This window comes from Cibotium barometz, chromosome 45 (genome assembly GCF_041138505.1).
Source record: "Cibotium barometz isolate CiBa-2024 chromosome 45, ASM4113850v1, whole genome shotgun sequence".
NCBI lineage: Eukaryota > Viridiplantae > Streptophyta > Polypodiopsida > Cyatheales > Cibotiaceae > Cibotium > Cibotium barometz.
Window position 1 is genome coordinate 30,348,912 of NC_141090.1, and position 72,089 is coordinate 30,421,000.

The following is a 72,089-nucleotide window of genomic DNA, read 5'->3' on the forward strand; positions in this document are numbered from 1 at the left end:
GTCATTTTGCCTCTACCAACACTACACATGGTATTATTGGCCTTGACTTCACAAAGATGTCCATGAATGGTGCAAAAGCTGTGAAATGTGCCAAGTGTATGGGTGCCGCAGTTTGATACAGTTGGTTCCTGAGCCCTTGAAGCCCATTCCAAGCATATGGTCCATTTTAAAGGTGGGGATTGGATTCTGTGGGTCCAATCCCTCATTCTTCACAAGGGAAGTATTATATTCTTATGGCTACATATTATGCAACTAGGTGGACTAAAGCAAAGGCTACAGTCAATAATAAGATAATTATTGTGGCATCATTCCTCATGGAATGTATATGTGCTCATTTTGGGTGTCCATTGGAAATCCTTACAGATGGAGGAAGACCTTTTAAGAATGAATGGATTGAATCTTTGGTACAAAGACACCACATCTCGGCCCCTCTCCTTGCACATATCTTTAAGGCTCGGTGTGAATGTCCCCCCTTGGTACCACTAACACCATTATCTCGATTCGTAAGAAGGCAGGAGAACCCCATGGAACATGGCAACTATCGGACCATCATAACTAACAATATTGTGGCTAAAATTTAGGAAGTAGTACTAAAAGCCAAAATTAGCACCTTGCCAAAAAGATAGTGGCGAAGGGCCATAGATCAAGATGGGTTTAGGAGGAACTACGAAACTCCACCAATTCTTCACTCTCAGGAGGCAAGGGAATGTGGGTCTATTGCTATTATGTGGACTTCCAAAAGGCCCTTGATTCAGTCTCCCAAGGTCGCAACTCCTAGACCGGTTATAGAAACTTCATTTTCCAACAAAGATGATGTGGGGCTGTAATGTCATTATATGAATCATGAAGGGATATGTCCCGGCATCTGAAGCTTTTCACATGAGATTAATAGCATTGTTGAGGTCAAACAAGCATGCCCACACTCTCCAACACTATTTGGATTGCACATTGATGATATCTCAATTTTTATTGATAGATTAGGAGACACAAGCTCACAATAGGCATAAATTGATGGTGAACAAAATGGGGAGAATAACTTCACTTGAATTAGTATGAGGCTTTGTGTTTATTGAGCATAAAATCATTTTTAAAATTAAAATATTCATCAAAAGCATTCATAACACCCAAATGCAAAAGAGGTTTAATCTCCTTTACTAGTCTTCACTATACTCATCAACAAAGACATTTTTTCCATGATATTGATCAATGTTAGCTTTGTCATATTGTCAATCTCTTTTCATGGATATGTCCATCGCTTCAGCATATGCGGAGGGAGCATAGTATAATCACATGTATTCTTACACACTTCTAGTAATCAAAAGACATCAAAATGATTGAATGCATCATGAATATAAAAAATCCAAGCAATATACCCATGTTCTATTAACCAAATAACTAAAATAACAATAGATCAAAAGTACAATACTCAATGTATTGTACTTTTTACTTATTAACCAAATAACTAAAAAGTTCAAGAGATCACAAGTACAATACTCAATGTATTCTTACACACTTCTAGTAATCAGAAAACATCAAAATGAATCAATGCATCATGAATATAAAAAATCAAAGCAATATACCCATGTTCTATTCACCAAATAACTTAAAAATACAAGAGATCACAAGTAGTATTATTACACACTAGAAATTTTGAAAACATTAAAGTTATATGATGCATCATTAGCAAAACCAAGCAATATATTTATGGTCTACTATAAAAAGATTTTTGAGAGTTCCGAAATGTAACTTGTGTTAGAACAAGCATGTGCACAGTAGTAAGATGATGAGTGGAATCAAAGAAAAAAAAAGATGTGTCCAGAGGCTAGAAAAGATGTACATGAAGGTGAGCGGGGTAACTTTGGCACTTCAAAAACATTTTTCTCCATAACCACATATAGCATTCTCCAAAACTACACTTAGGCATTTTTTGAATTCCACATGTATAGAGCAATAGTCAATAGCTCACATATGAAGGGATCATAAATATGTGCTCCCATGGTTGACCAACCTTTAACCCTATGTACATGAGCAAAGTGAAGCCATTTCTTAGCAAGGTTACCACCAAGTCACATACTATTCATTAAATTCGTGAAACAATAGATATTGACATTTACTTAGCAAACTCAAAATTATCAAAATAACTTCTTTTTTTTAGAGAAAGGACTTCATGCAAGTAGAGGCAGCATTTTAAAAAAAACCCAAAGAAGCCTTGTGGGAGATCCCACTACCCAATCTTGCAAAAAAAATTTGGGGGTTTTGTTCATACACAAATGGTAGGGTGCTAGCCCCAATGTATGAGTCCCCTATTGCCCACAAATGTCCAAGGAAGTACAACTAATGCTCCAAAAAGGTGGTTCTCTATTGAGGTAGGCAATGAGGTAGAATTTAGTAATTATCCGTATCTATCTCTCTCAAAGCCGTTATTACCAAATATTTACATAAGAATTTTGATGGACAAGAAAGCATCCATGAGGATTGTTGTGACAGTAGAGGATGGGTTTGATTTGGGATACTTTGTGAGACAATGGTGATTACTTGCTTGATGGATGAATATGTAGTCTTACATATGTTTGGATCTTGAGTTAACCTTCTAAGATTGATAGTTCCATTGATAGGAAGTCTCCAAAAAACACCAAGGTAATTCCCATTGTTATCTTTGTCAAACTTTGTGTTTGAGAAATTAATAAGTAATTCCTTTGGATAAAGTCAATTATTCATCCCAATAACGTCTACATGGCTAAAGGTAAGTACATGGCTAAAGGTAAGTCCATTGAATGAAGTCAATTATTCATCCCAATAACGTCTACATGGCTAAAGGTAAGTCCATTGAAGTACATGGCTAAAGGTAAGTCCATTGAAGTACATGGCTAAAGGTAAGTCCATTGAATAAAGTCAATTATTCATCCCAATAATGTCTACATGGCTAAAGGTAAGTCCATTGAAGTGCATGGCTAAAGGTAAGTCCATTAAAGTACATGGCTAAAGGTTAGTCCATTGAAGTACATGGCTAAAGGTAAGTCCATTGAATAAAGTCCATTGAATAAAGGTTAGTCCATTGAAGTACATGGCTAAAGGTAAGTCCATTGAATAAAGTCCATTATTCATCCCAATAACATCTACATGGCTAAAGGTAAGTCCATTGAAGTACATGGCTAAAGGTAAGTCCATTGAAGTACCTTTGATGATTGCACTAGTCCATTTTACTCATGGAGCACTTTGAGGAAAAGTTTCTAAACCAATGTAAAGGAATTTTTGAGTGTTAAAAGCATCTTTAATAACTTTGGTTAACACACTTTTAAGACCAAATGGACCATTATGTCGTATTTTCTCATAGCTTTTTATAATATCTATCAAGGAAAGAGAGAAGACAAGTTTTAGAAGATTAAGAGCAACATTATATAAAAATTCTACAATTTAAAAGCTTTGAACCTTGAAGCCAGTGGTCAAAAAAATCCTTTGGTTTAGAATCCCAGCTCTTTTTTTCAAAGGTTCCAACAATGTTTTAAATATAAATGCAAGGACAAGAGAAATATGACTTAAAATACATTCATGTCCATTTGTAAAAGGCACCTAAATTCCAATAATGTTTTAAATATAAATGCAAGTACAAGAGAAATATGACTCAAAATATATTCATGTCCATTTGTAAAAGGCACCTAAATTCCAGTCTGTGAGCTTTTAAAATTGCCCATAAGGAAAGATAAAGATGCATTAGCCATGGGGTGAAAATATTGCTTAACTTGTTCCAAGATGCATAACCATTTTTCAAAATCTAAAATCTTGTCTATTAAATCTAGTAGAGACAAGGAAATGTATTACAATGTATTTGATAGATGATGATGTTTAGTCATCATGGGTGGGTTGATATAGATGTTTATTTGCTCTATTGAATTCTAGAAAATTTCTAGAACATTAAAACAATCTCAACCTTCATTCTAGGAATGATGTCAATATTAACAAGTTGTTGAACAAAGAAGTGAGCTTAAGGGTTGCATCATTAACATCATAGCATCAGTGTGAATGTGATTGAGACCTTTCTTGAGTAAATTTTTGAGCATTTCACATTCAATATACTCAAGATCCAGTGACAACATGGCCCCAAAGCAGATTAATGAAGTTTTGATGATTTTGGAAAACACAACAGGTATTCAAATCAACCAAGAAAGCATTGCTAAGATATAAAAAAATAGATCAAAGAAAAAGACCATCTAAATATAACAATATCACATGAGCTAGAGAGCCTTAAATTAAACCCAAAGAAAAATGGTTTATTGTTAAATACAAGCTTACCGTGTGGACATCTTATCAGTTGCTCAAACCTCAAATGAGGTCTTGTTGTCGAATACATGCCTACCACGTGTATGTCAAAACCTCGAATGAGGTAGTCTAAAGCTCCATGTGGCCTCCTACATGTGTGTAGCTCTAGTGCTCAATGTGGCTTGCACATGGCCTACATGTTTACAATGTGGCTCACATTTCTTACACATGGCCACTCTCCATTCGAGCATCTTCATTCAAGCGTTATCTCCATATACCTATGTCTATATGCCATGTTGCAAGACCTCTTAGAGTTATAGCATACACATGGACTTGGCTCAATATATGACATTGTAGTCACTACATGCATCACTATGGATATCTATAACATGAGGGAGATGAGTATGTACCTCAAATGAGGTCCATGGGAATAAATGTAAGTGGCATAGCCCCATGTATACATTGAATGGTGACATGGATTTTAATTGAGGTTCTTGTGCATGTCTAATCACGAGACTTAAAGCATGCATGGCTTGTTCAAGTTCCATGTGAATGTCCATTTGGAGCTTCTGTGTTGTCCATGTGTAGGTGGTGTTTTGGCTATGTTTTCACCAACTCGATCCTAAATACCTCATTCGAGGTATGTGACTTATTAAGATGAACATGCAAGAAGTGTTAGCTGTCAGACCTCAATCAAGGTCCTTTTGTTTTCCAAGCTTCCAGTAGTCGTGCAGTTATGATTGAGAGGATTACCTTATTTGAGGCTAGCTACCTATTTGTTTTCCAAGCTTCCACTAGTCGTGCAGTTATGATTGAGAGGATTACCTTATTTGAGGCTAGCTACCTATTTCCCTAATTATTTGTTTCTTTCTATGTGTGGTGTCCCATTTTGCTCGAAGTGGTTTGAATTGGGGCACTCTTACAAACTAAAATTTCCCCAAAGGTTTGAATTGGGGCACCCTTAGCTTGCAACCACCCTTTCAAGTAATCTAACAGTCCTTCTCACAAGTAATCCAAGTATCCTACTCAACCATCCACATCATCTCGGTTCTATTAATAGGCATCCACCCATGGGGGACTACAATCCTTTGTAGAGGTGCAATCATTCCATAGGTTGCTCTTCTATTTTCCTTCATTCCATTTTACTAGAAATGACCTTCCGAGTGGTTGCAAATAGTATAAAAGGATCTACATAAAAAGTATAATGCATCCTCAAAGGATCTACATAAAAAGTATAAAAGGATCTACATAAAAAGTATAATGCATCCTCAAAGAATCTAATCGTGTTCACACTTCATTGTGATAATATCAAGGAAATGATTATATAAAGAATAGGCAGCCATAACAATCACGGAGGTTAGATAACTTAGTAATATGTCTTTCCACTCTACAGTTGGCAAAAGTCCATTATCTCATCATGCTCTTGCACAAAAGCCTCCATAAACATAGTGTAACATAAAATTGGGGGTTTATTTTGGTCGCTTCTTAAAACCACATATTGAAGAACAAGGAGAAGAATTTGGTGTAAAATGATGGAAAAAAACACTCTCACTCTCTCTCTCTCAAGTAACTCTCACTCTCTATCTCTCTAAAGTAAGACAAAGATGTAGACATCAAAAGTGAGGTTATAATCCATGGAAGGGAATAAGAAAGGCTTTGTGAAATTATTAATTTGAGCTAGCCAGTCAGCCTCAAAGAGAAGGGCAAGCCTCTATTGGAAGAAAATCTTTCGGCACTTGAGAAGATGAACAATATCATTAAAAGATAATAATTATATGAAGAAATGCATCATACTTATGACTAGTTGGAGAGATACACATAAGGAAGAGCATAAAGAAGAATGAAAATAATTAAGCATAATCCATAGTGGCATTAATATCAATCAAAATCACATGTAATAAGATGGACTTACAACCAATTAGTCTCCAAGTTGCAATTGGAGTGCATTGAAGGAGCCCACTATGAAGACTAAATGAAGGAAGCACACCATGGGAAAGCTTGAAGAAGCTATTTCACACATAAGGAAGCATAGGCTAATTCACATTTTCTAGATGTCTAATTGGGCATTAGGAAGAAATAGTAATGCTATATAGAGGCTAATTTGGCTTGCTAATGACAACCTAGTGAAAAACTAGAGCAAATCTTATGATGTGATGGGGAGTTGAAGGCTCCTTTTATAGGTGGAAGCCACCCTCCCTCTCTTTGTTACATATGACCAAATGTAGAAATAATGGTGGATGCCACTTTCAATTCTCTCCTTTGGCTAAGTCTTTGATCTAATTATTTATTTAGAGATTCTTCAAGAATGGGACAAGAGTCAAGCCATGTAGGCACTTATGTGCCACTTCAACTTTACAAATGTCAAAATTCTCCTTATCCATGTATTCATGGTGGAAAAGTCTTCAAAATTAGAGATTCTTCAAGCATAGGACAAGAGTCAAGCCATGTAGGCACTTATGTGGCACTTCCACTTTAGAAATGTCAAAATTCTCCTCATCCATGTATGCATGGTGGAAAAGTCTTCACAATTATGCACTTCTCCACACTTCTCCATGTGCTTCCACATGCCCTCCACATAGCTAATGGTAAATGATATTTTAAAAACACATAAGTGAGCCATGTAGACATCAAGGCCCACTTTAACTTCCATATCACTCCCATATAACCATTCTAGAGAGCATACTTGTGGTATTTACAATAACTGTGCACATTAGAATATTAAATAAAGCCTTAGGAAATAAAATATAAAATCCATTATCGGGGTAGCCACCCAAAAGTCTCCGCACTATCATGACAGTGTAGGTGGTGCTGGCAAGCTTCTTGAGTAAGCTTTTGTCATTCTGACGTGGCCCTTGTAGGCATCATTCCATCCTTTCATGCTGGGCCAGCCATCATATCGACACTTCATTGTGGGCCCCATTAGCTTCATGATCACCTCACCATGGTGATGCTCCGACAAGCTTCGTGAACAGCTCACCATGAAAATGCTCCACCATGGGCCCCAAATAATTATGGGCCTCGCAAGGTTCATGAGTGGGTCTTCATGCTGCCACAACATTGTGGCCCCACAAGTTTCCACCTTTATTGCTATTATAAATCCTCTTAAATATATCCAAAATCTCAAAGATAAAGATATTAGTTTTGGTGTCACATCTTCCACCCAACAGATCCCCATACATCTCAAGGGGGTCTGCTAGCCATAGAACTTGCGGAAAAAAACAACTTCAATCGATACTCATTGGTACATCCTAGAACCTCTTGGATGCCTACATCTTCCAAAAGGTAGGTGTTGTTTTTGAACTTCTTCTTCACCTTGAAAGGACCTTTTGATTCTTTGTGTACTCAAGGAAGACTGTGCAACACATAACAAACCCTCAATCTTGAGCAGATGAATGGAACAAGCAACAGCCAAAAGAAACTCTTATACAAATGCCCACAAAGAAACCCAAACATCTATTCTCACACTTCCACAAGATCATCAACAACTATATAATTTGCAGCAATTGTATGCAGGCTTCACTGGCTAATACAACGGGGAGATGCTTGAGAAATCCTTAAGTCTGGTCCAAGTTCCACCAGTATCGCACTATGAAAGGTTATGGGACATAATCTCCCACACAAAACCCTCTCCCACTCTTGCAATCCCATGCTCAGGAAAGATCTTAGTCTTCACTCACAAACCCCACATTGCCTTTCCCACATAACAAACCCTTAGATAACTAGCTTCATCGCAATCTCACAAAAGTAGAACTAGCTCTCTTAGGAATCACTTCTTCAACACCAATGCTCTCACAAAAAACAAAGAAAGCATCATTATCTAAAAAAATTGGAGAAAGCCAGGAGCAAACTATGTAATTTTTCAGATACCCTAGATGATGCATATGATTATCATGAGAGGGGTAGACATAAGGCTTGTTTGAGTTTGAGGAGGATAGAAATATTGCAATTAGCCGTAGAGGAGATAGAGAAATCTTATGAGAGTGAGTTAGATAGTGATGACAAGAGTGATGTTGACCTTGATAGCCAGGATATTGAGATGGATATGGTGGGAGTTGAGAGTGCATGGGAGAACCAGGAATATGGGGTTGAAAACCAGGTTTTCAAAGGTCGTGGGATTCAAACCCACACAGATTGAGTGCATGGGAGAACCAAGTTTTCAATTCTTCATCGACATATCTTTATGGTGATAGGCTTATTTTGGTCTATGATGCAGATGCTCGAGCTTCATGCAGATTCTTATGTGGTAGTTTTATATGGTCCACTCCATGCTCTTGGAGTGTGGAAATCATTTTTGATTCATAGTTCTTTATATTCATATTGTATGATATAGCATGGTGTTGCATATACCTCATGGGTTTTCATTTCTAGCATACATATATCATATATGTGGGTTCAATCTTCAATTTGGGAATCCAACCCACCAGGTATGCCGTGTTAGTGGGCACTTTTATTATACCATGTGTATGCACTCTTAGAGATGTTCATGTGTGAACCCACTTTAACCATGACTCTTCACGTTTTGCATTCATTCACACCTCTTCGTATCCCCACATACGTGCATGAAGCATAACCACCACTATCTTCTTTGTATGCAAGCATGAACATAATAGCAGTACAATGGCAATTCTCTGATTCATTATCTGTGGTTTTATCTCGTAATTTCCATGTTTAGGCATAGCCTAAACAATTTACTCTCTTTAAATGAAGGTGATCATCCAGATCTGCCAAGTTGGTAAGTTACATTCTCATAAATGTGCACAACTTTGAAAGGACATTCCCACTTGATTTGGAATTTTATTTGGAAAGTGTTATCCAATTTGTTATTGTACCTAAGCACCAGATCCCCCTCTTTAATGCCTTTATCCTTCACTATCTCATTGAACAGCTCAGCCCTCTTATTGCTCAATTGGATGTAGTGGTCCAAAGGCTCTTCCCTAGCCAGTTTGCAGCTCCTGAATATCTAACAACCTCTCTTTATATTCATCTATGTCTTTCTCTTGATGTTTTAACAGAAACTGCAGACTAGGGATTTCCACTTCAATGGCCATTAAGGCTTCCTTTTCCAAAAAGTAGGTGGTATGGTGAAAATTCTATAGCTGTTCTCACAGTTGTCATGTAGGCCCATAGAGCTGGAGATACATGTAAGTTCCATTTCTTGGGATGTTCTTCTAGACATTTGGTTAACATTGTACACAACTCCCCATTGAACCTTTCAACTAGCCCATTACATTGTGGATAATAAGGGGTTGAAAACCTATGTGTAATGTGTAATTTTTGTATAAGCTCTTCTACAATCTGGCCTTTGAAACCAATTCCTTGATATGTCAACATCTCCAAGGGCATATCAAATCTTGCACATATATCCTCAAAGACAAACCTGGCCACTTCCTTAGTAGGAATGCTTTTAATGCATCTAGCCTTGGCCCACCTAGTTAAGTAATCCACTCCAGTTAAGATATAGGTCCTACCCTTGGCACTTGTGGGTAGAGGACCAATTGCATCTAAACCCCATTTCTCCATATGAAATAATCAGTTTCCTCAACTCATGGTGCAACACTCTCCTTCCTTGTCTCTGACATGGCTCATAGCTTCTGCACCAAAGGTAGACATTCTTCCTCAAACTAGGCCACACATAACCTGCAGAATAAGAATCTTTCTTAGAGTTAACTTCAGGGCATCCTTGCCCTTCATGTACAATCGATCATTAACCATATTGTAATATAGAGCTCTCCTTATGAAACATTTCTGTTTTCTCGATAAACTTGAAGGTACCAGACCTGTGTGCAAAAACTCTTCCACTTCATGTAAACTCTCCCTTCTAACATAACTAGGGCGGGTTACAGTCATGGCATATGCATCCAAAGCTTTGCCTAACCCCCCTCTGGCTAATGTGTCTGCAACTTGGTTTTGTTTCCTCTTCACATGTTGAATCTGGACCTCTTAAAAATTTTGCAGCATCCTTCTGATTTGAAAGCACCACTCCTTCAACTTGGGATTCTTGGCCTTCCAGACATTCTGAAGTTGTCTAATGACCAGTAAGTTGTCTCCCTTGATAATTAGCCTGCTAATCTCTCTCTTAAGACGCTGTTGGAGTTCATATTCTAAAGTGGCATACTCAGCTTCATTGCTGGTCTTCACTTGCAACTTAATACCTTCTTGATATACTATTGTATCTTCTAGATTCAACAAAAAAACCTCCACTGGCTACCCCCGAGCTTCTCTTAAAGGCTCAATAGAAAAACAGAGTAAAAGCATTGGATATGTCTGCTTCAGGGTCTTTACACCTTGGTACCTTCTTCTTCATCTCACTGTCTCTTCCCTTAATACCAAAGGATTCTATCTATATGTTAAATATATGCCAATGTGGCCCTTGGTAAAAGCATTGGATATGTCTGCTTCAGGGTCTTTACACCTTGGTACCTTCTTCTTCATCTCACTGTCTCTTCCCTTAATACCAAAGGATTCTATCTATATGTTAAAATATATGCCAATGTGGCCCTTGTACTATCCTCCACTATGCAAGTGAACTGGAACTCTCACAACTCAACCAACCATTTAGACAATTTCTTTGATGGAAGATCAGATTGAATCAAATGAGGAAGTAAAGAGTAATGTGTCAATATAGTGAAAGGCTTAGGAAGTAAGTAAGACCCAAATTTTCTTAAGGAAAACACCACAACTACCATTATAATAAGTCCTTTCTCTAACTTTCTTTGTTCTGCTCACAAAATATACTGGCCTCATATAAGAAAAATGGCATCTTCTCCTACACTAGGATTTACAGAAAACTCTTACTCCAGTCTGGGGACATAACAACTGGCAGAGTACTCAAAATTTCCTTAACCTACAGAAAGGCTTCCTCTTCCTTGGCTTGACACACAAAGGGATCTCTTTAGGTGCAGTGGGTATAAAGCCTCAGACATAAGATAAATGAATCTAGCCACATATCTTACCTTATGTGTGAATGGATGTCATCAGCTGCTTCACATTATGAGGTGCCTCTAATAGAAGCAAAGATTCCACTTTTGCAAGATTTACCTCAATTCCATTCTTAAAAACCACATTTCCAAGTGGGGTTACCTTGGCCTGAGCTAAGTGACACTTTTCAAGGTTCAACTATCCACCCAGTTCATCCAGCCTTTTCAATCCCATCCTCAGCTTCTCATAGTAATTTGCCAATATAGATACATAAATCATATATGAACACTCTAATGAAGGACACCAAATAGGGCTCAAACACCAAGTTCATAAATCTTTGGAAAGTAGCAGGTGCATTTGTAAGCTTAAAGGGAATCACCCCCATGGTGTAATGAAAGTAGTTTTCTTTTGATCCTGTAGGGCAATTGAAATTTGGAAATAACCTGAATATCCATCAAAGAAACTATACCTCTCATGCCCAGATACACTATCTAAGATTTCATCTTGAAAAGGCAATGGGTAATGGTCCCTCTTGGTCACAACATTCAAAGGCTTAAAGTCTACACAGACTCTCCACTTTCCATTTTAGGATTAATCACAACTGGAGAAGCCCACTCAGAGTTGTTAACTAGAAAGATGAAGCTTGCTTTTAATAACTTACTCACCTCTTCTCTCAATACCTGTTGTTGCTGCACTACTCCCAATCTTCTCAGCCTTTGCACCATTGACTTGTTAACTAGAAAGATGAAGCTTGCTTTTAATAACTTACTCACCTCTTCTCTCAATACCTGTTGTTGCTGCACTACTCCCAATCTTCTCAGCCTTTGCACTATTGACTTAGCTTCAACTTCAATAATAACTCATGTTGCACAGCTGACACCCCCTAACTTGAATATAGGAAGAAATAAAAAGATTTGGAAATTGCTCCAACATTGTCAGACACTCTTTCCTTTTTACAAAACTTCTTCCTTTAAAGCTGATTGCTCTTCAACCTTAGCTTCTACCTTCTCCCCTTCTTCAGTACACAGCTGTAAAGACATACATAGAGGTCAGTATTTGGTTCCAGCAATAGAACTTCCCCCTCATCATCCTCTAAGCTATCCTCTTCTGTCTCTCAAAGTCCTCTATTTCAAAATCCTCTAAGGAACTAGTTCTGCAGCCTCATCCTCATCCTCAGAAGTATTCTTTGGGATCAAGTCTCTCCCCTTGACCATGTCATATCTGACTTGCTTCCTAGCAGGCTAATCCAGACCCAAAATCATGTGCCCTCTCCACCAATCTTACCCTGTGCTCATTGCTATCAACCATGGTCTCCCCAAAATCAAAGGGTAAGCTTTTGTCCTTGCTGGCATGACATGAACATCCATCGCAGCTTCCAGCCCAAGAATAGTCACCTGCAGCCTCTTCACAACTCCCAGACATCTAACCTTTGAATTGTTGGCCATTATAACTATGAACTCTGAAGGTGTACTCACCTTAAGTCTTAAGGCTTCCATAGTTGTTGCTAGGTCATTACACAAACCTTGGCACCACCATCAATGTACACTCTAGGAACCTTAAACTTGTTTATCCAAGCATGCATGACAAACAGATAATCCTTGTCTCCTTTAACACGTGCTATATTTAGGTATCCTACTTTATTCTCCTTCTCCTTCTTGGAAATCCTTATAACAAACCAGTTTGCTCCAGGTTCTCCTGAGTTTGGAGCACATCTGTTTCAGCTGGGGCCAAGACAAAGTAGGACCCTTCTGCTGGAGATCCTTCTTCAAATCATATTCTTCCACCTGAACCCCTAGAGGAAAATCTTCCATTCCTATACTCCTCCTGGGTCTGCTCTTTTTCTTACCCTCTTTAAACTAGTCCTCTATTTGCTTCCCCTTCTTCCTTCTGGATGGTCCAACTTCATCTTCACCTTCTGCACCCCTAGTTCTTTTGTTGGCTAACATATCTGCTTCATCTTCACCTTCTGCACCCCTAGTTCTTTTGTTGGCTAACATATCTACTTCCGCATCCCTTCCAATCAGATTAACCTCACCTGGTCTAGGCCCATTTTCTGGTTGTTGTTGAACTTGAGGTCTTGGTGGGTGTGGAATCTCCTCTTCCCTTCTCACATCTGGCCTTTCCTCCCTTCTAGGTGCCAGAGGATATACATCTCCTCCCATTCTCTTAGGGTAAGGACACTGAGGGGAGATATGACCCCTCTCCATATAATTAAAACATTGGAAATTCAAGTTAGGGCCTCCTCTGCCTTTGCCTCTCATATCTTCTCTATCTCTTGCCCTTGGGGAATGTCTTCCTCCTTGCAACAAATTCAAATTTAAAATTTCCATTTGTTAGGTTAACTGATTAATGCCTTGCATATTAATTGGTCAGACAGCCATTGGAACTCGAGCAGTGCTCCCTTCCTCTTTCCTCCTCTCTCCAATTATAGCAGGTCTACTCTTATCTGGAACCTCCTTCTACTTCTGAGCCAGCCTTTGAAGATTCCACTCCTTCTCTCTTGCAATCCTTAAAGCTTCGTCAAAAGTACTTGGTCTTTTTAACTCAACCTTCTCCTTCAAAGCAAGATGATGAGATTGAATGAACATATGCTTTTTAAGAAGTGTAGGTGGGTGCTCTACTCCCAATGAAGCATCCCATCTACCCCACAAATCCTCAACATGGTCTACAAATCGATCAAATACATCCAACAAACTATGCTTCGATTTCTATACATCATCCAGGGATTCAACTTTCTTGAAATGCTGCACCAGAGCTCCTTTAATATCCTCATATGCCTACCCCTGATGTGCTTGACTCCTCCAAGTCTAGAACCACCTTTTTACATCCCCTTTCAATAACATGGAAATAATGTCAATTTGTCCTCATCTTTGTCCTTTCCAAATGTAAAAGCTACCAGCTCCATCTTGGCCAAAAAGTCCTCTAGATCCTCATTAGTATGCTCGTGAAACACAGGATAAGACATCATCGCAGCCATCTCCATAGTAGCTGACACTTCTTAGCTTCCACCAACAGTGTGAAGGGTGCCTTGAAATCCCTCCTTAGTGGGGGCACCAAAATGATAATGGCTTCAGGAGTTATTGCCTCTATAGCTCCATCTGAAGAACACCATTGTGATAGGAGTCTATCACAAGCACCATAACCCAGCAAAAATAATAATAGAAGGCACTAGAACACCCAGCCACTACCCCTTGGTTCTCAGCTGCCCCAATGGGATACTTCAATACTCTCTTAGCCTCCCTAATCAATCCAACAGCTGACTTAGGTTGTCCTCTAAGGTCAGCTCCTACTTCCAATGACTTTGATCTACCACCTAGCAACCTCTCTTGACCATAGCTAACATCCAGCTGACTAATCTCTAGCTGATACAGAAGTGCTCAGATTCTGCCTCCGAAGTCCTCTCTTTGTATCTTGTCAGAAATCTGGTCTCCAGAGTCCCGAAGTGTCCTCCATTGTCAATTAGCTTCAAGTCCTTCTCCTAAAACCTCTCAGAACCAAGCAGCTGCCCTCAAATGACCTATGTCTGACAATATACTCTCTTGGTTGCCCCAGACAAGTCAAATACTGTCTGTCTTCTGCTTCCGAAATCAAATGGCTTACTCCAGTTCAAAATTGGTCCTCTAGTATCCGCTTTGATCCTCTAGCATCTGCGTGGACTCATGGGACACACTCCGTAGACCTTCATGATTGTCCTACTGACCCTCCTCTGACCTTTCCTTGATCTTCCACCAATAGAGTTGTGCCTTCCGAATTCTGCCACAGAGCTGTCTGCCTCCGAAGTCTACAATAAATCTGATACTTCCCAAAAATGTCCTCCAATAGCTACAAACCTTCAGATGTCTCTCAACTTAGTAAGATATCACCTCCCAAGCTCTCTGTTGACTACCACAAGCCCACAACTGCCTCTCTGAAAGGACTGTTCCCACCCAACTAGCCTAACTAACCTGGCTGACACAGAAACTCTCTCCTTTGAGTCAATTAACACCACAAGGACCTCAAAGCACTTAAACACAACCAGAACCAATCCTCAGAAACAATCAGCTGACCTCCAGTGTCAATTTGCTGCTGCCACAGGAACCCTGTAAGATAACCAAGCCTTCTAACAGTTATCCTTAGACAGATCCAAAACTGTTAGCTATGCCTCAGAATCACTTCCTTTCAACTCAAATAGATCAAAATAAGGTCCCTTCACAACTTGCTGACCTTTCTGATGTCTACCTGACTCAGAATCAACCCTTACTCAGGTTAATTGTCCCAACCCAAACTCAACCAGAGTTAGCTCTCCGCCTTCGGCCTTTTCACCAAGAGAACTCCATCCATGCAACATAGAGTTGAACCAAAAGTTAGAAGAAGTCTTTAATTAATACCACACAACTTGATTCTCTATGTACTCAAGGAAGACTGTGTAACATGTAACAAACCCTTAATCTTGAGCAGATGAATGATGAAACAAGCAACAGATCAAAAGAAACTCTTATACAAATGACCACAAAGAAACCCAAACATGTATTCTTACACTTCCACAAGGTCATCAACAACTATATAATCTGTAATAATTATCTACTAGCTTCATTGGCTAATACAACAGGGAGATGCTTGAGCAATACTCAAGTCTGGTCTAAGTTCCAACAGTATTTCACTATGAGAGGTTATGGGACACAATCTCCCACACAAAACCCTCTCCCACTCTTGCACCCCTGCTTTGGACAGATCTTAGTCTTCCCTCACAAATCCCACGTCACCTTTCACACAGAACAAACCCTTAGATAACCAGCTTCATCGCAATCTCACAAAAGCAGAACTAGCTCTCTTAGCAATCAATTCTTCAACATCAATGCTCTCACACAAAAAAAAAAACTCACTTACACATCCCCCCTTCCTTCTTGCGCAACTATGCTCTATCTCCATGCATGCTCTCACCTACTCTACCCCTTATTACAATGAGTTACCAATGTGCACCTACCCATGCACGATCCCACACTTCCCAAGGTTTTTGATCACACCCAATGTGTTATTTTCTTCTCTTGGGATTGGGGTGAGCATCTTCATGGAGCATATCCCCTTGGCTCGAAAAAAACTTATTTTGTTCTCTTGGAGTTGGGGTGAGCATCTTCATGGAGCATATCCCCTTAGCCACAAAAAGACCTATCAACGATATTGCTAGTTATGGTGGCCCAATAGTTACCTTCTCCTGCCTTCTTATGAATCGGGATAATGGTGTTAGAGTGGTCCAAAAGGGGGGGGGGTTCACATAGAGACTTAAATGTAGATTTAATAGATCTAAAACTAATATCAACTTAGTACTACATTATTAGGTTATCCACTTTATAAAATAAAACAAAGGAAAATAAATTCAACTTGGTAAGCTTAGATTAAGGATTTTGTGTGGGTGTGTGTTTAGCTTGATAAGCTTCAGTTAATTGGTCATAACCAATTCTAGAAGTGTAATCATATAAGTATGATCTAATTCACAAATTCTCAAATGAGAAATTCAAGATTGGTGAAATTTGGGAGATGTATATTATGCCTAGCTTCAATTTTTTGAATATCATAGTGGAGGGTCTTTTAGCTATGGTGATAGCTAGCCAGGGTCTATACTCATGCCTCTTTTTAAGTAGCATGATACGATAGCCAGTTGAGTGAGGTTCCTAATATTAAGGGCATGATACGATAGCCAGTTGAGTGAGGTTTCTAATATTAAGGGCATGCTCATCATGCATTAACATATTGCATTTTTCAGCAACCTCCTACGGTTGTTTTTATTGTTCACGTAGTGATTGATAGTGAAATTTGGGACACTAATATTAACTTGCGGTTTCTCATAGTGGAGGGTCTTTTAGCTATGGGGATAGCTAGTTAGAGTTTGGACTCATGCCCCTTTTTGAGTAGCATGATATGATAGCCACTTGAGTGATGTTTCTAATATTAAGGGTGTGTTCATCATCTATCAAAATATTCCATTTTCATCAACCTAGGTTGTTTTTATTCACGTTTTTAAATAATAGATTGAGGCCATCTTGCAATAAATGACCTTAGAAGGTATCACCTTCTTGTAGGTATAAGAGCAGTTTTGGCATGGTTGAGAGCAATTTTTGTAGCTCACGAGGTAGTTTGCCAAGAAGTTGTTTGAGTAGTTTTTCATGGTTTTAAGAGCTCCATGGCTATATGAGTGGTATTAGAGTCAATAGATATTAGTCAAGGGTTGAAGAAGAAAGGCTTATTTATGAACCAAGTCCAATGTAGTCCACAAGTTGGAGCCTAAGGTAAACCGTAATAATGATGGGTAATCCATGAAGATGCTCGCAGTGTCCTTGTCTAACCCCCTTTTTTAAAGCTTTTCTCACTTAGCTTCCCTCATGAGAGACATAAAACCCAAGTTTTGCAAGTAGAGTCATTGAACGACCATCACGAGGAATATAAACTTGGTTTTGTGTTCCTCGTGATGGTCATCCTCTGGCTGCCCATGGCCACAAAGAGATGAGAGCCCACTAGCCACAAAGAGATGACAGGTGTAGCCAACCACCGGTAAAGTTCATCTGCGCTACTACGTTATCGTTCAAGAAACAAAATCCAGAGAGGCCTTGAGGCTTGGAGGGAGCCAAGATTTGGAGAGTGCGTGTGAACAGATCCTAAGAGCCACTAGAGAGGATAGAAGAAGAAGAGGAGGAGGATCGTTTTAGAGAGAAAAAGAGAGAGAGAGAGAGAGGGCACCTTCTCGGACGACTGTTATCTAATCCATAGCTGGTGGTGGTGGTGGTGGTGGGCGGGCGCTATGGCTGCAGTAGCAGCGTTTCAAGCGACCAGTCTCCCGGCGACGACTAGCGCAGTAAGTTCTTATCATACTGCTTTTGATTTCTTTTGTGTACTCTGAAGCCTTGCCAAACAAGAGGAGGTTGGGCCTTTTCTCCTGCTTGGTATGTGCGAAGAGTGTATGTCAATCATAGGGTATTGCCTCCAAGCGATGGTACTGCCTCCTGCTGTACACATAAAGACTCCCCTAGTCCGTCATGGGCAGGGGTTGCTGAGCCGTCTATTCAGGCTACTATTATTTACGTAATCAGGTCTGCAATCAGCAGGATGCTGCCAACTCAGCCTTCAGAATTCAGAATCGGCGCAGCAGACAGTGCACAGTGCACAGTGCACACTGCATAAGCTCAGTCAATGTGGTGATGACAACTCAGCACGCGCGGAATGGAGGAGATGATGACAACTCAGCACACGGAATGGAAGCAGATGATGACAACTCAGCACACGCGGAATGGAGGAGATGATGACAACTCAGCTGCTGTACAGTACTGTTCCTGTGCCTTATTCATAATGTACAAAAAGGTGTCCAGCTCTTGGCCAACCATAGGCTGCCTACAAAAGGTGGTAAATCACCTAATCTAATTCTAGTCTAAGGACCCTACTCCCTACAGAAGTGAGTGATGTCAACAATGAGCAATGATGCCTTAAATAGGCCTTGGAAATCCCCTATGGACTGGCCGACCTGCTGTCGGCCAGGTCCTAGACAAGATAGCTAATGTTGTCACAGAAAATGACAACTTGTCTATCCACTGATAGACCCAAATCTGCAAGTAGCTTTTTCAACCAAGCTACCTCACATGCTGCCATAGTAGCACCTTTGTACTCGGCCTCTGTACTGGAGAGAGCAACCGTAGGCTGCTTCTTGCTGCTCTAAGTCACAGCAGCACTCCCCAAAGAAAACATGAAGCCACTAGTAGATCTTCTATCTGAGATACTACCAGCCCAATCAGCATCTGTGTACCCATGTACACATATCTCTGTCCCAATTTCATAAAATAGTCCACAATGTAGAGTAGACCTCACATACCTCAGTATGCGTCTCAATGCATCCAAATGCGGCTTCCGAGGAACCTGCATAAACTGACTCACCAACCCAACAGGATAGCTCAAATCTGGCCTGGTGATTGTCATGTAGATCAAGCTTCCTACTATGCGCCTATACATAGTAGGATCCTCCAAAATCTCTCCTGAATCTGCACTCAACTTGCCATTCTGATCCAATGGCACTGAGATAGGCTTATAGCCTGTCATACCATACTTGGACAACATGTCCAAGCCATACTGTCTCTGCAGTAATCCAATACCATGTGGTGACCTAATCACCTCAATGCCCAAGAAATATCTGAGCTCCCCCAGATCCTTCATCTCAAACTTCTGTCTAAGCAAGATCTTTAGTGCATCATGGTCCCCCGTAATGATCAAGTCATTTACATAGATGACAAGCACAACCCTTCTATCACCGTGTCTCACATACAGCGAGAAATCTGCATTGGCTACATGAAAGCCAGTAGTGACAAGATATTCAGAAATCTTGTTAGACCATGCTCTTGGTGCTTGTTTCAAGCCATGCAAGGCTTTCTTCAATCTGCAAACATGCTCGGGGTGACTCACATCCTCATAACCAGGTGGCTGCAACATATACACCTCTTCCTGCAAATCCCCATGCAAGAATGTATTCTTTACATCCATCTGATGTAAAGACCATTGCTTTGACGCAGTCACTGCTATCATAACTCTCACTGTTGCCATCTTGGCAACTGGGCTGAAAGTTTCCTCATAATCAATGCCATATGTCTGCGCATATCCTTTGGCTACCAATCTAGCCTTGTACATGCTTATGCTTCCATCACTGTTATGTTTTACTTTGTACACCCACTTGCATCCAATGGCTTTCTTGCCTTCAGGCAATTGCACTAAATCCCAAGTCTCATTTCCATATAGTGCATCCATCTCCTCATCCATAGCTTTCTCCCAACACCTCATTAATGCATGTGGGCTCTACAACCTGTACAACTTTTGCCATGTATGCATAGTGATGTGTCACATAACCATCATAGGTAAACCTCTGCACAGGATTCTTCACTCTCCCAGATCTTCGCAGCTTTGCATTCATGGCTTCCATAGCCTTCTTTACACCAGATGTTCTCATAGCTGGGATCCCAAGCTCCTCATCAAGGCTCATCTCTGAGCCACTAGACTCTCCATCAACATGAGAATGCCCTGCAGAAATGTCAGGCATACTAAGGGGCTCAACCACTTTCTCTTTGCCTTTATGTGATGTACTAATTACATTTGCAGGACTGGTCTTATGACGCAGCCTGCCACTCCATGGTCTATCAACTGAACCACTAGATGAGGACTCTCCTGGTCCACTCAAAGACTGTGATTGTTGACTTGCATTCTGTGCAACCACACTTCCACTCACATCAGCCCCAATAGCTTCTTTTTCAACAGCATACCAGCTGCTCATCTCATCAAAAACAACATCCCTGCTTACCCTTAACTCACGTGTAGCAAGGTTATAACACCTGTATCCCTTTTGCTCAAGGGAATACCCAATGGACACACATTTTTTAGCTTTTGGATCTAGCTTAGTTCTCAGCTCATCTGGCACATGTACATATAAAACTTTTAGATGAGACAAATTAGGTTTTCTGCTAGTAAACCTCTCCTCTGGAGTTACATCATGTATGGCTGCAATTGGAGTCCTGTTCATGATGTAAACTACTGTAGAAACAGCCTTAGCCCAATAGCTATGCGGCATATTCTTCTCTTCCATCAATGCTCGCGCAATCTCAGCAATGTGCCTGTTTTTCCGCTCAGCAACTCCATTTTGCTGCGGAGTGTATCTGCATGTAAACTGTCTCCGAATACCATTTTTCTTCAGAAATTCAGAGAACTCATTGGAGAAGTACTCTCCCCCTCCATCTGACCTTAGGCACTTTACATATTTCCCTGTTTGCTTTTCAACCATAACTCTGAAATTTTGAAAGTGAGTGAACACCTCACCCTTCTCCTTCATGAAGTATACCCACACTTTCCTTGTGTGGTCATCAATAAATGTCACATAATACTTGCAGCCTCCCATAGACATGGTCTTCGTAGGACCCCATACATCTGAATGCACAACATCTAGTGCATTTCTGCTCACATTTCTGTTACGTGGAAATACATGCTTTGTTTGCTTTTTCAACTTTAAATTTTGGCAGCCCTGTCACAATTCCTTTAGTCTGCATAGACTTAATTCTCTGCACATTCACATGTCCAATTCTTTTATGCCAAATGTCTGTGTCTGCAACAATTCCTGAACCATTTGCAAACATCGCAGCACTCACTTCAGACATGTTTACATTCAATGTAAACATTCTGTCCACTTTGTTGCCTTTTGCAACTAACCTGCACTTGTCTTTAAAGTCTTCAACATAACAACCATCAGGGTTAAACCGAACCTGCAAACCCTGCTCAATCATCTGGCCAACTGAAACCAGATTCTTTGTTATGTTCGGAACATGAAGTACATCTGCAAGGTACTTCACTTTGCCATCCTGCATAGACAATGGCACATCTCCAACATGGGCAATTGGATGAGCAGTGTCATCCCCTGTTTCCACAAAACCTGGTCTTTCAAGGTTTTTCATCTCCTTGAACCACTCCCCATGACTTGTCATGTGGTTCGAAGCACCTGAATCAACATACCATACATCATCTTTATGTGCTGCTTCAACATTTTCAGACATGGCATTCACGACATGCTGCATAACAAACAACCTTTCATTATCCTCATTGTTTCTGCTTGAGGATGCATAGTTGTTTTGCTGCAATTTCCCATTTTGCATGTCAGCCTGCTTCTTATAACAATCTGCCTGCACATGTCCAGGCTTACCACAATAAAAGCATCCACGTGTATCATTATACTGCCTTTGCCAATTTCCACGACCTCTTTGACTCCTCTTGCCTCTGAATTGGTCTCTTCCACCTGCGTGTTGTTGTTGTTGTTGTTGTGAATTTTGGGAATGTTGTTGCTGCTGTTGCTGCTGCTGGCCATAATTCTGATTACCTGTTCGGCCACCTCCTTGACCGCGTCCCGGCCTCCTTTACCTTGTCCTCTTCCTGAACTTGTGTAGAAGGCCTGTTGCTCTAAACTGTTTTTGTTTTGTGAAGACTGTTGGTCTTCACCCAAGCTCTTCTCTTCTATAATCAACATAGACACCAAATCTGTGAAATTGGGAATGTTTTCCCGTGTCTGAATAGACGTCTTGAACGCCTTGTATTGTGGCCCGAGACCACGTAGACAGACTTCCACCTTGTCATCATCATCTACTGAAACGCCAAATAGATGCAAGGGATTCCACAATACCCTTGATCTTCAATGCATAGTCATTCACAGATATACTCTTTTTCTCCAAAGTATGAAGTTCATTCTTCAACTGTATCTTTCGTGCCTTGGTATTCGTTTCATAGAGTTTTACCAAGGTGTCCCACGTCTCCTTGGGGGACTTGGCATCCTGTATATGTGCCCAATCATGGTGTCCTGTATACTGATAGAGAGCCAATATATAACTTTTATAGCTCCTTGGTTCTAGTCCTTGAACTCTTTCACATCTGCAGCAGGCGGATTGATCTCCGATATCTCCGGTGCCTCTTCATGCTCACCTTCTATGTAGTCCCAATAACCCTTTCCCATCAGGAAATTCGTCAACGTATATAGAGCAGAGTTACACGCCTCTATCTCTCTCTTGTGCTGTTATTTTCTGCATTGCGTTTTTGCTCGTGTTCCCAGATTTGGTCATCATCTCCGCTGCGTATTTTGACAGTTAGCACATTCATCCCCAGTTTCTGTCCATTTTTGGTGTCCTTTTGGTCCCTTTTGCATGGCTCTTGATTGTGGGCTGGCCACTCGTATTTTATATATTTTTTTGGGATTTTTCCCAACCCGTATGGTTTTTTCCCAGTCGGCCAGTTCAGTCCTCGAGTCGGCCAGCTTCAATGTCTCTAGTCGGCCAGCACTCCCCACCTATAAATAGGTGGGCTGGCCTCTCAATCTTGTATCGTCTTGTATATCTTTTGCTCCCTCACTTATGAGACTGCTTGTGTCTCTTGCTTGGGACTATATTGCTTCAGTATATTCAGCATAGTTGCTCCATATCTCTCTCTCTCTTGCACTCTCTATTCAGCACACTCTAGTGCTCTTTTGCTTCCGCTCTGTGCACTCTTTCACTTGTTGCATGCAACTAGAAGCATGCCACTATGCGATCCAAGCATGGCACATGACACAATCAAACATGCATAATCTCTTTGCATGGCCTCCAATAGGTGGAAAACTTCCACTTGAAGCATCTTGACGAACTAAAGAGCTGAAGATTCTTGCTGTGAATTGTTATCGTCATTGTTTAGGCACTAATTCAGATTTGGTGAACCACATTGATTAGCCCAAAAAGGTCAAAAAGGCATGAAGCCCTAATCAAGTTTTCAACAAATCAATCATCTAAGCATAGATACTCAACATCTCACTAGGAAATCTATTCTGGACATGAGTATTAGGGCCCTAGCTTTGCTTGAATCCCCTTTATGTGACATGACTATTCATCCCCCTAATGCGAATATATATGTCATCGATTGCCCAAGATCTCCACACATGAGTGATCTCAACCTCAAAGCTACAGTGTGGCTCTGATACCAACTGAACAGGCATCCATGGGAGGGGCAACCATTTCCATACCAGGATATAATCCTGGACCAAATCCTTGTAGGTCAAACATGTGAATTAAACCAAGTATTAGTAAGGACCAATAAAGGCAGAGCTGGCAACTCACCTCCTCCAAGTCCATGGATCTCCCTCTTAGGCCACAACTCGTGTCCCGTACCATAGGAGATCTACCATTATAGGTATCAGATTGGACTAATCATAGCCATGCTCTGTCCCCCGGGGAATCCTGCCGTCAGGATATCCCACAATTTAGTCATGAACTATGTTTATAGACCCACTAGTGGTGTCCCCAACTTATGGGCACTCACACTCGTTATAACTACAAAGTCACTTATGACACTTACAATAATGGGTCCCTTGCTTGGACCTAGCCCCATATTAGAGTTAGGTTTTAACAGAAGATCAGCCCATGTTTTGAGCCCTAATCTTTGAAGGAACAAAAGAGACGGTATGTGTGAAGACAAGTAACACAACACAAATGAAGACAATTAATGCAAATCAATGGAAAGCTAGCTGACTAGTCATCCTACTTTTTCTATATATTGTTCCCCTATTCTACACATCCTCTACAAGTCTTTCAAAACAGCCAACTAAGAGAGAGAAGACCAAGCCATCAAGAGTAGTTGTTTAGCTTGAACAAGAGCAATCAAAGCAAATCAGTCCATGGCTGCCTACTAACAGATTTCAGCAGTTGGAAGGGGACTATACGAGGGTTTCTTTCTATTCATTGTCAGCTTATTAATATGCAGTTTAGTTTTCAGCATATTCTTTGTAAATATTTTAGCTTTGTAATATACAGTAGATTAGGTTGAGAGAGTGAAAGGTTTTCTGGGATCATTATCTTTCCTTTCTTCCTCTTCTCTGCATATTTTCACCTTGGGCAGGCTTAGGAAATTGACCCTCGTGGGGAATCCTGTCTCAGCTAGATTGGAGTTGGTGTCAAGTGGGAAGTCATGGAGTTTCACAATGTGAGGGGAACATCTTTGAGAAAACTGTTTGCCATAATTTTGGAGTTGAATTCAACCCTGAATTTTTTGGTTTTGTCAAAGTTTGGGAAATAACCTAAACTTTTCATTGGTATAGCATATATTGGTCAGTTTTTGTGCACACATGGCATACTTGCTCCAAGATTTAGAACAGGTACTCTTAATCAAATTTAGAACAGGCCAATGATCTTTTGGAAGCCAGCTCATGGATTACCCTTGTTTTCTTGCCCCTTGTTTCAGTACAAGACATCAACAAAATCCAATGTGCTTCCAGAATCGGTGTTTTGCCAACATGCTTGTAGCACTTCAAAGTTCTTGAATGGCTTCACTCCATTGTCAAGGTGCAAGCATTAGTGAAGAGTATATATTACTGTCATTCACTGTTTGTGATATTCTCAGAAGGCACATGTATTTGAAAGGATAGTTTTTGTGACCATCACATTGAGCTGGAATGTATTGATATTTCTCCACAGATTTTCAAATCTTGTTTTCAACATGCCAGCAACAAAGCAGAGTAGAAACATGGGGGTTGCGTTTGCTAGATCACCAGGTCAGCACAACTTCAGTCTTTGTCAGAGCTGTAGAATAATAAGAGGAGTCTGCTCACCTAAAAAAGGCCCTTGTTTTTCAGGCCAGATGGAACGATCTGTCAAAGTTCGATTTGATGATGATGCCAGTGTTACCTCAGAGCCTTTTGGAGAGAAGCAGTTGAAAGTGAGAACAAGTGGGCACTTAGAATGTTCACTCTTCAGCGGTCTGTTTTCCTTTGCTTTTGGTCATAACTGCCTAGTACTATGAACTTGACCTTTCTTGACTAGCTGCAGGTCTGTGTTAACTTGACTGCAAATGGCACACGGAAGGCCTTTGATTCTGTGCTAGAGAGCTTGAGAAGGTCAGCACCCCCTGTGGAAGGGTTTCGCAAAGCAAAAGGAGGTGGGTTTATTTAATGAGCACGCTTGTGTGCATCTGGGGATCTGTTTCTTTATGATACCAACTGAAGCTTACACAAAAAGCAGTACAGCTTTGCCTCCTGGGCTTTAGCCCATCAGTAGCATTCTCGCCTATCAAAAGGGTTTGAATCTACCCTTGTGGCATATCCTATAATTGCTGGTATGGCTGCTTATGTGGATCTTCACGTGCGTGTGTGCATGTGAGCATGCATGTGCAAGCTTATGTGCATGTGTGCACCTGAGCATGCATGTGTTATATGAGCAAACGTGTGTAAATGTGAGCATGCATGTGCTTATGTTGATTTCATGGATTCCTTTTGATATTTTTCAACTAACTGTATACTTTTGCATCTTTGAACTGCTGCTGGAGAAACCAGGAAAGTCCATTGTGAGTAGTTTTACTATCCAATTTTGTGTAGATATCTATTAAAGTGTTTGATTCTTTATGTTCTGTGGTCCTGCTGAAAGCTAATTGATTGGATGCTTAGTCCTTCATATGGTGTATTTTAGATACCGAGGGAGGTTCTTTACCAGATGCTTGGCCCAAGCAGAGTTGATAAATTTGTAATTGAAGAAATAGTGTCTTCGTCCATCCTCGAATATGTAGAGAAGGTATTCTTGGTTGGCCTGTTTTGTGTTGTTATCATGTGCTCGTATAAGAATGGCTAGGGGTTGAAAGGCCTTTTTTTGGTGGAAATCCAGGAAGGTATCAAAGCTAAGAAGGATTTTGAGACAGTGCAATCAAATAAGGAGCTGGCTGCATTGTTCAAGGCAGGGAAGGAGTTTGGGTTCGAGGCGATTTTAGAGCTAGAAGATTTGGAGCCAGAAGCTGCTTCTGTGGAGGAAACCCAAAACCAGTAACAGTTTTTATAACTACCCATCAATCTGATTTTTGTATAGGGAAGAGAATGTAGTGTTTCACAGATGTCATCTTAAATCAAACTTTCTTGCATAACAATGGAATGCATGAATTTTCTGTCTGTAAAGGCCTTGAAATTTTTGGGCAAGCTAGAATACTTATGGATAGAAGAAAGGCTTTTTGGCAAGGGTTGGGGAGAGCAGGAGACACCCAATAAGGTAATTGTACACAATTTGATTCGATGCTGCAGATGAAATAAGTCAATCACATACCAGTGAAAACAATACGTGATTGAAAGGGTACGTGATGGTGTCGCAACCACCCGCACCTCTGTTGCCAAAGGTTTGCCATCTTGGCTACTACGAATCGTTCCTATCCAACGGTCCAGAAAGGGTACGTGAATGAGAGGGTAGAATACATGAAGTGAAGGAAATGCTATGTGAGTGAATGCATTAAATAAGACACACCAAAATGGATCGTGTGAATAAGCACCATTCATTTAATAGTGCTATGTTTTATTTCTATAGTTAAAGTCTTCAACTATTGGTGTAACTTGTAATAATCGAAATCTATAATCTTGATTTACTACTAATCTGGCCAACCATGTAGAAATAGTAAGTCATAATCAGGAATCTCACTGAACTAATAATCATAACTCAATTAGGAATATGCAGTCAGGACCTAGTAAATAACCTCAAGACATCTAGATTTTAGGTTCTAAGCAATCACCAAGAATGAAGGCCTTGAGACGGAAGGAAGCAACATGAAAGACATCAACTAAAAGACAATCACTAGAATAGGGAGCAAATTTCACAAAAGGATACCATGACCAACTAGGAAGCTATGACTGCTCAAGTCAATAGAGGAGAAGTATAGGTGACCCCCATAGTTTGAGGATAACCCAACATCATAGTATAAGAGAATTCTACAATACCTGCAACTCACCTATTTTGGGTCTAAAGAATAGCTAGAAGACAAGATAGGATTAAAGCTAGAAGTAGTAATCAAGATGGTCTGGAAAATCACAACAAAGAGATGTCAAGTAAATGTCAAAGAAAGTAGCAAAGAGAGTCAAAGAAAGCAATCGAGTTGGATAAGTCTTCACTATGTCTCAGTTGGGATATATGGTGTTACCCTTGGGTATTGGTGCTTATCGATCTGCTCCGTCTCATCTTATTACACATGCTCTTTCTGTTGGAGAAGTATAGTCACACCCTCACACATTCCGTGTTGCCCATTGCCCATACACATCACTTGCATATTCATTGCAGGCATTCCATTTTTTTTTTCCATTTCACTCTCATGGCACACAAACACATGCTCTTGCCACTAACCTCATCAACACTAATCCTCCAGGTACATCTTTGGATGGGGGACCATGGCGAGGACCCATTGCATAGAAAACCTTCAACCTTGCAAGTACCTCCAAAGCATGTAATCTCTGCTTTGACTCCAATTCATCACCAACACCACCTCACCATGGCTAACGTTTTAGCCATGAACAAGCCTTATCTCTCAACATCATGCTTTGAGGTTGGCACATACTCTCATGTTGTGCCATAAAGATCTAGACTACCATCTCCCCATGCCAATTATTCCACGGTGGTCTTGTTGCTCATTCCAGTAATCACAAGGTGTGAAAAACACCCCAAAGTAAGATTCCACTTACATCAGTGTATGCCTAGGGTTGAAGAAGCCCGAGAGGAAGCCAAGTAGCACTTCAAATCCTAGTAAAAACACCAGCACAAATCTAACATAGGGGACATATAAAGGGGGAGGCTAGCACTCACCCCACAACCATAGACAACCATAGGCAAACTAGTAGTCTAGGAAGCCACCCACCGAGCTAGATACCACAGCTTGCATGGCCACCTTGCACCAGCCACATATACGTGTACCATACCACAATACATCCACATCCCTTTACGAAAAATCATGCGGAGTATGTCCCAGTGGCTAAGCATAGATGGGCCCTTGGGGGATGCCCAATCCTAAGGTAGAGCTCCCACTGGAACTCCCCACAAATGAGCCACAACCCTGAGCCACAACCCAACTATATATAAGCACATAACCAGTTCACACTATAATGAATTGGGTGCTTGGAGCGGAGCATTGGCGGCTACAGGGACTCTCACACGAGTTCCTAGAGGATTTTTGGGCCAGGCTGTGGGCTAGTCGACAGGCACGCAGGATCTCGACTTTTCAGTGTGGCTGGTTGCCCACAGGGGCTCTGCAATTGGCACCTGGCTTGTCTACAGTGGTCTTTCGGCAGCCTGTGTCCGATGCGGCCACCCATTGGAGTTGAGAGCTATATCATACAATAGGAGGGGGGGAAATCCAAACAGGTGGCCTGTAATGCCAGCGAGGGATACCCGCGTGAAGTGTATAGAAGGGGCCGCTGCGCCAAGTGGTGTGGAAGGCCTGGCACCGCAAGATCGCCGCATCCGAGTCCCCTCGGATGTGGTCATACTGTCCGCGCAGGGTGTGGATTAGCTCCTGCCAAATCCCCTGCTGATGGCTCCAGTCTCCCCTCAAAGGCCCTGAAACATCGGGCTCTCCAAGTGAACCAGATGGTGAGGCTGGTGAGGAGCTCCCATCGTAAATCCCTCTCCTGTGTCCAGACGGCGGATGAGAAATCCGGTGAAGAAACAAGGCGAGGCTAGCCCCTAATGAATCTGATGGCCTAGCTGTCCTGCTCCGTCTCGTATCCCAGAGCAGGCCCTGACGAAGTCGACCAAGCAGCGGCACCCCACGTATACATGCCCTCTGGAGAGAGGGGGGCCAAAATGCGCAGCATCCTCAGCCAAATCTGCTGCGCCTGTGGACAGTCCCATAGGCAGTGTCTTTGTGTTAAGCTCAATAGTGCTGGCCAAGAAGTCCATTCGGGTGGGTGGAGCCAATTCAATAAAGCCAATTGGAAGAATTTAGTGAGATAATGCAACTGATGAAACTTAGTACAGTGGGATAATAAGAGAGAGAATAGAGGCTGGTGGAGTGAAGGAGGTATGTAAGAGGAGCTGCAAAGAGTAGAATGGGTGGCTTAGTCACCATGGAAAAAAGGATGGAGAACTAATTAGAATTAAGAGTGTTAGTATATCTAAAAAAAGATCAAAGATATAGAGTTAAACATTTACAAAGGAGGATTAGTGTTTGTGTAGAAGGGAGTCAAGGTCTAAAGCCACAACCATGAGAACGTCGAGTTTACAATGATCTCGGTCCTCAATGATGGACAACTTGGTCTCGATTGACTGAACTATTGATTACATTATGTGGAGATCCTTGTAGGCATTAATGCTACTTCTTTTTAAAAGTTGATTGCATCTACAAGGATCTTGGTGGTTATACTTGCATCTCTAAAGAGTTTGACATTTTGCTTAGAATTTTCTATGGCCACAACATTAGCCTTCTTAGCCAAAACCTTTGCCTTTTAAAGCTAGGCCTTTAGATTCTTTTTTTTATAATAATGTCCTTGTGCATTTTCTTTGGCATTGTTTTTGAGTGCTTGTATTTTTTCTTTTAGATCTTTATTGACCTTTTTGAGCCTTTGCAAGGGACTCTTTTGGCTCGATCTGTGGCTTCTGAAATCTACGCTTGGAGCCTTTCTCTTTTGCTCAACTATGTGTCCTAGCATATAGCATGTAAGCATGCTCTTGGATTTTTTGGCCAAATGATTTAGAGTTCCAGCCACTTGGAACCTTTGGTGACTAGCAAGTTTTGATGGTCAGTTTTGTATCAATCATAGCTCTCCTCCAAGCTAAATTGTCCTTGCAAGGACAATTGTAGAGATTACTGTAGGGCTAGGAGATGGCCACTTGGGATGCTAATCATGTGTTTGTCTCTAATGTAGAAGGGAGTGAAGGTCTAAAGCCACAACCATATGAACATCGAGTTTGCAATGATCTCGGTCCTCAATGATGGACATCTTGGTCTCACAGTTGACTGCACTATTGATTACACTATGTGGAGATCCTTGTAGGTATTAATGCTTGATTTTGCTTAATCAAGGATTTGTAACTTCCTCTTTGTACACTTTACATACTTCTTTTTAAAGGTTGATTGCATCTACAAGGACATTGGTGGTTATATTTGTAGCTCTAAAGAGTTTAACATTTTGTTGAGCCATGTTTATGGCCACAACATTATGTCCTTGTGCATTTTCTTTGACATTGTTTTTTAGTGCTTGTATTTTGTTTTTTAGATCTTTATTGACCTTTTTGAGCCTTTGCACAAGTGACTCTTTTGGCTTGATTTGTGGCTTCTGAAATCTACACTTGGCGCCTTTCTCTTTTGCTCAACTATGTGTCCTAGCATAGCATGGGGCTTGTAGGTGCATGACCACTCAAAAGGATTTGTATTCCTCCCTAAATCCTCTGGGGCTTGTAGGTGCATGACCACTCACAAGGATCGGTATTCCTCTCTAAATCCTATGGGAGGAGATGACATCATGGTGATACTAGTCGCCAATGATGCAAAGTTCCTAATCAAAGGTTTAGACACTATTTCACTTTTTATAAAAAAGGTTGTACAAAAGTCTTTCAAATGTTCTTTAGGTTCTAGATATGAAGAGGAAACTCATTTATATCTTGGCTCTATCACACAATGTGACTTGTAGGTTTAGTTTGACAAGAATGGTGTAGTCATCCTTGATGGAGATGACAAGGTCCTTACAAAGGATGTTTGGAGGAACAAATTGCATGAGCTTTAAATTTTTGTAGTCTAGCATGATTTGGGTAGTAGCAAACTTTGCCATGAGAGATATGAGAATCTCAGTATATACAAACTCTTTCAGAGATGCAAAAATGTAAGCTAATTGAACGTTTTTGGATTTTTGATAGTTTGGATGTATGTGAAGCTTGCATGATGGGGGTAAGCAGCATCAAAAAACCCTTTCCACAAGAGGTCATTTTTAGGGCTAAGGCTCCTCTTTGAATTGTACACAAGCTGATCTCTATGGAAAGATGAATCTATTGACCTTGGAGGTTCTTCCTATTTTTTCACATTGATAGATGACTGCAGTAGGAAAAGTCTCGGGATTTTTAAAAGTTTAAAGAATGGCTTACATTGGTTAAAAATAAGATAGGATAAAAATTGAAGCAGTTCAAAATAGACTGAGGAGAAGAATTCTTGGATTTCTGCAAGGAAAGAGACAAAGTGATAGCTCATAATCGCTGACACTTTAAATCAAAATGATGTTATAGAATCATGATATTGTGGACATGGCAAGGAGTATGCTGCATGGTAAGAATCTACCTAAAATCATTTGGGGGCAGAGGTAGTTAACATGGTTATGTATATTCTTAATAAGAGTGTAATAAAATCCATCAAAAGGATGACTCCGTTGCTATAGAGGCACCTACTTAGGTAAGAAACCTTCAGCTACACACTTGAAGTTTTTAAATATAAATGTTACACACATGTTCTAGATGCTCAGAGAACCAAATTGGATGCCAAATTCCCAAAATGCATCTTTTGGGGTTAAAGGATAACCTAAAATCTTTTAGACAAAGGTAGTTAACATGGTTATATATATTCTGAATAAGAGTGTCATAAAAGCCATCAAAGGGATGAATCCAGTGTTATAGGTGCCTACTTGGGTAAGAAACCTTTAGTTGCACACTTGAAAGTGATGACTCCATTGTTATAGGTGCCTACTTGGGTAAGAAACCTTCAGCTGCACACTTGAAAGTTTTTGTATGTAAACATTACGTACATGTTCTAGATGCTCAGAGAACCAAATTGGATGCCAAAATCCAAAAAAACATCTTCTGGGGTTACATCATGGAGTCAAAGGATATCAGCCCTATGAACCCTCAAGTAAAGAAGACCATAGTGAGCCTTGATGTGGTGTTCTAGGAACAATCATGTTGTATGGAGGAGGAACTTCCTTCTTCGTTAAGGAATAAGAAAATCACTAAAGTAACATAACCTCCACATCATGGACCCTCCACATATAGCATAGACTTCCTGGCATTCTGATGGAGAGCAACACATACCATTTATTATGGACATACATTTTAAAGATGAAAAAGAAGAGCACAATGTGACACAAAAGGGTAAGACATTTCCTAAGTAGTACATACAATTGATCAAAACCTACACTACCCACCACCATGGAGGATGCGCCTTAAGATGTTTGTAGATCGAGAAGGGTAGAGGAGAAAAATAGGCCTCAAGAGAGTCTTGTGAATTTTTCTCTCCTTATGAGACAGAGGTGGTACTCAAGATTCAAGATCCTACCACTTGTGTTCAAGTAAAAGGGGATCTAAAGCAGCATAGCCATGTAAGTAGAACATGACTCCATCTTGAAAACCCACACTTAGAACCTTGTGGATCATCCTCCAAGACGTAAGGTAATTAGCACTAGATGGGTTCACAAGGCAAAATATATATATCTGCTCTGCTGATGGTACTTTGAAAAAGTACAAGACATAGCTTGTTTGCCAAAGGTTTTAAATAGGTTAAAGGTTTTGAGCAATACTCCTACAACTAGGTTAACCACAATCAAATCTTCTTTCCTCAATGGGAACCTTAAGGAGAAGGTATATGTGGAGTAACAACCAAGCTTCATGGTTCCTGATTTTGAAAGAAAAGTTTATAGGTTATGAAAGGTACTACTCTCTACGGGTTGAAATAGGCCTCATGAGTGTGGTATCAAAGAATTTATGCTTATTTTATGAGTATTAGTCTCATGTGCAGCCCTTTAGATGTAGATATATGTCTTTTCTAAGTAGGGAAAGTCTATGGTCATTGGTGGTTTCTATGTAAATGACCTCATCTTGATACATGATCATGAAAAAAAGATCTCACAGACACAACATATGCTTGTACAATGTTTGATTTGATAGATTTTGGGTAGAAGCTTGATAACACTTTCATCTCTCCTCAGAAATTTATAGGTGGTAAGAAACTCTAGGGATTTTGCACGACCGAATACAAGGCAGTTGGTACCCTAAAATGGAGGTTTGATATGAAGTTGTTTGTTGAAGACACTTATGGATGAGATCGTATACAAGAAACTGGCTGGTGTCCTTTATTGATATCTATAAAGAGTCTAAATTGATGCCATTTGTCCATCATTACTACACGAGTTTCCATGCACATGTTAAGGTTGAATTTTTAAACCTTTTAGGAGCCTTTTTAGGCCTTTTTGAAATTATCACATTTTTAAAATTTAAAATTTCTTCTTTAATATTAGCTTGGGAACCCACATTGGAATACCTACATATTTTCAAGCTTCATTTCTCTCAAAGCATCAACATTCTAAGCTTAAAATTAAGCCTTTACACCATATAAAAGGCTTTTTTCTCAATCAAACCAACACAAGTGTACAAATAACCTTAATCTTTAATTTCTACCTTAATTTGATCCATAAAAATTCAAGGTTATCCAAGTTCCCTTGGTGCAACAAGTAAAGCATGGAAACTCTCTTATTCTTTGTGTGTGAAATTGGAGTCTCTTTAATCAATAACCTCATGTCATCCTGATAACCCAAAGATTAGTTTTCAAAACCAACATTTCAATTTTAAAATTTATTCTTTAAAATATCTATTGAAAAAAAGAATCCTTCCTTATTAGCAAGCATATTGGTGATAGGCTAGATGTGCAGAAGCTAAGAAATAGAGACTCAACGTGGAAGCAACATGCATATGCAGAAGAAAATATAATAGAACTCACTAATAATGACGTGCTCAAAAGTGGATCCCTGGCTGACTCATCCTGGACTGCAGCTCACAAGGGGCCAGCTTTACCACTCTAGGTCCTGCAACTATTGTACAAATACGGCCATGTGATATCCAAGTGTGGGATGCATGTGAGACAAGGGTGCATGTATCTTGTGGATGAGGGCTCCTTAAGAGCCATAAAATCATGTAATCCTTGAAAATCATCATGTGATTAGTTTCTTAATTATGATTTGGTTAATCCTTGATTAAATGATTTTCTTATAATTTAATCATGAAGTTTTTTTGCTTACTATGAGCCTCCCTAAAAATGCTAAATTTTAACTTGGAACTAGAGCCTCTTTTAGTAGGTGCTAGGCTCTTTTTAAGCATTAGATTATGATGTATTTAGGGATTTCTTTACATCCTTGTGTGCAAGCTAGATTTTCTTATAATTTAATCGTAAAGTTTGTTGCTTGTGCTATGAGCCTCCCTAGCAATGCTAAATTTTAACTTGGAACTAGAGCCTCTTAGGTGCTAGGCTCTTTAAGCATTAGATTAGGATGTATTTAGGGATTTCTTTTCATCCTTGTGTGCAAGCTAGATTCTAGTCTTTTATTGATTGATTAGATTGATTAAGATAAGATTAGTTTTAATAAAGTGAGATCAAAACCTTTGGAGAATAAAGCAACATTGTCTAACAACTAGAGAGAGAGATTACAACATTAGCTTCATTGCATTGTCAGACATCAAGGCCATCACATAGTTGCACACAACAATAGGTGCTAAATGTTCCTAATAGCATGACAAACTCATTGATCATAATATTCTTTTTATCAAAAGAAAGAGAGGTGCACACTCTTATCTACAGTAGTAGACAATGCTTTAACACCAGGTATCCCTTCTCCAAAATCTCGACTACAAACAACATCAGGTGATCTTCACATAAAGATGCATGGTAAATTGAACAACTCATATAACTGATAGAGGCCAACACAATAAGAATTGTAGGCAGTTTCAATTGTAGGCAGTTTCAAAAGTACCTTTAATTTTACCTAGAGGAACAAACGGAGCATACAATTTTCCTCTCCAACAAGAAGCATGGGAGTATATAAGCAGAGAGAGAGAGAGAGAGAGAGAGAGAGAGAGAGAGAGAGAGAGAGAGAGAGAGAGAGAGAGGGAGAGAGAGAGAGAGAGAGAGAGCTGAAAAGGTGCAAAGCTTAGCAAAAAGCAACATTACATTGACATTTGAGAGCTCGAGTAGCTATAAAATTACCAGCTTTTGCACAATTCAATGACCAAGAGCTAGGGCTGTGAGTGGCTCCTTGGGCATCCATTCACCTATAGGAGGAAGCACACGGAGGAAGCACTGCATTTCTTCCACAAGATCAAGAAAATCAACAAATGACTCCATTAAAGCAATCATTAAATCTCTCTTTTGTAAACGAGAATAGACAGTGGCCTTGAGACATACTTAAGTGCAAAGGCATTTGCACTCACCTCATTTACATACGATGACAAACCTATGTGCTTGAGAAGTTTAGTGGTCAAGGGTTTCATACTTGGCAAGTCAAGGTCAAGTTGTTTTGCTAATGAAGGAATCACTTTTGAAGGTTGTTATAGTAGGAGAGAGAAGTGCCTGGATGATGAAGGTAATGAAAAGAACATTTGTCAAGATGAAAAGTGATTAGCCATCATTACATTAGGATAATGAGAAGGATTTTGCCATCACATTACATCACAAGGTACATCTAAGGGTGATTGGGATGAGCTAGAGAAAATGTTTGGGGCAAAACAAAAAGAATTAAAAAATAAGCTTAAAAATATAAATCTTTGGCTTGGACATCAAAGACAATGAATCTCTTTTAGCACACCCTAACAAAATAAAGAGTATAATGGCAATAATTGGCTGGCATTGGGGCACGTGTAGTAGAAGAAGAGGATACCATAACCATATTATTGAAAAGCATGACACTAGAGGAATATAGCCCCTTGGTGGCTACCTTGATGAACCTCCCAAATCTAACCATTTTGGAGGAGTGCAACCAACGAGGCCACTAACATGCCATCATTTGCATAACTCAATGATCACAGCTTTCAGCATGAATTTATAATTAACCAAGGGGAGGAACATACACTCATGTGGTCCAAAAAATACTCAAACTATGAACAATAGAGGGTTTGAAGTTCTTAATATTTGTTCCTTGTCGTGAAATTGAATGAGCAAAGTACATTTTGCTCTCTACAACGAGCGAGCGAGAGACAAAAAGCTAAGAAAGAAAATCGCTTTGTTGATTTTCTACAATGCTTGAACGAGATCAAGGAGACAATACATGCTACACATGTGTATTTTCCAGTGAGCTCTTTGGCACGGTGGGAGAGTTTTTTCGCAAAGCAGAAGAAGCTGGTTGAAGAGTTCAAGGATGACACATTTCAACTCTACAACATGCATTTGTGTGGCATGAGAGTGGCCTTAGTGAAAGGAGTGACAATGATGTAGTTGCAGAGTTATTATCTCTTGTTCATGGGTGGAGAAACAAGGGGAATGTATGTTGGTCCCCATGGAGAGTAGGAAGCGTTGACAACAAGAGAAAGAAATATGGGAAGGAAATGTAAATGAGTTAAGTGAGGGCACAATGATCACGGTTCTTGCTACCAACGATGAAAATGATAATCCATTTTGGCTTGCAAAAGTCACAAAGGTTTTCAAAGAGTGGGATGTATTGAATGCTGTGGAAGTGCATTGCTATCATACAACTAGAGAAGATCCATTGAAAGTAAGTACGATCCTGAGATGTTGAAACAAAGTAGAAAGGGGAAGAAAGAACAAAGTTGTCGCCGTGTGGACATGCTTAATCTAGAGGATGTAGATATCCTTGTGTATGGGTTTGATTTAAAAAAATCTGGTCACTTGCGCAAGACAACCGTAGAGATATTGAAGCAAAAGGTCAAAGATCTCTCTTAGTTGCAAGGAAAAGAATTTGTGTTATGTAATTATTGTAATGTTTTTTGAACTCAAAGTTTCATGGAATGTGATGGTTTTGGTTTGGTCTAAATCAAGTATTTTTTTGACAGTTCTCTTGATTTAAGTGATCAAATGCATTCTAAGATGTCTGAAAATATAGCAATATTTATTAATATTTTAAAACCCACTTACATAAAAAGTGATTTATTTCAAACAATCTCTAGAAAGTAGTCCTTTTTTAATGTTTTTTTTGGCAAAAACGGCTTGAGTTGTCGTTTGCACGATTTTGTATTCATTTTTCATGACTCGGTGTTACAATTAAAAGGAGCAAGGATATTGATGATTTGAGATGTACCTCCAAGGTCAAGATTTTATTGGTGTGGCAAGATCTGAAGGGTAAATTGCATGCTTTACGAACCTAGACCGTCTTCAAGGAAACATTCATGGAGACATTTATGAGAGGCTATTGAGACTTTGGACTTCCGTTGTCTTTGAATATTATTGAGTTGGGTAAGAGGACCTTTGATACATTTAGGTAGGAACTTAGAGAGCTTATCTCTAAGTTCTCTAATCTTCTTGATCATTATTGTTGCCTCTTCTTCATACAAGAAATTCCTTGGGATTATCAAAATGAAGTGTAATGGAATATGATTAAGTCCTTTAAATGAGGATGCCCTTGCCTTTAGACAAGGTTTTTTTACCAAAAGTTGGCCCGTAAAGAATGTGAACATTCGTAGACAGGGCCCGACATGGGGTGAGACTTACCAACCTACATTGGTACTAAATATGTCACCGATCTCATAGAAAGGTGTAATAAAGGGCTTGCAAGAAAGCCATTAACTGGATTGGCACATGATCTCAAAGGGCTTCCAAAACCCACATTGGTACTAAAGATCTCATAGAAAGGTGTAATAAAGGGCTTGCAAGAAAGCCATTAACCGGATTGGCACAAGATCTCAAAGGGCTTCCAAAATCTAATATCTGGCATCTCTTTGAAAGTTACCACTTTGTGGCCATGGTGGGGAAGTATTTGACCATGCCAAAGGTCTATCTACTAACAGAAGTTGGGACCTTCATTGAGATCAAAGATCAGCCACTCTTTGTTTGTCCCCATTCATTCTTGGGAACCTCCTTAAGGATGAGGATGATGAGCTAGAAGAATTGGAATTTGGCAACAACAATGAGGTTGGGGAGTGTGGTGATGAGGGGTGGGTGGCCTAACAAGGTCCATGTCTATCAAGTTAAAAAACATCGTGCTAGACCAAGGTTGGCCTACTAGATGGTCTTCTTGGGAGAACTCTAGCTCGAGGCGAGTAGGTTCCAATAGGTGTTTCTATTTTGGCTGCATCGTGAGATTGTTTGCATGTATACAGAGAGATGTACACTTGGGGTATGCTTGGGGGTCTTTGACCTCTTTGGGATCCATTATAGTGACTGGGTTGACGGGACCCACAAAGTCTAAACCCCCAAATGGTTGTTTCAAAATTACAGGGGTTAGGGGCATTTGGTTCTTTTCTTGGACTATGGAAAGACTTTGGCATTCATCATAGCATTTAACAAACTAAGCTGCTTCTCTAAAGAGTGTAGGGAGAGAAGGTTGCAGGAAATTGTGTCCCCGATAAAGTGTCATCCACCTATTGCATCTATTTATACAATGGGATTGCTTAAGAATGGGAAAAAGGTCATCTTCATGAATTTATTTCCTCATGATTCCATCTTGACCCTTCTTGGAAAGCATCCCTACTGCTACCAATTGGTAGGGGGCCACCTTCTTAATGAGGTGTCTATCTCTATCCTTTTTTATGGGATGGCCAATGGGAAATCCATTGGCCAAGAAGTGGGCGATGTCGTTGCTCCATTCTAGTACATGGTCAATATGGAATAGTGGAGCATCCAAAAGATCATCTTCGACTCCTAGAGGGGGTTCTCCATTTGGAATTATGGAAAGGTGGTTGACATGGATGACCAATGGGAAACCCATTGGCCAAGAAGTGGGCAATGTTGTCACTCCATTCTAGTACATGGTCATTGTGGAATAGTGGAGCATCCAAAAGATCATCTTCCGCTCCTAGAGGGGGTTCTCCATTTGGAATTATGTAAAGGTGGTCGACATGGATATGCACAAAACCCTTTTGCATGGTAATGGTAAAATAAAACTCCAAAAGAATGAGAAACCATGTGATGATAGTTAGAATTTAGCATTGCTAGGGAGACTCACAGTAAGCAACAAAATTTATGATTAAATAATAAGAAAATCACTTAATCAAGGACTAACAAAAGTATAATCAAGATGCTAATCACATGATGATTGTATTAATCAAGCTCCTAAAATGAGCCAAGGATTACATAAATTTGTAGCTCTCAAGGAGAATCCGTAAGATACATGCACCCTTATGCCATCCATGTGTCAATATATGCTCAAACTCCTTGTGCCTCCTTGTGCCTCCTTGTGCTTTCCATGTGCTGGCTTTTTGACCATTGACTTCACCTTTTATAAGTAACCATACAAATCAACCTTTAAGTTAGGGCCCTTAGTATTTCTTCTTTCTTTCTAATGTGCATGCTCTCTCCCTAGCTCTACTCATGTTGTACCCTCACACATTGTTGTTTAATACTCCTTCTCAATATGTGATGAGGGTCAATCACCTAACATGCTACAATGGACCTACACTCCTAGTCATGTACTACTGAAGTGGTCTAGCTCAGCTTGCCCTGTGGGCTACAATGTTATCTTTGACTTGATAATTTACACACTAGAGAATGGGTTTATAACCAAGGGTGAGAAGCCATGCCTCTCGCATGCTCAAAATAGTTGGTGTGGGTTGTTTTTATCTTTGGAAGCCTCACATTTTTCTTCATCCTAGATCATGATTTTTGTTGCTTCGGCATGTTTCTTGTGCCAATAATCCTTTGCCATTGAAATGGGGCATGTCACCTTTTTCCTTGGTCCTTTGATTCTTGGTCCTAGTAACAATCGCCATTCTGGGCAAATTGTGTCCTCCTAGTAGTCAATGCAATATGTTTGCACATAACCCTTGGCAAACTAGTCTTACCTTATACCTGTCCACATATTCATCTAAGTTATGGTTAACCTTGTACACTCACTTATATACAATTGCCTTCTTATCCTTAGGCAATGGTACTAATTTCCATGGAGCATTTGTATCCAATGTAGCCATCTCCTCATCCATGACATCTTCCCATTTTTTATTTCCAAGTGCCTACTCAAAATAAGTGGGCTCTATCTCCTTTATTGCATTAACCATGTAAGCATAGTGATGGGATGTATATCCATCATATCTCAACTTGTCAACATGGTATTTCCAAGTGTCCTCAAAATAGCCATGGTTCTCTATGCACCAGGACTAACCACTGATAGAATGCCAAGCTCCTCACATCAAGGCTTTGTGCAGAGCCACTAGTGTTACCAACCACATAAGAGTGACCTACTGACAAATCATATATAAAATGTTGATCTATCTTTTCCTTCCCTTTGCATGATACATGTGTACTAGCACTTGTAGTACCACAATATGACGCATCTATATTCCTTGCATATGTCCTGCCTTAACCTACCTAATCATGGACTAACATTAGATCCACTACTAGAGAACTCTCCAGGTCCACTAAACACCTATGAGTGTTGCTTTACATGTGGGACAACATTATTACTTCTTACATCTGCATCTTCAATTGCCTTCACGAGTGCACATACTAGCTACTCATCTCATCAAAGACATCTCTTCTTACTTAGATCTTATGAGTGGTAGGGTTATAGTATCTATAGCCTTTCTCCTTCAAAGCATAACCAATGAAGATTCATTTCTTTGCCTTTGGATCCAACTTAGTTCTCACTTCATCAGGAACATGCACATATGTAATACATACGAAACACTTTCAAGTGAGACACATTTGGTTTTATGCCTGTAAACTTTTGTTCAGGCATCATGCCATGAACAACTGTAGTGGGGCACTATTCATAATGTAAATAATAGTTTTTACTACTACTTTAGCCTAAAAATAATCTAGCATATTCTTTTCAGGCACATCAAGGCACAAGAAACTTTTGTTTTTCCCTTCTGCAATTTCATTCTATTGCAGAGTGTACCTACATGTGAATTGCCTCTTGATTCCCTACTTTCTCAAGAAATCACTAAACTAGTTGGAGAAGTATTCTCCCCCATCATCTAATCTTAGGCATTTGATACCTTTTTCATTTTCAACCAAGGCTTTAAATCCCTAAAAGTGTAACACTTCACTTTTCTCGTGCATGAAGTAAACCCACACTTTCCTAATGTGATCTCATTAATGAATATAACATAATACGTACAACATATAATTGTTACAGTCTTGGTCAATCCCCATATATTAGAATGTACAACATCTAAAAAATCGACCTTGCACTGATGTACTTTTCATATAGGAAAGCATGTTTGGCCTACTTAACCAATATGGCATGCTTCACATACTTTGTGTATACCATCAACCTTAAACTTTGGCAAATCTGTAACAATATTTTGGGCATGTATAGACTTCAGCCATTGTATATTCATATGACAAATATGCTTATGCCATCATATGTCAATATCTGCCAATGACACATGTCATGGTTGCCTTCACCTCAAGCATGTCCAAAGTAACCATCCTGTAATTTTTGTTATCCTTTGTAACCAAGCGCACTAGTTTTTCAAGTTTTTCACAGTGCACCCTTGAGGATTGAACCTAACTTGCAGACCTTGCTCAGCCGTGTGTTCAATAGAAACCATGATTTTTATAATATTAGGAACGTGAAGTACATGTGCTTCATTTTACCAACCTATATAGACAATGACACTTTACCAACATGTGCAATGGGGTGCACAATAGTATCATCACATGTTACCTTAGTTTTTTCATTTTTTGAATATCTGTGAATACTTACCATGACTAGTCATGTGGTTAGAGGTGCCAAAATCCACATACTAATTGACCTTAGAATTGGCTTTGTAATATATTTTGAACCCTAATTTCGACTCCACATAATGAAATTGGGATAAAAAATAAAATTAGAGGAGGATTTGCAACACATAAATTTTTGTATTTTTGCAAGTTTTTACGTTTTTACATTAGTACAATTATGCAAGTTAATTAACCTTGATCCTATTTATAATTTGGGGCATCTTGACTAGCTGGCCACATTTAATGTGTACAACCTTTTAGGTCACTAGTCACAAAAATCCAAATATTGATATTAACCAAATTTAGATAATTCGTGAATGGGTTGGCCACATTCAATGTGTGTCGGCTTTTAGGTAGGCCTACGAGTCAAAGATTCCAAAAATACCCCTTTTCGATGAAACCAAAAATCAAAATCGTGAAAGTAAAAAATAAAACAATAAAAAATACAGTAAAAAATAAAGGTATGGAAATTTTTAGAAAAGCGTGCACAAGTTGACCAAAAATGTATTTTGGGACGTTAATCGTTTTGACGCAATTTGTGTAACACAAAAAAAAAAGCCTTTTCCCATAGTTAAAGAGCTTAACCATAGGAGCGAGTGCCTGTAGCACTTGACTGACCCAAAAATTTACTTTTGTTTTTGTGCCAGATGGGTTAAGTAACACCAAAAACGGTTTTGGAAAACACTTTGGGAAATCTTAAAAAAAATTCCCAAAAAATTACAAAATAATTTTAAAAAATTTTGAAACTTGTCTTGGTTATCCGTAGGACCTTCAAACACCTCATACTCACATGCACCTGCGATCTGGGCAGGTTTTAGAGGCCAATTTAGAAGAAAGTGAGTCCATAGAGCTAGAGAGTTACCAGCCCACACTCGGCTCTGTGCCTCTTCGACTAGAACCCAATTGTAAGGACCTAGGATTGCCGACCCAGGATTGCTGCAAGTGACTCCACATCAGAGCACATTGCAATGGAGGGATATCAGGACTTAGGGAGATAACTTCTCAGTGGAGCTAAGTCTGCCAAACCCACCCCTAGCCTGCTCAATCGCATGGCTAGTTACCTCAAGGGATCGACTTCGACTATACTGCCTTTGAGCCTATTCATGACACAACCCGACCAATGAATGTAGAAGTTGAGGGAACTCTTGGGCAACCCCTGATGAGACCTCATTACCAGAAGGGAGCATCCATGTGGATATTCCTAGCCAGATAGACCTCACTCCACCAATAGCTGCTACAACTACTGATTCCCCACATATGAACAACTTCTGTGGGCTGATGGAAGAACCCTAGAAGAAATACAAGAAGTGGAGACCCACATGCATGCTGCTAGAGCTATAGAGCAAGAGACTTTGTGTAGAGGTCAATAAAGATTAGTGTCCCAAGCTGCTCAAATGGCTCTAGTAGAGACTATCTAGGTGGTGCCAGATAGTCTAGAGACTAGTGGTAATGTTGTGTCGACTTCCAAGAACTTAATTAGCATTTAAATCTTGGATCAACGTCTTCTTTATAGAAGACTATGAGTATAATATCACATAGGAAACTCTTATGGATTTGGGCACTGGCCTAATCTAAGGGGTAAGTTGGGAGGATATCATTTAGTCGGTTCCTCATGCCACTAGTGTGAGGAAGACTGTTTGCAAGTTATTTGTGATTACATTCAGAAGATATTGGAGCATGAGAGATTACGACAAGGGTTCATGTTACCCCCTAAGGCACCTATCCTACAGGTTGGGACATCAAAGGCACAAGAGCGCATGCTATAAGCAACATTGTTACACTAGGCCGACAAATCTTATTGGGACACCATTCGGATATGCATTGCATGATCCAGTACCAGTCCCCCTAGGATTTAGAGCATTGCATCCACATGCAACAACTTACATGCCACATGTTGTACCTGGACACGTTGCTGCACCAATACCGATAATTCTAGCACCAGATCTATCGATAGACCCAAATGCCTTTTCTCAAGCCTTAGGAAGAGTGGTGGCTGAGAGTAAAACACCATTTGTTAGAGATAGTGGTCGAAGCGATTAAGGGAAGGTTGCCCAGATAGAAAAGCTAACCCATAAGTTTAACAGAGAAGGAGATCCTACCTGGAAGTGTTTGATCAAGTTTATGAGGCTCTTGGGGAACATAATGAGATTTCTAGAACCAATGCTTTTAGCCTAACCTAGATGGGAAGGCAGGGGATTAGTTTAGAACTCTTAGGGTTGAGGAACCTTAAACTTTGAATTGCTTAGGAGATTGTTCTTGAAGCAATTTGTGCATAAGGGAGCACTGTGGAGTGTAGCCTCACAAATACATAAGGTAGAGAGAGAAGAGGGAGAGTCGGTTAGGGAGTTCATTAGCCGACTCAAGAATTTGAACTCTCATTGTGCTTTGCACGAACATTTTACTAATAGATTTATCCATGGGCTTAAACATGATGAGATCTATAATGGCTTAGTCGTTAGAGATATCACCACATGAATGGGGATGAAGTCATAGCTAATGCCATCCACCTAGAGGATAATATAATGATTAAGGGAGCTAGAGCATCAGATGTGAAATTGGTTGCTTCACAACAGATCTATAATGGCTTAGTCGTTAGAGATATCACCACATGGGCCACATGGGGATGAAGTCATAGCTAATGCCATCCACCTAGAGGATAATATAATGATTAAGGGAGCTAGAGCATCAGATGTGAAATTGGTTGCTTCACAACAGTGATGGATAATGGCTAAATCCTTGGCTAAAGATAAAACTTTGGCAGAAATGAATTTCACGGACTTCATGAAAGCACTGCAAGAAGAGATGAAGGCCAATCGAGCTCTTGAGAATGTACATATGTGCCCAAGGAGAGATCTGCACTGGTTTTTTATATGCTAACAAGATCATATAATAAGTGAGTGTCCAATCTTGAGAGCACGATACCGAGAAACTACAGTTTGTGTGCTCGCTATGGTCATGACGTCTTAGAGTGTTGAACATGCTTGTAAGACATTGCTAATTCTCCCAAATCATAGCTAGCTTTACCAGTGCCACCACAACAACAAGCTATTATGCCGGCCACAAAATCTCAACACACTACTGACTACCCGACATAGCAACCAATCTCAAAGAGGGCATGTACAATGCTATAAATCTACCTCTACTAGCACCCATACAAGACTTGGATGCTACCTCACATTTTGCAGAAGATTCCATAGAACTCTCTCCTAAGTACTATATGTAGTTGATGCCCAAGGGGGAGCCAAACCAATGTACCAACTTGCTGCTATATAGAAAGAGGTCGAGATATGAACGCCACTTCTAGAAGAATGCCTCTTTAATGTTATCACTGCCAATAACTGCACAAAATCTCTAAATATCCTCTTAAGTATCCACAGCCACAAACCACTCAAGGTGCATCTTTTACACCACCACATGCCACTTGTAGTCATAGCATAGATCATATGATCAAGGATTGCTCCATGAAACTTGTGGTAACTAATCTGCAAAGTGGTCCAACCATCACACCACTCAATATGATTAGTGTAAGTGACAAGTCAAAAGAAAACTTAGCTTCTTGTCAATGCCATAACCAGATTTATGGCTAAAAACAAGCCAATTTTGGAAAGAAAAATAGAGACTCCAACTACTTTAGTGGGAGAACCTAAGAAGAAGAAAGGCCATAGAAGGAAGAAATCTGTGAGATGAAGGGGGATAAGTCTTGCAGGGCAAAAAGAGAAAACTTGGGAACAACTGAAGAACTAATTTACATGAATGAAATAGATGAAGACTCTAATTCAATTGACACGTGAGCTAATTCCAAACAAGGAGTAAAGTGGATAAAGGGTTTTTGAAAATAGTGATTAATACAAATTAAAAAATGATTAACATAAATTTCATTGCTAATGTTCTCAAATCAAGAAATTAGCAAATACGAAAAGTGTGTAAAAATTAGTTTTAAAAATGATTAACACTAATCACGATCAAGAAAATGTAATCTAAAAAAATAGATTAATAGTAATCTAAAAATAATTCACTAATCATGATCAAGAAAATGCATTCTGAAAATTAGATTAAGAATAATTAAAAAATGATTAATCGATAATTTGGAATAACATTACATTTTGATATTTAGACGTTTTGCTATTTTTTGAGTTTTCTCTAGTGAGAGAAATTAGAAATTAGTGAAATTCTTACAAGGCACTCCAAATAACCTATCAAATGTCCTAATGCGTTATGGGAACCTACTGAGGAAAAATTTCTTGAAAAGCTAAGAGATTGTAAGTTGGCTATACCCTAGATGATTGGACCGTTTTCAAAGCTCAAGGACCTCATGGGCATGCCACATGCTGTCCAAGTGCGTAAGGTGTCATCTCAGATGTTGAAGCCATGGACGTTTGAACTGTACACTCACCATAAGGGTTTATTTGGGCCTAATTAAGTGGGCCACCCACCTTGGATAACAACTACGATATAGCCAGGTTTTTTTTTCGGGGAGAGATTCACATAAAATCCACACACGCATGCACCCTTTTGATGTTGCTTCCCGACTACACTTATGAGCATCGAACCTTCGACCAAAATGACTAGACTCTAAAGCTCAATCCATTGAGATATGTAGTGACACAAAGTCATTGATAGATTATATGTCCTCCTTTTGATGTTGCTTTCCCGAACATAGTTACAAACATCGGACCTTTGACCAAAATGACTAAAGTCCAAAGCTCTATCCGTTGAGGTATGTAGTGACATAAAGTCATTGATAGATTATATGAGCTAGCATCAAGAAAGAGATAGTTCAAGGTCTCAATTGGCTTTAAAAAAAGATTACTTTAATGCACTTGAGACTAATTTTCATGGTTGATTCATGTTTGTGTTAGGTTGTTGCCGTTGGTCGTCTCTTTGATTGGCAGCTTGTGAATCAGTGAGAGATGCATATGTATTGAGAAAATAAAGAAACGGTTGAAAACCTATTAATTTCTAAGATTAGTAATACCTTACAAAAATAATACATTATAAAGTTTTATTTACTAATTAATGGATTTTGCATTTTTCATTCGTTATGGGCCTAGTTGGCCGTACCCTAGACGATTGCACTGTTTCAAAGCTCAAGGACCTCATGGGCATGCCACATGTTGTGTACAGTTTTAGAGGAGGGTACAATAGCCGAGTGGTTAAGGCGGCATCTTAAACGTTGAAGCCATCGATGTTTGAACTTGTACACTCACCCCATAAGTGTTAAATCGGGCCTAATGAAGTGGGCCACCCACCTTGGATAATAACTAGGATATAGCCAAGTTTTTTTTTTGAGAGGAGAGGTTTAGACATAAAACCCGCACATCCACAAGCACCCATCGCCTCCTTTTGATGTTGCTTTCCTGACCACACTTACGAGCATTGCACCTTCGACTAAAATGACTAGACTCCAAAGCTCCATCCGTTGAGATATGTAGTGACACAAAGTCATTGATAGATTATATGACCTGAGCATCAAGAAGGAGAGCATTCAAGGTCTTGATTGGTTTTAAAAATTATTATTTTGTTGCACATGAGGCTGATTTTCAACGTTGATCCCCACGTTTGTGTTGGGTCGTCAGCCGTTCCTTTGATTGGCAGCTTGCAAATCGATGAGAGATGCGTGTACGTATTGAGATAATTATAAAATGGTTAAAAACCTATTAATTTGTAAGGTTATTAATACCTTAGAAAAATAATACATTGTAAAGCCACATGGTGTGTGTTTTAGAGCAGGGTACAATAGTCGGGTGGTTGGACGTTGAAGCCATGAACGTTTGCCGCACCTATTTATTGCCTCCTTTTGATATTGCTCTCCTTTGAAAAACTATACATCGTAAAGTTTTATTTACTAAATTAATGGATTTTGCATTTTCCATTCGTCATGGCCCCAATTTAGGGAAAATTTCTTGAAAACCCAAGAGATCCATACCCTAGAGCATCGCTCAAGGACCTCAGAGGCAAGCCACATTCTGTGTGTTTTAGAGAAGGGTACAATAGCGGGGTGGTTAGGCAGCACATTATTTTTTAATTTTTTTTTTGACAACTACTAGAAGGGAGCAAACATACTCCATGAGGACCCCTCATATCCTCTACAAAGTGAGGGCAAGGTAACAATCGGGTGTGTAGCTGGAGATCGAACCTAGTACCTTCAGGTTACAAGCCACCCCCTTTAACCACTAGAACAACCATCCAATGTCAAGGCGGCACATTATTGCTCTACCCCACAAAAGGCTGAAATAGTGTGGTACCTTAGATTCTGGCCCACCCCTCCCCTCACTCCACAAAGGGCTGAGAGTGTGGTACCTTAGATTCTGGCCCACCCCTCCCCTCACTCCACAAAGGGCTGAGAGTGTGGTAGGTTAGATTTTGGCCCCACGCTTCCCCTCACTCCACAAAGGGTAGAAAAGAAACATGCTGTTCTAGTGCAGTGATAAATTAGGTAGAGGCTCTCATTTGGGAGAAGAAGAGGGGCTTTCAAGCAGTTTTTCTCAATATACAGACAACCAAAAATGGCTTTGGGGTGACTTTGAGTTTAAAGGACCTTTTCTCTGATTTCAAGTCCTCCTCAAGAGCAATTTCAATCATTCTATGGCGATGCTTGACCCGGCCAAGTGTGGAGGGGATGAAGTAGGCCTTGGAGTTGGCCTTCCCACAGGGGATGTAGCTGAGGTAGGTCTTGTGTGCAGGCTCATACCCCCTTGCTGTGAGGATGGGCTGCACCACCCCTTGCTGCTTCCACCTCCCACCTTCCCTTGTCAGCCTGTTCCTTGTCATATTGCCTCTCTTTGTATACTTCGTGGTGCAGCAGAAATACAGAGACCCCTCCATTGCATTCACAACATCTGGTCCTGTGACAAAGTTCACATGGAGGCATTGCAAGCACTGTTAGCTCTTTTTGTCTATGGCAACTGTCTCCCCATATACCCCCCCCCCCTCCCCCCCCCCCTCCTTATCTATAAGGTTGCTACACAGGTGCCGGTGATGTTTTCAAACCCTCGCATGATCTACAAGGTTGCTAGATACATGCCTATGATGATAAAAACCCATCTCCTCTTTGGCACCACGCATGCAACACTTTGTATAACCTTCTTCTGTCACATCCATGAGTACATACATTCACTGTGCACATGCTATTGCAACATACATGCGCACATGGCATTCGGCATATATGTGCATGCATGGTCACATTTGTACATTTGCAATCACAAACTTAAGGAGCTCTTCATGGATAAGAAGATTGACAAACATTTGCATCTTACACACACACACACACACACACACAAACACATGCACATGCACATGGACTTCTCACAATTGATTGCATGCCTGCCAACGCACCTCATGTTAGATACAAGTGCAACAACTAATTTCCAGATCAAATAAATGCACCACTTCATGCTCCATCTTAGACCTGAACATAGGGAAGCATTGGCATATGCTCGCTCATGTGCATACAGGTGCAGATGCAAAATTGGGAAGAATTAGCACATGCACACATAGAGATGCAGGCACAGGCATATGCATATGCACATCAACTGCACCACCTTCTATGGTAATTCAGAAACATGCTCAAGCATATACAGCCCTTTTCGACCCCAAAATTTATAGTGTCACCACCTTGAATGCAACCTTCTGACAAGCATACAATTGTACCTTGTCCCTAGTTTCAGACCAGAATATTGAGAAAGATGCTTACCCCCTGTAAAATGCCATGGATGAGTATGATATACATCTTCTTTCAGCACAATTTTATCAAGGAAGTGATATCTTTGTTGTTTCTTTGCACACAGGAACTCAATCAGGCTCTTCTTGGGAACATTGGATGTGTCAATCGGCCTGGGAATCCGAGTACTCAAACCCTGATATCTGAGATGGTCTATATTGATGATAGCCACAGGTCTAGCCTTATCATGATGATGAGCGTCCATGATGGCCAATCCATGCACTTCTGGCACATCCCTTTCCACCTTATGTCCAGCTTGTGAATTCTGTGCAATCTGATGATGAGAGCTTTCTTTCATGTCATCCATGGCATCTGCAAAAGGTGGTTCCATTGTTGGTGTCTGATTGACCGTGTCCAACTTGAGATTTTTGGCCATTTCAGATGGAAAAGCTGCTTGTAGAAGCAACCTAGTGGGGAAGAGCTCATGGCTATGGGCTGAATTGTGCCCTGCCCAATGGGGCAGGGATGATGTACAGCTGAAAACTGAAGCAGAAGTGCTCAGAAACCCCATATCTGAGCCAGCTGGTGCAAGTTGATCATGGCCTTTACTGCTATTAAGCCCCATGTCGTGATTATAAGTGGATCCTACTGTTGATACTGTGGTCGTTAGTCCACTAGTGCCCAAATGGAGTCCTAAAGGAGAGGTTACTGCAGCCAAAGCATGCGTCTCAGTGTGATCATAGTTAATCGCATGACTTAACCTCATTTCTGGCATTGTTCCACCTGCTGCTGAAGTAATTGTTTCTTGGGTTGTCCGAGAACTAGGAGATTCTGAAACTGGACCCTTTCTAACCTCCAACTTCTGCAAGAATAATCAATCAACTTCTAAGTGAATTATTCTGAAATTAGGCTCTAATACAAAGGTTTATCACGTTTAATCCACAGAAAGAATGTCTTCCACCTCAGACCACCATGTACTTCCAGCACTATTCACAGCTTTTGCAGTTTCACCCGTCTTTCTGGCCTCTGGTCTGCACAACGTTAAACAGCTTCTTTATACAGTGGATACTGAAGATGCAACTAGATTAATTAACTAATTAAGTTGGGTTCAACTGTCCGGTCTCTTAAAAGCGTAGTAAACAACAATGACATCTACAAGGAATTGAGATTAAAGTAGCTTGGATAAGCTCGATTAGCAGAATAAATTTGTGTTATCTCTTACAAGCAGAGCTTTCCATGAAGGAAATGCAGAGATAAGTTGAAATAAGATAATTTAAGATAGCTAAGCTATATGAGCGAGAAAAATAGGTACGGTTTTATCAATTAGGGTTTCCCACAGGCACCAAAATGAGGAATAAAAAGAACTAGAATTAAACATTAATCAGAGGGTATTATTAGCTGTGATTTGGGCCTAATCTACTGAGCCGAAGGAGATCGGACCTTTGCCATTTGGAGAACCCACTTCGCTCTTCTGAATGAATGTTGCGCAGAGTCTTCTTGGTATGGCCTGCAGGCCCTATGTTGAGCTCAAGGCAGACTTTATCTGGATTAATTGAAGCTGAATTAATGGATTTTCGATTAATGCTCATAATTTGGCGACGGAATCCAGAAGCTCTAGGGATAATCAGACCTGGACTTCTGCCATACCGTCTGCAACCCAGAAAAAGATCTGTGCTGACCTTTTCTGCAGAGTTTATGGGCTCTCGAATTGCATTATGAGATGCGTAAACACCATGATTATCGTCACTATAAGACGCGATTAAGCCCTCTGTATGCCCAATATTATTGCCATACACTGGCATATTTCCTTCTATAATCGGCGCTGCAATTTCGATCGTTTCAACTAATTCTTCTTCTTTGTTTTCTCTGAATTTCTGTTCTGTGTTTGCACGTTGTGGAGGTGTTATTGGCGAATTATTAAGCTTGCTGCTGTTACTGGTTTTGCAGTAAGACACTGTTAATCTCTCTCTTAACCTCTCTGGGGTTTGGCCCCTTTCATCAGCTTTGTGCAAGTGATGCATGTTTATTTTAAAAACGTAGCCGGCTACTGTGTGTTGGAAAAAGGAAAACGGGGAAGCAAGACGAGCGCTAAGGCCGGCTATTATAATTAGCAACACTAGTTGCCTAGTTAATAGTTAGATTTTTAAGCTCCATAGGTCATTGGTTAACTAACATTAAATTATTTAATTAAATTCTTTAATAGCTGATTATCGACTTTAGTTATATATGAAATTAAGTTGTATGTGAGATTTTGAAGTGTATGACAGGTGAATCATGGCCGGCTATTATAATTAGCAACACTAGTTGCCTAGTTAGTAGTTAGATTTTTAAGCTCCATAGGTCATTGGATTTTGAGAGATTAACTAAGATTAAATGATTTAATTAAAAATTTTAATAGCTGATTATTGACTTTAGTTATATATGAAATTAAGTTGTATGTGAGATTTTGAAGTGTATGACAGGTGAATCATGCATTGGCAAGAGTACGGCAAGTGATCAGGGCAATCACCATTGAACTGACATGGGAAACCTACACTGACTACATGGTGTTTAAAAACTTTCAAGGGTCATAGCCTGGCGGTAAGGTGTTGAAGTCCCATGCATGAGGTGCTGGGTTTAAAACCTACTGGTTGTTGGTGGCAGCATCAAAAAGCACACACGCACACGAGCACAAAGATCCCAAAAAAAAAAAACTTTCAAGGGTCCAAGAAGAGAAATTTCTCTTGGTAGAGAAGTTGCAAAGAAAGTGACTCAAGCTAATTTTTTGGTTTACAACGTTTGTGTAATTATTCATATATTTTTTATGTCAATTTATGTACAAATATTAATATAATATATCGATTAAAATAGAGAGAGAGAGAGAGAGAGAGAGAGAGAGAGAGAGAGAGAGAGAGAGAGAGAGAGATTAAATTGTTTGACAGTAGCTGGGTATTGTTGCATTTCAATAGGGTTTGGAAAAGTTAATATATTGAGTTGGTTGGGGATAACTCTACATGGGGTTGTGAGTCATGTGCACCAGTGCAAAAAAAAAAACTGATTGAATTTACTGTTTTCGTTACAAAAACTAATAAAATTTATAGGTTTTTGGTTATAAAAATCGATTTTTGAATAGGAGAAACCAATTGTACTCTTTTTTCTCACTGGCTAAGAAAAAAGTTTTTCTCTAGCATTGGTGTTCACCCATGTGTGCACTTTTCTGATGCTGAAGGGGTTGGGACCCAAGATTTTGACTTTATTAAATATTAGCCTTAAGCAACATGTGCTTGGCAAATTGGTAATCTAAGAATCAAGGGAGGTCATGAGTTCGAATCCACATGGGTAGCAGATTGGAAGTAATTAGCCATCGAAAAGAGCTCTGGGTAGGCTGTAGGACCTAGGGTTATAACAAAACATCCCAGGTAGAAATATCATGAGCCTATTTGAGTCTTGGTCAAGTATTGTTAATTAATATGTTTTTGAATGCTCTTTGTAGACATCAACCAAGGTTGCCTTTTAAATTTGACAGGAAAGGGATGAGACTTCCAAGTATTTCACCATTTTTATGTAAATTATGACGGTTGAGAAATATTTTGCAAGTTTTTTACGTCCAAAATAGGGTTACGACAAGATACCCAGCTTAGAAATATTGAGTCTTGGTAATGCTCCATCAGAAAGAGCTCCGGTAAGGATGTGGGACGTACGATTACGACAAAACACCCCACTTAGCAATATCATGAGCCTATTGAGTCTTGTTCACAACTCACAAGTACTCTTGGGTCTTGGGTTGAAGGTTTTAAATTTAAGGTGCCATCTCAGCTGCTACTACAAGTTGTTCCTATCCAACGGTCACACAAAAACCAGGGTTCGGATCGCCCACTGGCCAAAACTGGGATGAGATGTATGCGCAACCTACTGCACCTCTGTTGCCACTGGGCAAGCATGTGCCATCACGGCTATTACGAGTCGTTCCTATCCAACGGTCACACACAAAATCTCTTTGTGTATGCTAGCAATGCTCTGTCGGAATGAGCTCTAAGGCCTAGGGTTAGGACAAAACACCCCACGTTAGAAACATTGTGGGCATATTGAGTCTTGGTTAGGTACTCGATTCAGACAAATTGTATTGAGTCTTGGTCAGGTACTCCTGGATTGAAGGCTTTAAAATTTAAGATATTTTGAAAACCTTCACTTGAGGAAAACGGAGTTTAGTGTTATATGGCGCACTAACTAGGAAGGTTAGTTGAATTATGCTAATTTGAACGTGGAGACTAGAGAGGCTAGAGCTGGTGTGGGGTGGGTGGAATGTTCATGTATGATGGATCCGAGGTCACACGATCAGCAGGTACTTCAGAAAAAGGTAACGAGGAACAGCTACATTTAAAGGAAGGGAGCGGTCCTGCGTGTGACTGCGTGCGAGCGTGTGAGAGTCTAGAGAGGGAGAGAGAGGGGGAGAGTGACGGTGACAGTGAGAGAGAGAGAGAGAGAGAGAAAGATTGTGGAAACCGTATCGTGTTGTGATTTATATTTGCGTCTTGTCTTTGTTTTGATGTTGCTTGCATGCATGCATGCGGACATGGGCCTGCTCTGACTGGTCAGCGGTCACAGTAAGCACGAAGCAAGTGTGAAATCAGATTAATATAAACGTCGACTTTTGTACCGTAAGGTTGCTGGTTGGAGTACGTGCGCACACTGGTGAGGGTAAAAAAGTAAAAACCTAAGCTTAACAGAGGCCGAGAGATTGGAAAATCTGCTGGGTCCAGTAAAAAGATAAATTTGCAAATTACCTCATGTTTATGGCACCTGACATTTGAAGGTTTTTCACATTTCAAGGCTAAAATATTACTCAAGATAGATTTTCTTTTCAAAGGTTAAATTTTATATCCCCTTTTGTGAAGGAAAAAATGCCTTAAGAAGGGTTCCCAAGGTTTCTAATTTGAGGCTTGCTTAGGATTTACCGCCGTGACGAAGCAGAGGTGTGTGTTAACTACCGGTGCTGAGTGTTTTATGAAGAGGAAAACAATGCTAATTATATTTCATCAAAATGACTAGTACAAGACCATACAAGGCTCACAACTAGAATGCTGGAGCAGGTAGCCTACTCACAACTAGAGTGCTAGAGCTACCATCAAATACCAGCGTCTTTGCCTCCCGAACAGTGTCAAAAACAAACTTTTTTTTTAACCAATGAGAAAAAAGATGACCTTCAAGCTCAACAAGTTTTTATTGAAAAAATGCATAGCTTAATCGGTTTTATAACTAAAATATCAAAATTTTATATCTTTAAATTCAGGGTTAGGACTAGATTTCCTCAATTTGACTCGTGAAATTACACGAAAAGACGTTTTTTTACACTGCTCCCAAAAAGGACATATCGGGTTCGTATCTACCCACTTTTATAGTGGAAAGTGACGGCATATATTGGTATAACTTCAAATTAGGGGTTGTTTATACATAGGAAGACTTGTGGGCCATTTTTTAGTGCAAGGTACTGCCAAAAACGGGTATGATGACCTTCAAAAAGTAAGCCTGAATTGGAGTCATCACCAAAATTATGGTGGAGTAACTGCTCATAGCATAGGTACAACAACAAAGGTACACTGAAAGCTAAGAATTGGTTTTCCATATAATCTATTCAAATCTCCACCCTAAGTTGTAGTAAATTGAGATAGTTCCTTCTATTTAGAGTAGCTTCGCTTGCACACATGCACATCCCAAGGTGGGTTTTTAGTCTTGGACACATCGTGATCCTTCGAGCAAGAGGGCCAACAAGTTTCTCAAGAATTCATTGCCCCTCTTGCCTTTGTCAAACTAGCTGACTTGAGCCTTCTCGTCGCGAACATGCCCTTTAAGGGGGTTTATAAACTTTTCCCAGAACCGAAATCCGTTGAATAGGAAAAATCTCGATTTCTTAGAGAAACACCTCCCACCCCAGCACATGGATGGGGAGTGTCTCTCATCGATGTTCCACGCACATGAGTGTCACACAACTTTAGTGAGTTTCCTCGTCAAATCTATAAATCCCATCAAGCACATGGATGATTTATGATGTAAGAAATAAACTCATATATGTAAGTAATGAATGCTAGATTGGATAGTGGGTGGTTCCAAAATTGAATAATTGCTGAAATTTATCATATCTTAAGCTCATAACGCATATAATGAACTCATACAAGAGTTGGGGAGTTATCTTAAGCTCATTAAGCATGTAATGAACTCATACAAGAGTAGGGGAGTTATCTTAAGCTCATGAAGCATGTAATGAACTCAAACAAGAGTAGGGGAGTTATCTTAAGCTCATAAAGCATAGCTCATAAAGCATGTACTAAATTTATACAAGGGCAAGGGAGTTATCTTAGTGGTAGAGAGTTCGTTGCTCTACAAGGCAAGTTAAAAAAATATTTTTTTATAGAAAATACATGAAAAATAGCCACAATCCATCTTCTTTTTATTAAACACAACTTACTTCCTCTCCACATGGCTAAACAAGAGGGAAAAAAGGGCCAAGGGAGAAAGGAGTATTTTTGGATTTTTGAAATTTGAAATGAAGATATAGATTTCAAGCTTGGGTCATGCCTGGGAAGGTATTTTTTGTTGTACTTGCAGTAACGCTGTAGGTCACCTACTTGTCTCTATATTATATTTCTTCTCTATATATTATAGAAAGGAAGAGTTTCGTGAAACTACCACATGGCAAGAATTTGGAGGTGCGGGACGCAGTTTGGAGGTTCATTTTTATTTTTTATTTTTTGGGACCAATAGTAAGTATATATATTACTTCAAATCTGCCTTTACATCGAGATCCATTTTAACAAGAGATTCTCCCTAGTCATAAACCTTTACGTGTCTACATTCAAAAGTTTACATAACAGATTCCATCCATCTTCCTCCATCACAAAATTGGACCGTTCCTAAGAGATTTGGTGACCCAACTGAATGTAGGCTTCCATTGTAGCTTTAGTAGTGCATCCTCTAGGGGTTCGATTCTCCAACACTTCCCCCTTTTTTGACCAAATTCTGACTGTTTAAAAAGGAGTTTGCTTCTCTAACACTTCCCCCCCCCCTTTTTTTTACCAAATTCTGACTGTTTAAAAAGGAGTTTGCTTCTCCAACACTTCCCCCCTTTTTTGACCAAATTTTGATTGTTTAAAAAGGAGTTTGCTTCTCCAACACTTCCCCCAGTGTTTTGTCTCCAACCTTCCCCCTTATTTGACCAAATTCTTACTGCATCCTCTAGGGGTTTGCTTTTCCAACACTTCCCCCTTTTTTTGACCAAATTCTAGGGGACGCAGTTTGGAGGTTTAAAAAGGAGGTTGGGGTCACCTACTTGTTATTATAAAGCAAGGTGCTACCACTCATCTCGTGTCAACCATACATATTCCATCAAAAAAATATAATCTTGGCTATATATTTGAAGTGTATATATATTCACTCTTTTTTGAAGTGTATATTAATTAACTACCCGCTTCCAGCGGCGCGGCGGGCAATTAATTGTTCAGCCTCTGAACTTTAGTAAAAGACGTTTTCCTCCCTGTCTCACACACACACTCAGTCTCTCTCTCTCTCCACCCTCGCCTCACACCTCAGCATCCTCTGTCAAAACCACACAGCACCCTACTTCACACCCTAGCACCCTCCTTCATCTGTCCTCCTCCACCACAGGTCAACCTTGTTTTCGTCCCCGTCTCAAGCGCACATCAGTCTCTCTCTGAATGCATCGAGTGAATGCTTTTTCCATGCAACTACTGCGCGCAAAGGAGGTGATACAGATTCTCAGAAAGACGAGGCTCTTAAATCTTTGAGAGAGAGAGGCCCTAAAACGATACCTGCCATGATCCCTGCAAGGACGACATGAAAGCCCTTTTGTCACGATCACAGAGATACTCGCGTTGCTACCATAAATAGTACGTTATCGACTATCTCATGAAACGTTCGTGCAACTTAGTGAAACTCAACATTCATTAATTAATAAATAAATAAAAAGATTTTGGGTGCATATTCCGTCAAAAGAATATAATCTTGGCTAATTTTTGAGGCATTTTTACCCCACTCTAACACCCACTCACATCGTCATGCGCCCTGTGTATATCACAGTGATGTGCGCATCAGCATGCTGATCATCATGGCATGTATCATCGTCATGAACGAAAGGAGGAGTTTGTATCCTCTACAAGTACAGTAGGAACATGGATGCAAAACATATGATTCGCATAGCGTACGATTCACACGTGTAAAGGGTCCGAGGACGAGGATGGGACGCTGCGGGATGGGATGCGTGGCAGTGGGCACCTGGCGTTATAATGATAGACGTTGATGCTGACCTCCACGCTTCGCTGCAACAACCACCGACAGCACCGTGCATTGCTTGAATTCACACGAGAAAAACCTGAATATATATATAAATTTAACTAGCAGTGTCTATACAATTTACCAAAGAAAAAACTTCTAATATTCCAAGCTCAAAAAAAAAGAAATAAATTACAAATTTCCAAATACAACATTTATACAATTTTCGGTAAAAAAATGAGATTTAAAAAACTTTTTTACGATTTGATGTAACAATTTAAGTCACTTTTAAAATTAAAAACTCATAAGATATCACAAAACTTAAATTTACCAAATATAAAACTTTCACAGATACTAATATAAAAATCCTGAGTAATTTCGATGCTATATATCCAAAACTTGAGTTGCAGAAAAATAAGCCTAGCATACTTCAATACTTCCAATTCTAAATTATCATAATATACAAACATGTCTTAACGTCTTTGCTCGAGCTCTCCACAATCCAATGGCACCTGTAAAATCAAAGACATGAGCGGAGGACTTTCAATAGATATTCACATAAGAACATCCACACTAGTCTCCAAACGATTTCTCAACTTGTTTTTTATGATGTTTTGCACACTTAAACCTCTTAACCATACTGCAGTGCTAGAGCATTGCAACAATGCAACTTGTGCCATTTGAAGCAAGTAAGGTAGGATACTTCAAACGCCACACTTCATTTCTACTAATCAAACTTGATGTGTCTTTGAGAGATTTCCCTTTCCAATCAGAAACAAGATCTTTCATCTATCATTGAATCAATCTCAGTGCCATCTTGTAAAGTGATAGTATTTGTTGAAGTATATGATGTACAAGTAAGTGATAAAGGGTGAGAGAAAGAGGTCATCTAGGTGAGGTGTGAACACACCCTCAATAAAGTGGGCATGTGGGTGGAAAAGGGATCTAGGGTTGGCCCAACCCTAGCCCTTGGTGAACCCTATATAAAGGGCAGGAGGCCTCACTTTTTGTAACGCAAGTAACATAATCAAGACATTCACAAGGAGAAGGTCAAGCCAACTTTGGAGTGACTGAAATAGAAGGTTATATAGAAGCTTTCTATACAACTTGTGTTCTTGCTCTCTCTCATATATGTTGCTCTATCTTGCCATCAACTATTACTTCCGTTGTGCATACTCCCCATAATTTTGACATGGTATCAGAGCCTTGCAAAGGCTAAGTTCCCCTTCAATTCCCTTTTTCACATCCTCATCAAGAAGGACGGTGGTAGAAGAAGGTGAGAAGTAAAAAGCCTTCAAGAAGGAAGGCAACAAAAGAGCTTCATCAAAGAGGAGATACTGTCATCATCAACAAGCTCTTGAAGCTTGGAAGAAGAAGAAGAAGAAGAAGAAGAGGATTCTCACCACCATCAACAAGAAGAAGAAGACGAAAAAGAAGAAGAAACTCAAGAAATTGGTAAACTTATGGTTTTTTCTATCATGAAATTCCATCGATTTTTTATGTCATCGATCTTCTTCGAAGATGTCGAAGATGGATAGGAGCATCATTGTGATCGATTGATGCGCTTCCCCCTATTAAAGGGGAAACTCCATCAAAAGTGCATCCATCGATTTTTTATGTCATCGATCTTCTTCGAAGACGTCGAAGATGGATAGGAGCATCATTGTTGATCAATTGATGCGCTTCCCCCCTATTAAAGGGGAAACTCCATCAAAAGTGCATCATCCAAAAAACATAGTCCGTCGATTTCTTCCGTCATCTCTACAGTTCCATCACCAGCCTCCGTCCATTCTGCCGTTGATAGGATTTTTGTACCCAAAGAAAATACCCAATAAAGATGTCCATTGAACCCCAAGGAAAATGAAATAGATTGCCAATGCATGGTATGAAACCTTAGAAAAGATAACTGCTGCGTGGCCACCTTATCACTAGAAAGCGCACTTGCATATGCAATAGAGGAGAGGAGATGTTGGAGATTGCGAAGAGAGAGTGCAGAGTTACGGGAAGCTGTAGAGAGAAGAATTGCATGGTGCGAGCCTGTTTTGCAGAGAAGAGAGTCGTGAGAGAAGAGAGTCGTGAGAGAGTCTAGGTGTTTCGTGGTGAAGCAGCTCTTAGATAGCTGCCTATTGGATTTTGTTTTGTTTTTTAGAAGAAGAAGACGCAGGTTTTGTTTTAAGGAGATTTGAGTTTGCCTAGAGAAGAGGTTGCATAGAGATAGAGGGTCTTGTAGTAGGAGGTGGGTTCCCCAGGACCTCTGAGGCTGCAACTCTGTTGGAACTTGGGTCAACTTAACACCTTACTCAACCACGTTCTGTGGTACTATGTTGTTGGTAGTCTGTAGGCTATAGGTGCAGCTCTTGTTGTTGTGGTTGGTCTTGGGGAGTTGAAATACAGGAATTGTGTTGGGATAATTGTGTGAAAGTCCCTTGGTCTCTTTGTGTTTTCTCTTATTTGTTAAATCCCAAAATCTTAGGATTGTTGAGATTGGCTCAGTTTTATATATTCACAAAAAAGGTTTGGTTACATGGAATTAATGAATTCTTATGTTTTGGTTTTAGTTGTGTTGTTTTGATAGAGTTTGTTGAAAAGAAACAATTGTGGTGAAGAGCTGACTTGTGTTGAATTAGAACTGTGTCAGTTAGCTTGTGTTGTAGTCAGCAGGTTCTGAGAGGTAGCTTAGTCAGCAGTGTGTCCTTTTAGGTCAGCTGATGTTGTTGAAGTCTTGGGATGTTGTTGAAGTCTTGGGATGTTCTTGTTTAACACTTGTGAGGTTTGGGTTGAAAATCAGAACCAGTCATCAGAACCAGTCAAAAGTCTGTCTGATAGGTTGGGCATTGTTAGTGGTCTAGGTGTCAACTAAGGACTATGTCAGGTCAGAAGGGTCTCAACTAGGAGATGAACTGAGGCTCAGAAGGAATCAGTGGAGGATATTCAAGGGTAGATCTAGTTTTTTTCTTGGGTTGGAGAGAAGAGATTTCGAATCAAGTCTGACAGTCAGCTTCTGTCCAGTAGTCATACATAATTGAAGGAAAAGGTATTCCAAAGTAAGAAGAGTGTCAGTTGTTGTCAATCGTGAGTGTAGGGAGTTGAGTCCTGGTGGGTTTGAGTGTTTTTGAGACTTAAGAGGGTCAATGGACATAGACAAGAGGAATTCTGATCCAGCTAGGTCGACTGGGTCAGTTTGGTCAGAACAGTCAGAATACAATCAGTTGGAGTCAGCAAAAAGTCTTTGGTGTGATATCTCTTTGAGATGGGAGTAGCCTGAGAGTCAGGGGAGGTCAGAGGACATGAAAGTTTCTAGTAGAGCAGATGGCAGCCACGATGACATATCCAATATTCCATGGACATGCTAGAGAGGATCCTGAGGAGTTTTTGGAGGGGATGGAATTGGCAGCCTTTACCTTTGGGAAGGATAGAGATGAGGATAAGTTGACATTATTGTCCATGTTGTTGAAGGGAGATGCCAAAAGGTGACATGGAGAGCTCAGCAGATCAGGCATATGAATACATTAACGTGGCCTTGGTGCATCATTATAAGCAGGGTGAATCCCCAGATGCTCTATTTGGCAGGAAATCCAGAAGTTAAAGCATAATCTGTCTAATGTGTTTGAAAGATTTGTGGACCACTTTGAAGACCTCTGGGGAAGATGGGACACTTCTTTGGGAACTGAGCATCCGCGTGTTCTTCTTAAGAAGGATATGTTTATCCACTCCCTTCATGCTAATTTGAAGAAGAAAGTGGAGCTAAAGAGACCCGAAACCTTTGAAGAGGCCTTAAGGATAGCCAGAGAGAAGGAGTGGAAACTATAGAGGTTGGCTTTGAAGCAGAGGGAAGTTCAGACTGCTGTGCCTAGGGAGAGAAGAGAAGAAGGAGCTGCCCCAATAGTCCCGTTGGTTTCTGATCAGCTGATGTAAGTTATTAATCATCTGATGTAAGTTATTAATCATCTGACTTAGCAGATGGAAAATTTGAATCTAAATATATTTCAGGGAGGCAGAAATTCCCCTAGGGTAGGAGATAGAGAAGTTATGAGAGCAGGGGAAGAGGAGGACAAAACATCAACATTCAGTGTTTTAATTGTATGGAGAGGGGCCATATATCTCCCTAGTGCCCTTATCCCAGGATAATGGGAGGTGATGTTTATCACTTGGCACCTAGGGGGGAGGAAAGGCAAGATGTTAGGAGGGCAAAGGAGATGCCTAATCAGCAGGTGCAGCCAATAAATGGGCCTAGGCAAGGAGAAGTCAATTTGATTGTAGTGGATGAAGGAGAAGACATTTTAGCCAACAAAAGAATTACAGGGGCCAAGGTGGAAGATGAACCAAGGCCCTCCAGGAGGTAGAAAGAAAAGATCAGCCCAAAAGAATTACAGGGGCCAAGGTGGAAGATGAACCAAGGCCCTCCAGGAGGTAGAAAGAAAAGATCAGCCCAAGGAAGGAAGGAAGAAGAGTAGGTCTAGAAGACACATTGGCATGTAGGATATTCCTTTGGGTGTCCATGAGGAAGAGTATGATTTAATGAGAGACCTTCTATACAAAGGAGCTAGTCTGACATGGCCCCAGCTTTTGCAGTTGTGCCCCAAACTTAGGAGGACATGGAGCAAGTTGGTCAGTACGAGACGCCCCAGGAAGGAGAAGAAGGGTGGTCAGATTTATATAGTGCAAGTGACGGGTGACAAAGATTATTTGGTAGTTGTGGATGCTTGGGTGAACAAACAGAGAGTTCCCAAAGTATATATTGATGGTGGTGCACAAGTCTATGTAATGACCCAGTAGACAATGAGGCTTTAAGACTGCCCCATCAAAATTTAGAGTTAGAATGGAAAATAGTGCTAAAGTTAGGTGTGTTAGAGGAAGTGGATAAACTGTTGAAAGAAGGGTTTATATACCCAATTGATAATTTTGAATGGACTTCTCTAGTAGTAATCACCCCAAAGAAGAATGGGAAATGAAGGGTATGTGAGGATTTTAAGCCTTTGAATACAGTAACCAAAAGAGATCATTACCCACTACCTTTCCAAGATGAGATCTTGGATAGTGTGGCTGGATATGAAAAGATATAGTGTATGTGACGGATATTCAAGATACTTCTAGATCTTAATTTCTCCAGAGGACCAGAGGAAAACCACCTTTATTACCCCATGGGGGTGTTTTGCTTACAGGGTTATGTCCTTTGGGCTAGCAAATGTCCCTGAAATCTATCAAAGGTTTATGAATTTGGTGTTTGAACCCTATCTAGGGTCCTTCATTAGAGTGTTTATTGATGATTTTTGTATATCTATCAAAATAACACAGCTAAAACCAAAATATAAGAATTCATCAATCCCATGTAACTAGACCTTCTATGAATATATAAAACTGAGCCCATCTCAACAACCCTAAGATTTTGGGATTTAACAGATAAGAGAAAACACAAAGAGACAAAGGGACTTCCACACAATTATCCCCAACATAATTCCTATATTTCAACTCCCAATTACCAACCACAACAACAAGAGCTACAGCTATACCTTGCAGACTTCCAACAACATATACCACAGAAGATGGTTGAGTAATGCTTTGAGCTGACCCAAGCTCCAATAGAGTTGCAGCCTCAGACGTCATAGGGAACCCACCTCCTACAAGACCCTCTATCTCTATGCAACCTCTACTCTGGGCAGACTCAAATCTCCTCAAAACAAAACTTTTTTCTTCTTCTTCTAAAAAACAAAGCAGAATCCAATAGCCAAGTATCTTAGGGCTGCTTCACCACGAAACACCTTGGTTGTCTCATGACTTTCTTCTCTCTACAACTTCTCGTAACTCTACACTCTCTCTTCGGAATCTCCAGCATCTCCTCTCCTCTATTGCACATGCAAGTGCGCTTTCTGGTTTTGGTCAAAGTGACAACAACTAGTTCCATTTTGGAAGGTGGCCACACAACAGTTATCTTTTCTAAGGTTTCTCACCATGCATTGGCAATCTATTTTATTTTCCTTGGGGTTGAGTGGACATCTTTATTGGGAATTTTATTTAGGCACAAAAAATCCTATCATAGTTTTCCCAAACCCCATGGTTAGAGAATTCATGCTTAACCATATGCTGCTGGCTCACTAAATTAATCCTCAAAGAAAAGTACATCCAAATCCCAACAAGAATCTACTACATCAACTGGAACATCTACATGAGTAGGCAGGCTTGTATTCAACATCTCTGAATCTTTTCTGAATTCTCATGATTCTGCACCAATATGGCTTTAACTTGTAGCCATTGACTCTCTTGGAATGCAGCTTATCATCCAAGTCAGCTAGCTGATAAGTACCATTCTCATAGATATGTACAACCTTGAAAGGACCCTCCCACTTGATCTGGAATTTGGTTTGCAAGGTGTTGTCTAGCCCCTGAGCACCAGATCTCCTTCTTTTGATACCCTTATCCTTAACAGTCTCATTAAAATGCTCAACTCTCTTATTACTTAACTGAATATAGTGGTCCAAGGCTTCTTCTCTATAGCTAACTGCAACTCTTGCATATCCAACAACCTCTCTTTATACACATCCAAAACACTATCTTGATGCTTCAAAAGAAACTATAAACTAGGAATCTCAACTTCAATGGGCATCATACCCTCTTTTCCAAAAACAAGATGGTAAGGTGAAAACTCAGGCTGATTTGACAGATGATGCTCCTCCAAACACTTAGTCAGCATTGTGCACACCTTTCCATTGAATCTTTCTACTAGCCCCCATTACATTGGGGATAGTAAGGAGTAGAGTACCTATGTGTGATATGTAATTTCTGCATAAGCTCATGTACAATCTCTCCTTTGAATCCATGCGCCTGGTTTGTCAAAAGTTCCAATGGCATGCTAAATCTAGCACATATATCTTCAAATACAAATTTGGCCACCTCTTTAGCAGTTACATTCTTCACACATCTGGCTTCAGCCCATCTGGTCATATAGTCTACTCGAGTCAAAATATAGGTCTTGCCCCTAGCAGTAGTGGGAAGAGGACCAATTCATCTAATCCCCACTTTTCAAAAGCCCCATATGATACAATACTCTTCCTCAATTCATAATGTAAAACCTTCCTACATTGTTTTTGACAGGGCTCACAGCTCCTACAGCAGTGATACAGATCTCTTCTCAAACTAGGCCATACAACCCAACTGTCAAAATGTTCCTCAGTGTCAACTTCAAGGAAAATTTCCTCAAAATCAAATCCTTGCCTTTCATATACAATTAATCATTCAAAATAGTGTACTGTAAAGCTTTCCTTATAAAACCATATTTATGCCTTTTGGACAAATCTGTAGGTACAAGACCTGTGTGTAGAAAATCCTCAATGTCCTGTAAATTATCTCTTACAACAAAGGTGGGATGGGCTACAGTGATGGCATGCACTTCCAGATCCTTGCCCAACCCCTCTTTTGCTTATGCATCTTCCTGGAATCTATACAATAGTCTCTTTATTTAAAAATTCCATCCTTTCAATTTAGGATTGTTAGCTTTCCAAACAGCTTGAAGCTATCTAATGATGACCAAAAAGCTATATCCTTTGATGATAAGCCTTCTGATTCCCTTTTTGATACATTGCTGAAGACCATACTCCAAGGTAGCATACTTAGCTTCATTGCTAGTCTTTGCACCAGTAATTAAATCCCTTCTTGAAAAACCTCTTTACCTCTGGATCCAACAAGACTATTCCTCCACTAGCCACTCCTGAGCTTCTCTTAAAAGCCCCATCAAAGAATAGAGTGAAAGCATCTAACAATCCGATTTCAGGGTCTTTCCATCTAGGCACCTTCTTCTTTGCTTTTTTTTCTACTGTCTCTTCCTTCAGTACCATTGGATTCTACCTATATGTCAGAATATCAGCTAGTGTAGCCCTCGTGCTATCCTCCACCATGCAAGTAAATTGAAACTCTTACAGTTTAATTAACCACTTAGACAGTCTCTTAGAATGAATGTCAGACTGGATCAAATGAGGAAGCAAAGAATAATGGGTAAGAATAGTAAAAGGCTTTGGGAGGACCTAATTTTCCTTGGAGAAAACACCACAACCACCATCACCTGCTCTACCTTAGAATATGTCCTCTCCCCTTGTGTATTTGTTCTACTGACAAAATATACAGGTCATATAAAAATGTCCCTTCCCCTGTTGTAACAGCACTGCTCCCACATCATCCTCACCCACACTAGGGTTCACAAAAGAATTCTCTGCTCCAGTTGGGAGGCATGACTACTACTAGCAAAGTGCTCAAAATTTCTTTAACCTGCATAAAGGCCTCTTCTTCTTTGTCTTTCCAATTGAAAGGATCCCTTTGGGATGCCTGTTGTAATGGATATAAAGCTTGAGACAGAAGAAAGATGAACCTAGCAAGATATCTTACCTTGTGGGTAAAAAGTCACCAACTGCTTCACATTTTGAAGAGCTTCCAATAAAAGCAAAGCTTTCACCTTTTCAAGATCATCTTTGATTCCATTCTCTGAAACCATATGACCAAGCAAAGTCGCCTTGGCTTGAGCCAAACGACATTCATCTATATTAAGCTGCCCACCTAGATTATCAAGTCTCTTCAAAGCCAACCTCAACTTCTCACATAGAAGAAACAATTGTGAGTGAAGAGCTGACTTCTTGTGTTGAATCAGAACTATGTCAGTTAGCTTGTGTTGTAGTCAGCAAGTTTTGACAGAGGCAGATTAGTCAGTCGTGTGTCGTTTTAGGTTAGCTGATGTTGTTGAAGTCTTGGGCTGGTCTTGTTTAACACTTGTGAGGTCTGGGCTGAAAATCAGAACCAATCAAAAGTCTGTCTGCTCCTCCCTGCTGAAAGGTTGGGCATTGTTAGTGGTCTAAGTGTCAACTAAGGACTGTGTCAGGTTAGAAGGGTCTCAACCAGGAGGAGAACTAAGGCTCAGAAGGAATCGGTGGAGGATATTCAAGGGTAGATCTAGTTTTTTTCCTAGGTTTGTTGGAGAGAAGAGATTTTAAGTCAGGTCTGACAGTCAACTGTTCAGTAAGTCAGACAAACTAAAGGAAAAGGTATTCCAGAGTCAGAAGGGTGGGTGTCCGTCAGCTATGAGTGTAGGGAGTTGAGTCTTGGTGGGGTTTGAGTGTTTTTGAGAGCTTAAGAGGGTCAGTGGACACAAAGGAGAGGAATTATGATCCAGTTGGGTTGGCTAGGTCAAAACAGTTAGAATATAGTCAGTTCGAGTCAGCAGAAAGTCTTTGGTGTGATATCTCTTTGAGATGGGAGCAGCATGAGAGTTAGGGGAGATCAGAGGACACATAAGTGGAGATCTCTACTTGAGTTAAGATAGTTGAGTCAGCCGGGTCTGGTTCAGTCAGGTTCAGTCAAATAAGTGTCAGCGAAAGGTTGGCAAAGGGTCAGCCTAGTAAAGTGTCCAATAAGCTTCTGGGGTTGTGAGTTTTAGGTTAGCTGATGTTGGAGGAACTATGATGAAGCCTAAAAGACTCATTTCTGATGACTAGGTTCATTAGCCAATGTCTGATTCGGAATACAATCAACACGTGAGCAGTTTATGTCAGTTGAAAGAGTTCTTGATCAGCTGGTGGTTAGCTGAAGGTTTATAAGTGAGGATTAAATCCATTGGAAGTTAGAGCTAACTTGGGAGGACCACTAGGGTAGTTAGCTGGGCTATCTTTGAGGGGTTTGGAGTGTGTCTAAGTATCGCCAGTGTCAGTTGGGCTATCTTTGAGGGGTTTGGAGTGTGTCTAAGTATCTTTCGCATCCATCCACCAAAGATTAGGAGACATTAGCTGAGTGGATTGGTATTGTATTTTTGGTGTTTTTGCTGGGTTGTGGTGCCAGGTGGTCGTTCCCTCACGATGGTGTGTTACGAATGGGCTACTATTATGATCCATGTTATTTGACGGATGATAGTCATGCTCATTTATTATTTGACGGGAACGCCCCAATATTTTTACTAGTCAGTAATGGATGGATTTCCATGTGTGGGTGGATTCCCACGTGTATTTGGTGACATTTTGGTATTTAATTTATATTTTATGATGATGCCTATTTCTTATGAACACGTTAGGATTGATTGATGTGATGTTAATTTATTGTTATTGACATGGTTTATGTTTATGAGTTTAGATGATGAGGTGTGCAAGGGTACTGACGGGTGTTGCATGAGGGTACCGATTTAGGTGTCGCACGGATGGTGGATTAAGCTGTGGGGGACGTGTGGACAGATCTCATTATTATATTCACAATATTTTATGGCCGTATGATGGAGTTTGATATTATTTTGACATCATTGTGATGTGTGTATGCGCATGCGTCAATTTATTGTACAGTGTGCGTGCGAGCACTAGTTGATTTATTTTGTAATGTGCATATGACACAAGTTAGATTATTGTATTAGAAAATTGTGCAAACCTTAGAATGCTTAAGGACAAAGGCTAATTAAATGGCAAAGTCCAAATATGGATGTGTACTCTATTTTTGGCTAATTAAACCTTAGAAGGCTTAAGGACAAAGGCTAATTAAATGGCAAAGTCCAAATATGGATGTGTACTCTATTTTTGGCTCAAAGCCTACTTTTGGAATATATCACAAATACCCACGCGAGAAGAAGCCACTCACGTTGGGAGGGGAGATTGTACCTAGTCTTGTGTTCTTGATCTTTCATGCTTTTGATTCATGTTCTGGATTTATGCTATGATGTTATGGTTTAATTTCTTTTATTATTGAATTTGTGGAATAATTTAATCTCCATGTACCATGGTCCTGTAACAGTGGTATCAGAGCATGACAAATTCAAGAATTGAATTTGGATTATGGAGAGTTGAAGAAAAATCAAGAAATTGATTTTAAGATCAAGATCCCCTTTAGATTTCAATGTTTAGAATTAAGATTCACAAATTTAAGAATTATAAACCTATTCGAAGATTATAATTTTTGAATTTAGTTAGCCGATTACAAGATTAAGATCAAGCACAAATCCCCAGAATTCATCAAGTTATTCACAATAATGTAAGTGATTATTTTTTAATCTTAAGTTGATAAGAATTTCCATTTCAATCTAGTTCATTTTTTGAATAAGACTTGTAGTCTAAATTTGAGGATAGAGAAAAGTTGTGTCAGAATGAAAGTTTCAGAGGGAATTAGCTACTCCGTCTCAAACTTATGTTATTAAGGTAGTGTCGTGTGGAATTAATCTATGGTACGGGACATTAGATTGGTTTCACATGGCTACACTAGACACATCTATGTCTTCTATCTTTAACTAGCCTGTGTTTGTATGTGGAAGGTACCTCTGTGGAATGGGACACTTAGATCCATTTCACATGCGTTCACTTGTTTGGTTTTATTTTTAGAAATTGTATGATGTGATGATCTTGTTCTCCACTTGAGCCATGAAGCCATCCACTCATTGATTGCATAACTGAGGAGAGTTGCTTCCCAACAGGGGAGACTCTTATGATCCATGTTATTTGACAGATGGTAGTCACGCTTATTATTTGACGAGGACGCCCGAGTATTTTTACTAGTTAGTACTGGATGGATTTCCATGTGTGGGTGGACTCCCACGTGTATTTGGTGACATTTTGGTATTTGATTTATATTTTAATGCATATTTCTCATGAACGCATTAGGATTGATTGATACGATGTCAATTGATTGTTATTGACGTGGTTTATGTTTATGAGTTTAAGTGATGAGGTGTGCCAGGGTACCGACTTAGGTGTTACACAGTGCGAGGGTACCAATTAGGTATCACACGGATGGTGGATTGAGCCGTGGCATGTGGATAGATCTCATTATTATATTTATAATATTTTGTGGCCGTATGATGGCGTTTGATATTATTTTGACATCATTGTGATGGGTTAATTTGGAATGAATTAGGTTTATTCCTCCATGGCTATGGGTTAGCCTAGGGATGAGAAACAATCCTCTAAAATATCTTGGCTAATGGATGGAAGAAAGAGCAATGACAAGCATTTGAAATTTGGAGCACAAATGGAAGAAGTGGATAAGATTGAGATTAGTCGATAATTAGATGATTAGTAAGATGATTAGACTAATGTGAGCTAAGGCTAAGCTAATGGAGAGGGGTGGCTCTCATACCAAGTCAAAAAAGGTGAACCCTCACCATGTACGACTGGCCTAACCCTAATTACTACTATGATTAAGAAACACTAATCTTATAGTAGGTGCAACCTAATTAACAACATAATGATGATGAGGAGATTATGCTAACTAAGCTTAAGACTCAAGCACAATCAGGTTACAAGATTGAGACTTGTACTCATAAAGAGACTTGAGAGCTTGCTTCATTTTTCATTGCTTGAAATGATCCCTTTTTATATGAGGAGGTACACTCTTGGGCTTGTATATCAATGTGGGATAAGTATCCACTCTTTCTCTAGCTCACATGACACCTCAAATCTCAACAAACACAACAAAAGTGCATCACTTTTTTCAAAGAGAAGAAAAAAGATTGCATTTTCGAAAGGTTTAAAAACCTTATGGTTTTTTCATCGAAGTTTTTTTAAAAGGAAAAAAAACCCAACTCTCCACTAAGGTGAAACCTTTCAAAACTCTCTTTAAACCTTTCTCCAAAGTTTTCCTTAAATCTTTTGCTCTAAGGTTCTAAACCGTTCTTTTCTCTAAGTCCTCACAGGTTCTACAAAGGTTTTTTTTTCCTCATTTCCTTCAAGATCGAGGCAAGCGGAGGAAGAAATTATTTTTTGATGTTCTCGCTTAGGAAGTGCAAGGTATGCACAAATTTCTGAAACCAAGAAAATTAACGCATCAAGCATGAAATCCGATCCTAATTTTTTTTATGAACTCATGTGCATGGAAGTCGTCTACCATATTGTAATGGAGTTAGACACTACCCTTGTGTTGATAAACAAGTGATAAGACCTCTCCTAAATCAATGTTCCCATTGGTGTATGTATTTTTGCCTCATCATGACGTGGAAGGTGGAAGCAAGAAGCATATTGAGAAGCACATGCATAAGCTATTATAACATGGGTGGCAGCCATGTGTTGGTCTATGTGGCAACTGGACTAAGGACGCTAGCATGATTGGAAGGAAGCATGTACGTATGAAGAATGGATTGGAGAAGCATGAAGATGCAACCAATGAAGCCAATGTAATGAAGAATGGCACATCCAAATACCACTTGAAGATTTTCTTTTGCAACAAGAAGATGGTTTCATCAAAGCAAAGGAGCAATAAGGGTGGTGCACAAAGCCACTATGGAAGAGATGGTACCAAAGATGTTACTAAGGTTGAGGGGAATTTTGTAAGTTTCTTACATGATAAGCAACTCTTCTAGTTGAAGATTGAAGTATGTTTGCTAGAATTGAGAGTGAACCACATTTCCCTATAACTCATCACTTTTGTAAAAGCCTAATTTATAAAGGCTACCTGGAACATCATGCTCATGATCATCACATACAAGAGCATAAGGGAATCTGCATCCTTCATGAATCATCATGAGAGTATCTGCATCTGGAACATCCTGCTCATCATGCACATCATCACCAAGCATGAGAATCATCATATCATCATCACGACGACAATAGAATCCAAGAACTCCATAATCAATGTATCAGCACCATGATGAACACCATTATCATATAAGAGAATATCATGGAGGTCCATGTCCTGTAAACCTAGAATATCATCAATATGATCGTCATACACATGCATCGTAGGCCCAATCAATGGAATCTCCAAATCCGAATCATGAGCATCTGGAACCTGGAAAGTAGACTCAACGAGAGCCTACACATCTGCAACATTGCTAGCCAAAGCTAGCTCCACAGGATCATCATCAAGAATTGAAGTATCCATGTGAGAAACATCATCCTCATGAACCATGAGAGAAATAGCATCATTAAGCACATCATGTACCAAAGGATCATCATGAATCACATCATCGCGAGATGAGCATGTAGAACATCTACACATGTAGATGTGGGAACAACATCCATAACCACACTATCATCATGAACATGAGAACAAACTTGGCTATCATCAACCATATCTGAAATGGAAGCACGTGGCACCATCAACTCCACTGAAAATGAATCACACACTCTCCTCCTCTCCATGAGAACATCAGATAGGGAATGACCACAACATCCATGTGGTG

The 72,089-nt window shown here is 40.0% G+C and overlaps 2 protein-coding genes across 3 annotated transcripts; one reads left to right on the forward strand and one right to left on the reverse strand.

Annotated features, from left to right (window-relative positions):
- Positions 1-17,597: 17,597 nt before the first annotated feature.
- Positions 17,598-26,611, forward strand: LOC147612635 (bacterial trigger factor). Its single transcript, XM_086783554.1, has 8 exons — positions 17,598-18,001; positions 24,916-25,016; positions 25,149-25,225; positions 25,307-25,389; positions 25,500-25,619; positions 25,780-26,013; positions 26,136-26,237; positions 26,328-26,611. The coding sequence occupies exons 1-8, from the start codon at positions 17,948-17,950 to the stop codon at positions 26,484-26,486; spliced, it is 930 nt and encodes a 309-aa protein (XP_086639680.1). The 5' UTR covers positions 17,598-17,947; the 3' UTR covers positions 26,487-26,611.
- A 21,265-nt stretch (positions 26,612-47,876) lies between these two features.
- LOC147612636 (uncharacterized) lies at positions 47,877-50,083 on the reverse strand. 2 transcript variants are annotated; one of them, XR_015263440.1, is made up of 3 exons: positions 49,739-50,083; positions 48,346-48,890; positions 47,877-48,290 (listed from the first exon to the last, which is right to left on the reverse strand). XR_015263440.1 is itself a non-coding variant. In XM_086782820.1 (2 exons), the coding sequence occupies exons 1-2, from the start codon at positions 50,070-50,072 to the stop codon at positions 48,517-48,519; spliced, it is 708 nt and encodes a 235-aa protein (XP_086638946.1). In that variant the 5' UTR covers positions 50,073-50,083; the 3' UTR covers positions 47,877-48,516. The 2 variants fall into 2 exon arrangements, 1 of the variants encoding a protein (XP_086638946.1); XM_086782820.1 differs by having other exon boundaries at positions 47,877-48,890.
- Positions 50,084-72,089: the final 22,006 nt, after the last annotated feature.

What these genes read in the sequence shown, in the direction of transcription:
- LOC147612635 (XM_086783554.1), top strand. Translation starts at nt 17,948, where the DNA reads ATGGCTGCAGTAGCAGCGTTTCAAGCGACCAGTCTCCCGGCGACGACT. An exon ending in GGCTTCACTCCATTGTCAAG is followed by an intron (nt 25,017 to 25,148) that starts GTGCAAGCATTA and finishes ATTTCTCCACAG; the next exon opens with ATTTTCAAATCTTGTTTTCA. An exon ending in TGCGTTTGCTAGATCACCAG is followed by an intron (nt 25,226 to 25,306) that starts GTCAGCACAACT and finishes CTTGTTTTTCAG; the next exon opens with GCCAGATGGAACGATCTGTC.
- LOC147612636 (XM_086782820.1), bottom strand. Translation starts at nt 50,072, where the DNA reads ATGGATGACATGAAAGAAAGCTCTCATCATCAGATTGCACAGAATTCA. An exon ending in TCCATGGCATTTTACAGGGG is followed by an intron (nt 48,891 to 49,738) that starts GTAAGCATCTTT and finishes ACTTTGTCACAG; the next exon opens with GACCAGATGTTGTGAATGCA.